The sequence below is a fragment of the Micromys minutus genome (genome assembly GCF_963924665.1).
Source record: "Micromys minutus genome assembly, chromosome: 14".
Lineage (NCBI taxonomy): Eukaryota > Metazoa > Chordata > Mammalia > Rodentia > Muridae > Micromys > Micromys minutus.
Window position 1 is genome coordinate 6937764 of NC_137983.1, and position 71918 is coordinate 7009681.

Consider the following 71918-nt stretch of genomic DNA (forward strand, 5'->3'; position numbering starts at 1 on the left):
AGTGTTTCTGAAAGATTATGTGTATTTATGGGAATGTCAGTGGTAGTCAGGTGGCAGGTGGCAGGTGGCAGGCAGAAACCAGAAGAGGGCAGTACTGGGACATCCTCTCCCATTCCTTCTTCTCTGAGGTTGCTCCGTCTGAACCTGGAACTTGGATTATGTATCCTCCTGTCTGTCCAGTTTGGACCAGTGTGCCAGGTGTCTGTAGGCAGAACACATGGTGTGATGATTTGAATATCCCAGGGAGTGCCATTATTAGAAGGTGTGGCCTTGTTGGAGGAAGTGTGTCACTCTGGGGGTGGGCTTGGAGACACCCCTCCTAGCTGCCTGAGGATGCTCAGTCTGTTCCTGGCTTCCTTTGGATGAAGATGTAGAACTTTCAGCTCCTCCTGCATTATGTCTGCCTGGACACTGCCATGCTCTTGCCTTGATGATAACGGACTGAACCTCTGAACCTGTGAGCCAGCCCCATTTAAACGTTGTCATTTATAAGACTTGCCTTGGTCAAGGTATCTGTTCACAGCAATAAAACCTAAAACCCTAACTAAGACAACATGGTTTGTTATATATGTTATAGGTGTTTAGCTTTGGTTTTCATCACTGCCCAGAAAGTACAATTAACCACTGAACTATCGAACCAGTCTGGGCTTTTTTTTTTTTTTTTAAGACAGTATTTCACTATGCAGCCTTGGCTGACCTGGAATTTATTATGTAGACCAGGCTGACTTCCAACCTATGGATCCACACGCTTCTGCTTGGTTTTACGGTCTTTTTTAAAAACCTTTAACATCGAGCCTTTCCTTTTGTGAGTATGGGAACAAAGGTCTATTCACCACAGACAGACCAAAGAAGATTTCATCCAAATCTTGGTGAACCAAGAAACACAAATGGAATTACATACAGGCATGTGGGTAAAAGTATGCCTATTGGAACACCCACAAGTAATAGATGAAGAAAATTTCAACTGTCCAGCAATTCTTTAGCCTCTTATAAAGTTTCGTCCATGACCAAAGGGTAAAGGGATCCATCTTGTGCAGGTCTTCTGAGAGTCATTATAGCTGCTGAGCATCTGTGTAATATATAGCCAAACCTGACACTGAATTTCTTTTACTCCTGCTTCTTACCTCCCAAGTGCTGGGAGTATAGGAAGGTACCACAAAACAGTGCCTTTTAAACATAGGTTATACATATTTCAGTAAATTCAGGTTTCCAATAGAATAAAAACACTACCCTTGTTCTAGTCTGCTTCTACATGTAAATCTAGTTCCCTCCATTCTATTTTGGTGGTAACTTGATATATATCACAGGTTGCCCTCACCATCTTGTTCCAAAACCAGAGTCAGTATTATGAAAATTACAATTCTTTCCTATGGGCATGAAGAGTTCAAGATCCTGAGACAGGCCTGGAGCGAACCACTTCACTGGACCCTGAGTAACTCTCTCTATGGCCCTGAGTATCAGGACCTTTGCTGTCAGAGGCACAGAATCAGCAGAAGGGACCTAGTGATCATGTGCTTTTAAAAATAGACATAGGCAGGGGCGGTGGCACACAGCATTCACCCTGGTACTCAGTACTGGAGAGGCAGAACCAGGGGTTCCGTAGGTTCCAGGCTGCCCAGAGCTATATAGACTTTGTATTAAAGAGACTGAGAGAGACAAAGAGAAAGATGGAAAGAGAGACAAAGAGAGACAGAGACAGAGATTAAAGTAGGTAAAGACATACCTCTACTCCAGAGTGAGTTTAAGTTCAAGGCCGGCCTGCTGACTTGGTGAGAACCTAATAGATCGGAGATGTTGATCAGTGTAGAGAACTGGACTAGCAGAAGTAAGGTGCTAAGAGGGAGACACGAGAAGGAAGCGGGAGAAGGAGATGAGGGAGGAAGGGAAGGAGGTGAGGGAGGGAGGGAGGGAGGAGGAAAGGAAGAAGAAAATAAGACCCCAGACAACCTGGGAGTAAAGCACCTCCAGAGGGAGGACTACTGAGAGGGAAGTAAGCTTTCTCACACGAGGACAGGTACCAAAAGCTGGGTATGATGGTGCCTGATTGTGACCACAGCACTTGAGAGGCAGAGACGGAGGGATCAAGATTTGGGCTACACAGTGATTTCCAGGTCACTTTGATCCACAGTATAAGACATCATGTCAAACAAACAGACAGACAGACAACCCCCTCCTGGAGGTCAGAGAATGCTTCTGCACCGGAGAACACCTGGGAAGCAGGTCTCCCACAGCTACAGATTCCGGAATACTGAGGCTGCAGGAGACCCGTGAGCCTCACGCCAGAGCCAGGGGGCTCCCAGAACTCCACCTTTCAGCCCAGCTGTGCCAGCAAGTCATCCCACCGGTATTCTTTGATCTTTCACTTTCTGTTGTTCACTTTCAGCTCTTGCAATACATCTCACGGTGGCTTTCCTCTGGTGTATTGTGTTAAAATAGACATTTTAAGTCTATTTCTTCATCTAATTCACTGTAAAGCATTCTTTACCTTCAATCGAATCTCATATACCTCCCCCCTCTTATTCCTGTCTTTTCCCTTTCAACCTTTCCCCCTCCCCTTTACTTAACTATAGCCTTCCATGACTTTAACAAGCCTTTTTTTTTTTTTTTTTAAGTTTAAAGGTCTATTTATTCATTTTATGTATGTAAGTACACTGTCACTGCCCAGAAGAGGGCATGGATCCCATTGCAGATGGTTGTGAGCCACCATGTGCTTGCTGGGAATTGAACGCAGAACCTTTGAAAGAGCAGCCAGTACTCTTAACTGCTGAGCCACCTCTCCAGCCCTGACATTAACAATCAAAATCACAGCCACCAAATCCACACTGGGTCAGCTTTCCCTGCTTAACTACATTTGACAGTTTCTTTCTTTTATTTTCTTCAGTCGATCTAATACTCAATCTGTACCCTTCCTCATCCTATACCCTTCCTATGTCAATCCTAGAGATCCAAGGAGAGAGACCCAAATCATCATGGCCCTATTAATTGAAGAAAGCAATTGGTTAAAGCATGCTTTTTATTATTATTATTATTCCTGTACACAATCTGTGTCTCTCTTTAAAAGTGGGGTTCTAGAGGTCAGCATCTGAGGTAAGGAAGACAAGGTTTCTATAGCTCAGGGGTAGGGAGTTTCCAGATGGAGGAACTGGAGAGTAACATGGGGGTGTTACAGCAGCAGGACATAAACCTAACACGCTATTCATAACAGATTTATTTATTTATTATATGTAAGTATACTGTCACTGTCTTCAGACACACCAGAAGAGGGCATCAGATCACATTACAGATAGTTGTGAACCACCATGTGGTTGCTGGGAATTGAACTCAGGACCTCTGGAAGAGCAGCCGGTGCTCTTAACCACTGAGCCATCGCTCCAGCCCCAGATTATTTCTTATTAAATTGACTTACTTGCCCGTATCTGCACACCAGGGCCACATCCTGCTTGTGGAGGTCAGAAGACAACTTCCGCTGTTTCCACTGGGCCCTGGCATCCAAGTCCTGTCATCAGGTTTAGCAGCCAGCACCTTATCCATCAAACTATCTTGCTTTGTCCTTACTGGTTTTTGTTTTGTTTTGTTTTTAAGGATTTTTTTTTTCAGTTATGTGCATGAGTGAGTGCAAGAGCCTATGGAGACCATAAGAGGACATTGGATCCCTGGATCTGGAGTTACAGTTGGCTGTGAGCAACCTATGTGGGTTCCAGGAACCAAACCCGTGTCTTCTGCAAGCGTTCCTAACCATGGAACTCTCTCCCTCTTGCTCCTGTGTTCGGTTTATTTTATTTTATTTTAGTGTGTGGGCCAGTGTGTGCATATGGACATGTGAATGCTATGGCCTACATGGGGTCAGAGGACAGCCAGGGAGTGACAGTCCCAATCTCCCACTTGGTTTGAGACACTATCTCATTGCAACTGAGTAAACCAGTCGTGGAGCTGCCTCCTACATCCGTTAGCAATCAAGAAAATGCCCAGATCAACTCCTTAACGAGGACTCCTATTCCCCAGGGGTCTTTCCTTTGTCTAAAGACAACCATCCATGATGGGGCCTCTCTTTGGATGTGAGGCTCTGCTACGTTCTCTACATTTTAAGAGCTTCTAGCTGCCATCCTGTGGTATCTCTTTTGGATAAGAACCGGCACTTTTCAATCCAGCAGAGTGCCAGAGGCTCCCTTCAAATCGTTACAAGGCTGATTCTGGACATGACTCAACCCACATCCTCTACAGCTGCAGACCCAGCTGCTACCCGGCTTGATTTTTTTTTTTTTAATTGATGCTTTATTTATTTGGATTTTATTGTATTTATGTGTGTACATATGAGTGTATGCAGATGCCCTAGGAGTTCAGAAGAGGATGTTAGATTCCTAGGAACCCAAGTTAGAGCTGCAGTTGGAGCTACGTGTCATGGGCGTGAGAAACTGACTTCTGGTTTCTCTGGAAGAGCAGCCAACACTCTTAACAATTCCTGCTCTTCCTGACCGAGTAGCAAATATACTTAGCCAACAGGGCCATCTCTCCAGGCACAAAGTGTTTTATTGTTAATTAACATGTAGGAATTGCATACTGTAATTTATAGTATGCAATATGACATTTCAAATTTAATACGTAATGATTAGATCTGCGTAAGGCATGTCTGGTTTGGGGGGAGCGTTTTGCTTTGTTTTTGGTTTGCTTTTGTTTTTCTCTGCTAGGGATTAAAACCAGAGCTTCACACCTTCACGCTCATGTGTACTGAGTGCCCTTGGAAGTCAGAGAAGCTTGTTGAATCCCTTGGAACTGGAGTTACAGATGGCTATAGGTCGCCATGCAGGCGCCTGAGCTTCAGAATTATTTCAAGGCCAGACTCATAAGTCTAACTTTTTAAAAAACGTTGCTACTGTGTGTGTGCAAGATGTGTGTATGTGTGTGTGTGTGTGTGTGTGTGCATATAATGATGCTTGCAGAGGTCCAAAGGCAATTGTTTTGTTGTTAATGCCTGCCTGCCTGCCTGCCTGCCTGCCTGCCTCCCTCCTACAGGTAAACTGGGGGTGCCATAGAAAGGGCTGATGGAAACATAAAAAGTGCAGAAAGTGTCGTCAGGGTGTAGATAGTGAGCTGTCTGGTCTCTTTAGACTCTAGCGCAGTTTTTAAGGGCAGCAGAGGTGTGCGGGGGATTGGGGGCGGGTGGGGGATGGAACAGAATCAAGTCCAGTATGGTGGTGCACGCCTTTAATTCCACCACTTGGGAGGCTGAGACCGGTGGATCTCTAGGAGCTGGAGGCCAACATGGTCTACAACGTGAGACCTGCTTTCAAAATTAATCAGTCAATTAAGGCATGATCACCTGTGGTTGTTCATGCAGCCAGCAGACCAGATTCCAACTCCTCTAGAGGCTCAGGCAGGAAGATCCAAAATTTAAGGTTTGACTGAATTATTAGTAATGAATTCAAGGCCAGCTTGTACAAAACCAAAGCCAAATCACCTGATTATTGTGTCCGTGTGAGATGTGTGGGAACAGGTGTGTGTATCATGGTCGTTGTGGGGGCAGAAAGACAACTGTGTGGAGTCTCTCTTTACAGCTTTTAGCTGGGTCTTGGAGATTGAATTCAGGTGGTCCAGTGTATGGTGTGGCTGCAAACACCCTTACTCGCTGAGTCATCTCGTGGGCCCCACCTATCTAATTTTTTTTCTTTTATTGGATATTTTTATATTTACATTTCAAATGTTGTCCCCTTACCCTGTTTCCACTCCAGAAACACCCTATCCCATACCCCCTTGCCCTACTTCTATGAGGGTGCTCCCCCACCCAACCATCTGCTTTCTCCCACTCGTCTCCCAGCCCTGGCATTCCCAAACACTGGGGCATCTAGCCTTGGCATGACCAAGGACCTCTCCTCCCACTGATGCCTGACAAGGTCATTCTATGCTACATAGGCAGGTGGAGCCATGGGTCCCTCCATGCGTTCTCTTTGCATAGTGGTTTAGTCCCTGGGAGTTCTGGTTGGTTGATATTGTTATTCTTAGAGAGTTACAAACTCCTTCAGTCCTTTCTCTAACTCCTCCATTGGAGACCCTGTTCTCAGTCCAATGGTTGGCTTCGAGCATCTGCCTCTGTATTTGCCAGGCTGTGGCAGAGCATCTCAGGATACAGCTATATCAGGCTGTGTCAGCAAGCACTTCTTGGCATCAGCAATATTGTCTGGGTTTGGTGGCTGTATACGTGATGGATCCCCAGGTGAGGCAGTCTCTGGATGGTCTTTGCTTCAGTCTCTGCTCCACACTTTGTCTCTGTATTTCCTTCTGTGAATATTTTGTTCCCTTCTCCAAGTGTACTCATTGGTTGGTGTTTTAGTCCTTGGGAACACAGGGGGAGTTGGTTGGTTGGTAATGTTGTTCTTCCTATGGAGTTGAAAACCCTTTCAACTCCTTCTGTCCTTTCTCTAGCTCTTTCATTGGGGTCCCTGTGCTCCGTCCTATGGTTAGCTGCAAGCATCCTCCTCTGTATCAGGATGACTCTGGCAGAGCATCTGAGGAGGCATCCATATCAGGCTCCTACCCTTAAGCAATTTTTGGCATCAGCAATAGTTCATGGGTATGATGGCCGCATATGTGATGAATCCCCAGGTAAGGCAGTCTCTGGATAATCTTTTCTCCAATCCTGACTTCTCTATTTGTCCCTGTATTTCCTTCTCTGAGTGTTTTGTTCTCCCTTCTAAGAAGGGCCAAAACATCCACATTCTGGCTTTCCTTCATTTGAGCTTCATAAGGTCTGTGAATTGTTTCTTTGGTATTCCAAGCTTCTTGGCCTAGTATCTGCTTATCAGTGAATGCATACCATGTGTGTTCTTTTGTGACTGGGTTACCTCATTCAATAGCTTCTAGTTCCATCCATTTGCCTAAAAATTTCATGAAGTCATTGTTTTTAATAGCTGAGTAGTACTCCTTTGTGTAAATGTATCACATTTTCTATATCCACATCTCTGTTAAAGGACGTCTGTGTTCTTCCCAGCTTCTGGCTATTATTAATAAGGCCGCTATGAACATGGTGGAACATGTGTACTTGTTATATGTTGGAGCATCTTTTGTGCATATGCCCAGGAGTGGTATAGCTGAGTCCTTGGTTAGCACTATGTCCAATTTTCTGAGGAAACACCAGACTGATTTCCAGAGTGGTTGTACCACCTTACAACCCCACCAACAGTGGAGAAGTGTTCCTCTTTCTCCACATCCTCACCAGTATCTGCTGTCACCTGAGTTTTTGATCTTAGCCATTCTGACTGGTGTGAGGTTGAATCTCAGGGTTGTTTTGATTTGAATTTTCCTAATGACTAAGGATGTTGAACATTTCTTTAGGTGCTTCTCAACCATTTGGTATTCCTCAGTTGAGAACTCTTTGTCTAGCTCTGTACCCCATTTGAAAATAGGATTATTTGATTATCTGGAGTCTAACTTCTTGAGTTCTTTGTGTATATTGGATATTTGCCCTCTGTTTGTTAGTTGCCATTTTGTCTTTTTGACAGTGTCCTTTGACTTACAGAAGCTTTGCAATTTCATGAGGTCCCATTTGTTCATTCTTGATCTTAGGGCATAAGCCATTGGTGTTCTGTTCAGGAATTTTTCCCTGGGCCTATGTGGTCTAAGCTCTTCCCCACTTTCTCTTCTATTAGTTTCAGTGTACCTGGTTTTATGTGGAGGTCTTTGATCTACTTAGAATTGAGCTTAGTACAAGGAGATAAAAATGGATCAATTTACATTTTTCTGCATGCTGACTGCCAGTTGAACCAGCACAATTTGTAGAAGAGGCTGTCCTTTTTCCATCGAATGTTTTTAGCTCCTTGTAAAAGATCAAATGACCATAGGTGTAGGTTCATTTCTGGTCTTCAATTTTATTTCATTAATCTACCTCCTGTCTCTGTACTAATACCGTGCAGTTTTTATCACAATTGATCTGTAATAGAGCTTGAGGTTAGGGATGGTGATTCCATTAGAAGTTCTTTTATTTTTTGTTATTCCAAATGAATTTGCAAATTGCTTTTTCTTCCTTTTTTTTCAAAAATTGAATAAGTATTTATTGTTCCAGAAGGTATGTTGCTTTTTATACATATTTAATAAACGATACAGGATTGTACACATGTTCATCATCTTGCTCCCCCCCAGCCTCCCACACCAGTATACATGTTCATCATCTTGCTCACCCCCCCCCAGCCTCCCACACCACCCAGAGGATTTGCTTATTGCACTATGCCGTTCCTTCTTCAGAATCCTGCACACAAACAGGATAGATGGCTTAAAAATAATCTACACAGGGAAAAGAAACAAGGGAGAGGTTGGACAGCAGGAAGGAAGGAGAGACGGGCTGGGACTGAGACATGCATCCACTCATTCAGGCAGGCCAGGGATGGCTGGTGGAATCAGCATCCTGACTGGCCTTCAACCTCTGCAAGGCACCAGGAGTCTGGGTTTGTCATTTAAAGGTTTTCTTTCATACACAATGATCCCAAGAGGAGGAGGAAAAAGAAACCCTTTGTCCCATGAGGAAGGGTGAATCATGTGAAGGAAAAAAACAAAACCAAACACCCAATCAGCTGTGTGGCAAGCCCCTGTCTTCTTTGCCATCCTGTCCCCAGAACAGTTAAAAACAGGACACTTGGCAGAGTACTTTGACTTCGAGTGCAGGTGCCAGCTGGTAAGATGGTAGAAAAGACTCTGATAGAGTGTAAGAGTAATTCTCCTGTCTCTCGATTTGAGATAAAAAGAAACAGGGTGGAGAAGACAGGCTAAAGGAAGCCACAGGAAGGTATTCCTGGTAAAAACATAGCTGCACCCTTTGAGTTCCGCCCTTGATTTACAGCAACTGGGGTGGTAGGGTTGTGAGGGCGCACAAAGGTGAGAAAGCTCGTGTCTTAGATTAACCAAGAGTATCCTGGTTCTGAAACAGCCGCAGAGCCCAGTTTTTAGCCGATCTGTAAACCTTACATCTCTCTCGTTTGATAACAGTCTAGCACTGGCCTTTAGATCCGTGGCGTGCAGGAAGTGGGGATCGTCAATAGGGTCAGTATTAAAGGAAGGAATCTTTTCCTAATCTCAAGACTAATTAGTAAAAAACCAAACCAAAACAAAAGAACCCCAAAATACAACAAAACCCTCATGCAGACTTGCCAGTGACTTCCAGACACTGATTCAGAGCCCGGGGAGACAGACGTGAGATCTCATTAAGAGATAATCAATCACAAATTAATTCCAATGATTACGTGGCCGAAAGCAGTGTAACCAACCAGCATCCATAAGTAGGTAGGTGGTCAGAAAAAGGGGTGCAGGATGAAGATATCTCAGTAACTTTGCAGAGACCGGGTCCAGCTTAAAATGAAAGCTAATCGCACCAGCTCAGGCTCTGCCAATCACGTATCAGAAGATTTGATTTTCTTTGATGCTTATTTATTTCTATGTGAAATAAAACTTTAAATTAAAAACAAAAACAAAAAAAAAAATCTAGAGCTGAGTGGGGTGCTGGCGTGTTAGTGTGTTGCAGACCCTGCAAAGAGGCCAGAAGCAAACACCCCGGCATCCTCCCCGCAGCTGCGACCTCGCCATTCTCATCCAGAATCAGAGATGCTTAAGACATGATTTGCTAAGCCCTTTGCACTTGGATTCCAAGGTGTCTGATCCTCAGCGCTTCAGATCCCTTTTTTCCCCTAAGATCCTTTTTGTGTTTTGTTTTTAGAATTAAAGATAAAACCCTCTACCCCACACGGCCCCAGCTGCCCTCGGCCATGCTTAATACAAAGGTGTGAGTCACAAACAGACGCGCTCTGGCGGGTTCGCACTTCCTTTTCTCCGATCAGTGATCTGCCGGAGGGGCAGATGTACTTGTCATGGGTCCCTCAGTCTCTTAAGGTCCATTTCTGCCTGAGCAATTGCATCCTTGAGTTGGTTGTATTTCTCTAGGTCAAAATGTGACTTTTTGGCTCCTTTATGGAATAATAATAAGTGTTGTCTGTCTCTGGCTTCTGGATAAACCTATTCCTGGCATGTCGTTACAAAATACGGGTACACGGCGATGGTGCTCCCATACGTGATGAAGTAGGTGACTGGCTCCATGATGTCCCAGGAGTATTCCCACCAGGTAAGCCGGGCCAAAATGCCGAACTGCGTGGCCATGTAGGCAAGGCCCCCCATAGCCCCAGAGTTGTCCTCTACTCTGCTTTCCTGCTGATTTCAATCCGTACCTTGGGGGGGGGGAGGGGCAGCTGCTGCTTGAGGTCCTCCAACCTCGCCACAAGCTCCCGCTCCTTACTAAGCTGATGCTGCTCCATGCACAGTGTGATGTACAGCTGCTGGACCAGGGTCTTCGCATCGTTCAGCGTGGCTGCGTTTTCATGGCTCAGGAGGTCTCTCTTTGGTGGCCGTACGTGGTAGGTTAGGTCATTAATGACAAGTTTCAAGTCATCCAGGAGCAGGAGGTCTATCCCTGTAGAGGCAGCAACTCGAGCGCCATCTGGCGAGCAGATCGCAACCGGGTCGATTCCCCAATCCTCTTGAAGTTGTAAAAACACGCCGACTGAGTCTGAGATAGGCTTGAGAGTGAATTGGCAGCGTTCGCGCCGACAAGGCAGCCTCACAGATATCCCCGCTAACCCATTCTGATAAACCGCCGTCAGGTCATCAGAGGGCACAACTGTACTGCAATATGCAGCCCCCACGCTCCGCCAGGAAGCCGGCCTCTGGTGTGCCCTCTGGTGCTGCTGGTGCGGCCCGTGGCGACTGATGCCCAGCCCGGGAAAGCAGCCGGCAGTCAGGGCTCCGCAGCCCCATGCACCCCTGCCGCCGCCCCAGGAGCAGAGCAGCAAGAGGAGGAGAGATCTACCTGCGGCCGCCATCTCTCAACTGCCAAATTGATTTTTCTAAGTCTGTGAAGAATTGAGTTGGAATTTTAATGGGGCTTACACTGGATCTGTCCATTGCTTTTGGCAAGATGGCCATTTTTACTATATTAATCCTTCCAATCCATGAGCATGGGAGGTCTTTCCATCTCTGAGATCTTCAAATTCTTCAAAGACTTGAACTTCTTGTCATATAGATTCTTCACTTGCTTCATTAGGGTTATGCCAAGGTATTTTATATTATTTGGGACTATTGTGAAGGGTGTCAGTTCCTTAATTTCTTTCTCAGTCTGTTTATCCTTTGAGTAGAGGAAGGCTACTGATTTGTATGAGTAAACTTTATATCCAGACACTTTGCTAAAGTTGTTTATCAGCTCTAGAAGATCTCTGGTGGAATTTTTGGGGTCACTATCATATCATCTGCAAGTAATGATTTTTTTTTTTTTTTTGACTTCTTCCTTTCAATTTTGTATCCCTTTGACCTCCGTTTGCTGTCTAATGGCTCTGGCTAAGACTTAAATTACTTTATTGAATAGGTAGGGAGAAAGTGGGCAGCCTAGTCTATTCCTTGGATTTAGTGGGATTGCTTCAAGTTTCTCTTCATTTAGTTTGATGTTGGCTATTGGTTTGCTGTATATTGCTTTTACTATGTTTGGGTATGGGCCTTGGATTCCTGATCTTTCCAAGTCTTTTAACATGAAGGGGGTAGTGAATTTTGTCAAATGCTTTTTCAGCATCTAATGAGATGATCATGTTTTTTTTTTCCCTTTGAGTTTGTTTATATAGTGGATTATGTTGATAGATTTCCATATTTTAAACCACCCCTACATGCCGGGGTTGAAGCCTACTTGACCATGGTGAATGATTGTTTTAATGTGTTCTTGGATTTCATTTGCAAGAATTTTATTGAGTATTTTTGCATCGATGTTCATGAGGGAAATTGGTCTGAAGTTCTCTTTCTTTGTAGGGTCTTTGTGTGGGTTAGGTCTAAATTTAACTGTGGCTTCAAAGAATGAATTGGGTAGTGTTTGTTTTGTTTCTATTTTGTGGAATATTTTGAAGAATATTGGTATTAGGTCTTCTTAGAAGGTCTGATATAATTCTACACTAAACCTGTCTAGTCCTGTGCTTCTTTTGGTTGGGAAACTTTTGATGACTGGGTCTATTTCTTTAGGGGTTACTGGACTGTTTAGATGGTTTATCTGATCCTGATTTAAATTTGGTACCTGGTATCTGTCTAGAAAATTGTCCATTTCATCCAGATTTGTCCACTTTTGTAGAGTATAGGCTTTTGTATTATGATCTAATATATTTTTTAATTTCTTCAGTTTCTGTTGTTATGTCTCCCTTTTCATTTCTGATTTTGTTAATATGAATAGTGTCCCTGTGCTCTCTGGTTATTCTGGATAAGGGTTTATCTATCTTGTTGATTTTCTCAAAGAACCAGCTTCTGGTTTTGTTCATTCTTTGTATGGTTCTTTTTGTTTCTATTTGATCGATTTCTGCTCTGAGTTTGATTATTTCCTACAGTCTACTCCTCTTGGGTGTATCTGCTTCTATTTGTTCTAGAGCTTTCAACTGTGCTGTCAAGCTGCTAATGTATGTAAGCTGAAACTCTCTCCAGTTTCTTTATAGAGGCACTTGGAGCTATGAGTTTTCCTCTTAGCACTGCTTTCATTGTATCCCATAAGTTTGGGTGTGTCGTGCTTTCATTTTCATTAAATTCTAAAAAGTCTTTATTTCTTCCTTGACCAAGTTATCCTTGAGTACAGCATTGTTCAGCTTCCATGTGTATGTGGGCTTTCTGTTGTCTTTGTTGTTATTGAAGACCAGCCTTAGTCCATGGTGATGTATTAGGATGCATGGGAGTATTTCAATCATTTGGTGTCTGTTGAGACCTGTTATGTGACAGACTATATGGTCAATTTTGGAGAAGGTGCCATGAGATGCTTAGAATAAGGTATATTCTTTTTCTTTAGGATGAAGTGTTCTATAGATATCTGTTAGATCCATTTCTTTCATAACTTCTGTTAGTTTCACTATGTCTATGTTTAGTTTATGATTCCATGATCTGTCCATTGATGATAGTGGGGTTTTGAAGTCTCCCACTATATTTGTGTGTGGTGCAATGTGTGTAATGTGTGGTTTGAGGTTTAGTAAGATTTCTTTTATGAATGTGGGTGCCTTTGCATTTAGATAATAGATATTCAGAATTCATGATGAATTGAGATTTCATCTTGGTGGATAATTCCATTGAGGACTATGTTATCCTTTTTGATAACTTTTGGTTGAAAGTTGATTTTATTTGATATTAGAATGGCTATTCCATCTTGTTTCTTGGTACCATTTGCTTGGAAAATTTTTTTCCCAATATTTTATTCTATTTTTAGAGCACATTAAATATTTTATTTTATTTTAATTGAACAACTTTATTTTAAAAAACAAAGATAAATATATGGGTTTTAAAAGCAATTTTGCATAAAAGTATATGAATACATTTTTGTCAGTACTTGATTTTTTAAAGGTTTGATAGTATGCATTAAAATCTTACTAGTTACAGTGAGCATAAAGTACATGTAAAACAAGATGTAACCTGGAAATAGTCAAAGTTTTCTTGGTGTGTAAAGATTAAGCATAATGATTTTTCTTTTCTTTTCTTTTTTTTTTTTTTTGGCCTTTGTTTTTCTTGAACTTCATAGAGTCTGTGAGTTGTTTCTGGGGTGATCAGAGTTTTCTAAGGTTAGTATCCAATTATCTGTGACTGCATATTATATCTGTTCTTTTGTGACTGAGTTACCTCACTCAGGATGATATTCTCTGGATGCATCCATTTTCTTAAGAATTTCATAAAGTCATTGTTTCTGAGAGCTGAGTAATACTCCATTGTGTAAATATACCACAATTTCTGTATCCATTCATCTACTGAAGAACATCTGGGTTCTTTCCAGCTTCTGGCTATTATAAATAGGGCTGCTATGAACATTGTGGTGCATGTGTCTTTGTTGTACGTTGGAGCTACTTTAGGTTATATGCCCAGAAGTGGAATAACTGGGTCTTCATGTAGGACTATGTCCAATTTTCTGAGGAACCACCAGACTGATATCCAGAGTGGTTGTGCCAGTTTACAACCCCACCAACAGTGGAGAAGTGTTCCTCTTTCTCCACATCCTCGCCAGCATCTGCTGTCATCTGAATTTTTAATCTTAGCCATTCTGACTGATGTGAGGTGGAATCTCAGGGTTGTTCTGATGTGCATTTCCCTGATGACTAAGAATGTCCAGCACTTCCTTAGATGCTTCTCAGTCATTCGATATTCTTCAATTGAGAACTTTTTGTTTAGCTCTGTACTCCATTTTTAATAGGGTTGTTTGATTCCCTGGTGTCTAACTTCTTGAGTTTTTGTGTACCTTGGATATTAGGCCTTTATCACATGTGGGGTTAATAAAGATCTTTTCCCGATCTGTTGGCTGCCAATTTGTTTTCATGACAGTGTCCTTAGCCTGACAGAAACTTGCAATCTCATTAAGTCCCATTTGTTAATCTTTGACCTTAGAGCAAGAGCCATTGGTTTTCTGTTCAGGAAATTTTCTCCTGTGTCTATGTGTTCTAAGGTTTTCCCTACATTCTCCTCTAATAGTTTCAGTGTACCTGGTTTAATGTGGAGATCTTTGATCCACTTACACTTGAGCTTTATACAAGGAGATAAGAAAGGGTCTATTTTCTTTCTTCTGCATGCTGAGTGCCAGTTGGACCAACACAACTTGTTGAAGAGGCTGTCCTTTTTCCATTGAATGTTTACAGCTCCTTTGTCAAAAATCAGGTGACCATATACGTGAGGGCTCATTTCTGGATCTTCTATTCGATTCCATTGATCCACGTGCCTGTCTCTGTACCAGTACCATGCAGTTTTTAACACGATTGCCTTGTAATATAGCTTGGGGTCAGGGATGATGATTCCCACAGATGTTTTCTTGTTGTTTAGGATAGATTTTGCTACTCTAGGTCTTTTGTTATTCCAGATGAAATTGCACATTGATCTTTCCAACTCTATGAAGAATTGGGTTGGAATTTTGATGGGGATTGCACTGAATCTGTAGATTGCTTTGGTAAGATGCCCATTTTTACAATGTTGATCCTCCCAATCCATGAGCATGGGAGATCGTTGCATTTTCTGATATCTTCCTTAATTTCCTTCTCCAGAGATTTGAAGTTCTTGTCATACAGGTCCTTCACTTGCTTAGAGTCACATCAAGGTATTTCATGTTGTTTGTGACTATTGTGAAGGGTATCTTTTACCTAATTTCTTTTTCCACATGTTTGTCCTTTGAGTATAGGAAGGCTACTGATTTGTTTGAGTTAATTTTGTATCCAGCCACTTTGCTGAACTTGTTTATCAGCTGTAGAAATTCTCTAGTGGAAATTTTGGGGTCACTTATGTACACTATCATGTCATCTGCAAACAGTGATGTTTTTACTTCTTTCTTTCCAATTTGTATCCCTTTAATTTCCTTTTGCTGTCTAATTGCTCCAGCCAGGACTACCAGTACTATATTGAATAGGTAGGGGGAGAGTGGGTAGCCTTGTCGAGTCCCTGATTTTAGTGGGATTGCTTCAAGTTTCTCAACATTAAGTTTTATGTTGGCTATTGGTTTGCTGTATATTGCTTTTATTATGTTTAGATACAGGCCTTGGATTCCTGTTCTTTCCAAGACTTTTAACATGAAGGGGTATTGAATTTTGTCAAATGCTTTCTCAGCATCTAGTGAGATGACCACGTGGTTTTTTTTCTTTTCGTTTGTTTATATGGTAGATTACATTGACGGATTTCCTTATATTAAACCATCCCTGCATACCAGGGATGAAGCCTACTTGATCATGGTGAATGATTGTTTTGATGTATTGTTGGATTCGGTTTGCAAGGATTTTTTTTGAGTATTTTTGCATCAATGTTCATAAGTGAGATTGATCTGAAGTTCTCTTTCTTTGTAGGGTCTTTGTGTGGTTTAGGAATGAGAGTTATTGTGGCCTCAAAAAATTAGTTAGGTAGTGTTCCATCTGACTCTATTTTGTGGAATAGTTTGGAGTATTAGGTTGTCAATAAATGTCTGATAGAATTCTGCACTGAACCCATCTGGACATGGGCTTTTTTTGGTTGGGAGGCTTTTGATGACTGCTTCTATTTCTTTAGGTGTTATGGGATTGTCTAGATGGTTTATCTGGTCCTGATTTAACTTTGGTATCTGGTATCTGTCTAGGAATTCATTCATTTCCTCCAGATTTTCCAGGTTTGTTGAGTATAGGCTTTTGTAGTAGGATCTGATGATTTCTTGAATTTCCTCAGTTTCAGTTGTTATGTCTCCACTTTCATTTCGGATTCTGTTAATTTGGATACTCTCTCTTTGCCCTCTAGTTAGTCTGGCTAAGGGTTTATCAATCTTGTTAATTTTCTCAAAAAAACAGCTCTTGGTTGATTATTTTAATAATTCTTTTTGTTTCTATTTGGTCAATTTCTGCTCTGAGTTTGATTATTTCTTGCCATCTACTCCTCTTGGGTGTATCTGCTTCCTTTTGTTCTAGAGCTTTCAACTGTGCTGTCAAGTAGGTAGTGTATGCTCTCTTCAGTTTCTTTTTGGAAACACTCAGAGTTATGAGTTTTTCTCTCAGTGCTGCTTTCATTGTATCCCATAGGTTTGGGTATGTTGTGTTTTTATTTTCATTAAATTATAGAGAATTATTAATTTTTTTCTTTATTTTTTCTTTGACCATTGTATCATTTAATAGAGCATTGTTTAGTTTCCTTGTGTATGTGGGCTTTTTGTTGTCTTTGTTGTTATTAAAGGCCAGCCTTAGACCATGGTGGTCTGATGGGATGCATGGGAGTATTTCAATCTTCTTATATCTATTGAGGCTTGTTTTGTGACCTATTATATGGTCAATTTTTGAGAAGGTGCCGTGAGGTACTGAGAAGAAGGTGCATTCTTTTGTTTTTGGATGAAATGTTCTGTAGATGTCTATTAATTCCAATTGGTTTATAACTTCTGCTAGTTTTATTGTGTCCTTGTTCAATTTCTGTTTCTACGTTCTGTCCATTGATGAGAGTAGGGTATTGAAGTCTCCCACTATTATTGTGTGTGGTGCAATAAATGTTTTGAGCTTTAGTAGGGTTTCTTTTATAAATATGGGTGCTCTTGTATTTGGAGCATATATGTTAAGGATTGAGAGTTCCTCCTGACAAATTTTCCATGTAATGAGTAAAAAGTGTCCTTCCTTATCTTTTTGATTGAAAATCTACTTTATTCAATATTAGAATGGCTACTCCAGCTTGTTTCTTGTGGCCGTTTGCTTGGAAGGGTTTTTTCCAATTTTTTACTCTGAGACAGTGTCTGTCTTTGTTTCTGAGATGATTTTCCTGTATGCAGCAAAATGCTGGATTCTGTTTATGTATCCAGTCTGATAGCCTATGTCTTTTTATTAGGGAATTGTGTCCATTTATGTTAACGGATATTAAGGAATAGTGGTTGCTGTTTCCTGCTATTTTTGCTTTTAGAAGTAGATTTGTGCCTGTGTGTCTTTCTTCTTTTGGTTTTCTTGCTTAGGTGTTTTCTTGTTTTTCCTAGGATGTAGTTTCCCTCCTTGTATTTGGTTTTCCACCTATAATTCGTTGTAGTGCTGGGTTTGTGGTCAGATATTGTGTAAATTTAGTTTTGTCCAGAAATATCTTAGTCTCTCCATCTATGGTAATTGATAGTTTTGCTGTGTATAGCAGCTTGGACTGGCACTTGTGTTCTCTTAGAGTCTGCACGATGTCTGTCCAGGATCTTCCAGCTTTCATTGTCTCTGTTGAGAAATCGGGAGTGATTCTGATTGGCCTGCCTTTATATGTTTCATGACCTTTTTCCCTTACTGATTTTCGTATTCTTTCTTTGCTTTGGGCACTTGGTGTTTTGACTATTATGTGTCGGGAGGAATTTCTTTTCTGGTCCACTCTATTTGGAGTTCTGTAGGCTTCTTTTATGCTCATGATCATCTCATTCTTAAGGGTAGGGAAGTTTTCTTCTACAATTTGTTGAAGATATTTACTGTGCCTCTTAGTTGATATTCTTCATCCTCTTCTATTCCTATTATCCTTAGGTTTGGTCTTCTCATTGTGTACTGGATCTCCTGGACATTTTGGGTTAGGAGCTTTTTGGCTTTTGCATCTTCTCTGGCTGTTTTGTCTATGTTTTCAATGTTGTCTTCAGCCCTGAGATTCTCTCTTCCATCTCTTGTAGTCTGTTGGAGATGCTTGCATCTGTGACTCCTAATTTCTTTTTTAGGTTTTCTACCTCTCTTTTCGTGTTTTCTTTATTGTTTCAATTTCCATTTTAAATTCCTTCTTCAATTCCTTCATCTCTTTGGTTCTGTTTTCCTCTAGTTCTTTGGTTTCTTTGAGTGTTTTTCGTGTTTCCTCTTTAAAAGTTTCTATTTCTTTTTGCTTTTCCTCCTGTTCTTGTTTAAGTATCTCTATCAGCATCTTGAGGTATGATTTCAGGTCTGTGTCTTCCTTTTCTGGAGTGTTTGGCATTCTGCTGTTTGCTGTGATAAGAGAGCTGGGTTCTGATGTTGACAGGTTGTCTTGGTTTCCTTTGGCAGAGTTCCTGCTCCCCTGAACCAATCTAGGGGCTGCACTTTCCACGCACTTGGCCCAGACCTCTCTGCACCCCAGCAACTCGCATTGCAGTCTCACCAGGCCTGTGTCCCTGGATTTTCACTGTTCCTGGTGGCCCCAACCTTTTATTCTGAGATAGTGTCTGTTTTGTCTCTGAGGCGTGTTTCCTATATGCAGCAAAATGTTGAATTCTCCTTATGTATCCAGTCTATTAGTCTGTGCCTTTTTATTGGGATATTGATTCCATTGATGTTGAGAGCTATTAGGGACCAATGATTGTTGTTTCCTGTTATTTTTGTTGTTAGAGGTGGAATTATGTTTGTGTGTCTGTCTTCTTTTGGGTTAGTTGAAAGATTACTTTCTTGCTTTTTCTATGGTTTGGTTTCCCTCCTTGTTTGAAGTTTTCAATCATTATCCTTTGTAGTGCTGGATTTGTGGAAAGATATCGTGTGAATTTAGTTTTGTCCTGGAATATCTTAGTTTCTCCATCTATGTTAATTGAAAGATTTGCTGAATCTAGTAACCTGGGCTGGCATTTGTGGTCTCTTAGGATCTGTATGACATCTGCCCAGAATGTTCTAGCTTTCATAGTCTTTGTTGAGAAATCTAATGTGATTATGATAGGTCTGCCTTTATATGTTGTTTGATCTTTTTCCCTTCCTGCTTTTAATATTCTTTCTTTATTTTGTGCATTTGCTGTTTTGACTATTATGTGACTTGAACAATTTTCTGGTACAATCTATTTGGAGTTCTGCTGACCTGCTCACAAAACGTTTCTTCTAAGCTCTAAAAAATGTTCTTGTGATTAAAAAAAAATTAAATAGAGGCAAGCAAGCATGTATACACTTTCTTCTTAGACCAGGTCTTACTGTGTATCTCATATTAGAAAGAGCGCAGTCGTTTCTGCCAGCTACAGGCTGTGGAGTTTAGCCTTCTGTGCTTCCACAAAGAACTGAGAAGGCACTTCAGGGTTGTGAGATTTATGCATAGTTATCTAAAGGGGTTCCCAGAGAATTGGCTGCAGGACATACCCCTGTACTCAAATCAAGCCCTTACACAAATGATCGGGTGAAACTGGAAGCCGGTGTCTGAGGCAGGAAGATAGGAAGTTCAAGGTCACTTAGACTACATAAAATGAAAGGTTTGCACACTCTTTCACAACCTTCTAAGACATTTCAGTGTGACTTATAACAGCTAATGTGATGTACATAACAGGAAATTCATGGCTGACCCACCAATAATGTACATGTCAGTAGGGTGTGACTTTATGCCCCCAAAATATTTTCTTCATTATTGCACTTTTGTGATTGGGTCCCCACACTGGCCTGGGACTCTCAGGACTGCAGCCTCAGCCTGCAGAGCACTGGGATTCTAAGACATAAACAGGCAAGCCTGGCTCTCTCTAAATGTTTCACATCTGAAGTTGGTTAGATCTATGAACTTGGAACCCATGGATATGGGAGTTTCTACACTGTTGGGGGCCACGAGTTGCCCCATAAACCACATAAAGATCGATCTCTGTCAGATGGGCGGTTTATTGAACACATACCCTGAGACTGATTAATCAGAGCTGTAGTTCAGAACTCTGGGGGCTGAGGCACGACCCCAAACATTGTTCTGCATCAGCTTATAAAAGCTAAAATTGCAAATAACACAATGAACTCATTCACTAGTGCTGGAAGAGCTGTCCAGTGGTCAGCCCTGACTCAAGCCACGTTAGACATCAACAGTTCATAATGACATTTAACTTGATGGGACCTATGTGAACCTTATGGTTGTGGAATTTCTTAAGATTAACAAACCAACCTCATAACATTCAGAACGTAACAGGGTATATGACCCTGCTCTGAGCGGCAGACGTATTACAGCAGCAGTATGAAACGGCTGGCATGTATGGAGCAAAATGGCCACAGCTATGCTAGGGAGGTAGACTTCATCAACACTTGTATCAAAGAAGCGAAGGCTTCACAGTAGTAAGCTTTCTTAAGGAGGACTAGGGGCCTGGAGTCAGGTGTGAAGTATTTAGAATAAACTGAATTCCTCTCAGTGTGTTGAGGTTTGTTTTATTTTTGGTGGCGGTGGTTGTTGTTAGGAACTGAATGGCTTTGTGAGGGGTAGGTACTAAGAACAAAGTATTCCCGGCCACTACTACAAGCCATATTAAAGAGTGGCCACACTCACTGGGCCTGGTGGCTCAGGCTTGTGATTCCAGACACTCACAAGGCTGAGATTGTGACTGTATGGGTCACGAGGGACAGCTAGGTCACTTTCCTTTTCTAGAGGATAAAGACAGGGGGACTGGAGAGATGGCTCAATTGTAGGAAGTCGTTGGCGCCAATAGATGGCGCCAGCTTCCCGCCCATTATTCAGCCTACAAAAACCTTTCCCCTCGTGTTGCTTGGCAACCACATAAGTCACAGCCCAATCTCGGGGCATGCGATTGAGCTACTGGAGGATGCACCAATCAGGTAGCAACACAAGTCTCTTAGGCATTTATAAGCAGTGCATTTCTCTCCCACGGGGGAGATAATGGAGAGATTGCGGGAGACCCCACGTGGAGGGATGGCAGGGAGATCGCACATGGGGAGGGACCCGGTAAGGGAGATCACACGTGGGGAGACACCCAGTGAGAGAGAGACGAGAGAGAGAGACTCGGCAAGCACGTGGGAGATCGCCTGTCCAGGGAGATCCCACCAGGCAAGCACCTAGAGAGATCCCCTGCTCAGAGAGAAGTTTCCTGCTCAGGAAGTCTCCTGCTCAGAGTGCTGTACAATAAAGGTTGTCCGCAGAAGAATCTTGTTGTTGTTGCACGCCTGTTTCGGCTGGCGGACGTGGGCGCGCGACACTCAATGGTTAAATGGACTTGCTGATCTTGAACATTTTGCATGTAGCAGTCCACAACTGACTAACTTCAGTGAGCACCAGGTACACCCATGGCACACATGCACATATATAAACAAATCCTAACCAGAGAAAGTGCGCTGTCCAGCTGAGTGTGTTGGCTCACACCCGCAATCCCAGCTCTTGGATGCTGAGGCAGGAGGGCTAAGTTCCAGGTCAGTCTGGGATAAATGGGCAAACTATTTCTGGCCAGTTTGGGCTATTTCAAAGGATAGCTTTTGAAAAGATAAGGGATCTTTTAAGAAGATAATGGGACAGTGAGATGGCTCAGCTGGGGAAGATGCTTACCATACCAGTCCAAGCCGGAGGACCTGAGTTTGATCTCAAATCTATGCATATAAAGATGAAAGGAGAGAACGAATTTCAGGAAAATTGTCCTCTGCCCCCCCCATACATGCCACATGATGCCCATGCCCAGTGCTGGAGTGTATGTGGGTGAACCAGAGAAAAAACTCAATGTTAGAGACTCAAACAGCACCCATGCCTCAACTCCCCAATGACGGGTACTACCTGAACCTTCTAGAGGTGTCTGCTTCTGCCTCAGAATAAATTATTATGCTCCAGCGACTTTAACAGTCACGTAACACAGAAAACACTGTTACACTATGGAGTGACTCAAATCTAAGTGCCTTGGAAGTGTCCAGGGTCTCGGCAGCGTCAATGCTGTCTGCTTCTGCTAGCGCCTTACAGCCTCTTTGGAAGAGAGCTCTTCCCGTCCCTACATATACTGTCTCCTTCCTTTGGTAGCTCTGTCCTGGGTCAGTGATCTGTGTTCTGCCTGTGTCTCAGTGGAGCCCAAAGGAAGCCAAATGCATTCCCCTAAAGTGACAGGTGGTGATTCTAAGGCAGAGGGCTAAGGAGGGCAGTCAGGCAACCCAGGTGTCCCCGAGTGTGATGTTTAAAGACACATGGAGGGCCCACTGAGCCTCCCAGGAAAGGAACAAGGCAAAGGACAGATGCCTCAGGCAGTGGGATGGTGGAGGGGTAGAGAAGCAGGTGCAGTCTTGAGCTCCATGAGTTAGAATGGCACCCTGATTTATTTTTTGGAACTGTGAACCTGGAGATGTCAGCCACAAGTGCAAGCACGGTGCCCGCAGTGCCCAGTCTGACTGCTAGAAAACACCGCAGCAAGAGAGAAATGTTCAGTGGTTGTTCCGGAGGCTTTCAGAAGAAAAGCCTGGCCTAGGTAGACCCGGCAAGCTAGGCTCCACACCACCCACTTGTTTCCACGATATACAATCGAAGGAAACCAGGAACACTGGCGATTAAACCCAGGTGTGGTAGCCCAGGAGATCCAGACTTTGAGATCACTCCTCTGCTATTAATTTAATTACATATATCTGGGTATGTAAATGAGCTGACAGAATGCTGGCTTATCTTTCAGGGAATCCTGAGAGATTGATGTTCTGTTGAGAAGGGACCAGGGTTGGGCACAGGCTTGCATAATCAATTGGCCGTGGCTGAGGTGTGTCTGGTTGGTCAATCTTAGTCTTGCTTGTATCATGTCATAAGTCCTCCCCATCTTCACTCTTGAGGGGATCAAATATGGCTCCTGGAAGATGGTCACTCGTGCTCCAGAGTGCAGTACCATCTTGGAAGGCACTGTTCTCGTCTGGTGTGTGTAGGAGTGGGGTTTCTGTCTTGAGAGGTTTTGTGCTTCCTCGAATCCAAGGTGACTCATGGTTAGGGCAAAGATTTATATTTATACCTTTAGCCAAAGAGAATGGACAGACAGGCAGAGAATAAAGGTAGAAAAGGTAGCATTGTTTGCTTCATCTCCATACCTGTGCACAAAAGGCAGGATTCGGTGCCTCTACAAAAGAGGCTTCCAAATACCTGTGTTACTATTAGCACTTACATGGACTTGTTTTGGAAAGAGGGTCTCTCTTTGTAGCTCTGGATGGCCTGGGAACCTAGAACTCAGAGAGATCCTTCTGTCTCCGTCTCCTGAGGGCTGGGATTAAAGGTGTGGGCCAATATGCCTCTCACACACACACACACACCAAATGGGGTTTCTCTGTAGCCCAGGCTGACCTGGAACTCAGAGATCTGCCTGTTTCTCAGTGTGCAGCACTTATATTTCCTAGAGGGGAGTAGGGATGAAGCTCCACTGGTAAAGTGTTTGCCGAGTAGCATGTATGTAAGACTGCCCACAGTTTGATTTCCAGCACTGCATACACCTGCCTGTAATCCCAGAAGCCGGGTTAAGGATGCAGCTCCTGGCTTAGATTGAGCTATGAGAATTCTCCAACTTCTCTCTTCCCAGCCCCTCTCTCCCCCCACTCCCAGGGAACACTGGTTTTTGTCTGAGTGGGGCTCTCATAGCTTGCGTCTTTTGCATGTGTGTGGAAAGTATAGGGCGTGGCTTCTGCTGTGACCCTGAAGGACTGCCCAGAGCAGATTGTTCAAAGTAAGTGGAAAACTGGGGTTGAAATGGGAGGCAGAGGCTGGGTTTCCCAGGGCTTCTCTGCATCAAAAGGGATCTGCTGTTCCTTGTGACTGTTGACATCTGAATGTTGAAAAGATATCTTCATGAAGTCAGAAAGAACTAATAACTCTCCCTCTCCCTCCCCCCTCTGTGTGTGTGTGTGTGTGTGTGTGTGTGTGTGTGTGTGTGGTGCTGTGAAGGGGAGCTGGAGCCTTCCAGGATGCTACAGAGAGGCGTTTGTTCTGTTCCAAGCCAGAGAGATGGGGGAGGTATGATCAGAGTCCTAATATGGTGCTGACTGGTGTGGTGCTTCTGTCTGAGGTGCCTGAGCCTATGGATTCCTCTTTACCCTGAGCATAGCTCTTTTCGTTCTGCATATGACAGACTGAGGCCCCTAGAGGCTGGTAGCTTGTCCATGGTCACAAAACCCATAGAATGCCCAAAACATATTTGACCAAAAGTTGAATTCAACAGATTGGTATTCAACATTGGGTAGTTAGTGGAGAAACAGATCTGGACACAAAGAATGTTGTTTTTGGGAAAAGGGGGTGTCTGATTATCTTAGAATTTCTGTTGCTGTGATGAACACCATGACCAAAAACAAGTTGGGGAGGAAAAGGTTTATTTGGATTATGCTTTCATATACAATATCCTTCATCGGTGAAGGAAGTCAGGGCAGGAACCTGGAGGCAGGAGCTGATAAAGAGGCCATAGGCCTACAGGCTTGCTTCTTTTGGCTTGCTCAACCTATTTTCTTACATGATTCCAGACCATCAACCCAGGGAGAGCATCATCCGCAATGAGCTGGGCCCATTTCTTAATCACTAATTAAGAAAATATCCCACAGCTGGATCTCATGAAGGCATTTTCTCATTAAGGTTCCTTCCCCTCTACAGACTGTAGCGTGGGTTAAGTCTTGCCACCACACTGCTGAGTCACTTAGTCCGATTAAAATGGAACCTCCTCTGCAGTGGAGGAGACCAGAAAGGAGCCGCTGAAGCCAGGTCCTGCTGCATTTAACCCTTGGGGCTAGAGCAGTGTGCTTGCTTCTCTCTGCCATGAGTCCTCCCTAGACTCTTCTGGGGGTTAACCTATCAAGCTGACTAACTGACACAAGCCTGTAATCCCAGCACCGAGACTAGCCTGGGCTACACAAGGGGCAATACAGGGATTCTGTCTCAAGATGTTTCTGTGAAGTGCTAGGAGGCCAAGCACTCTGCCCAGACCTCCATCCCCTGCGCCCTGGATTCCATGTTTGATGGCTTATTTCGAAAGTCAGAGAACTTGTGAGAGCCATTTTTCTCCATCATGTGGGTCTGGGGATTGAACCCAAGTCATTAGGCTCAGAAGCAAGCACCTTACCACTGTCGCATTCTTTTCTTGTGAGCTATGACATCATGTCATTTTGGTGTCACGACAAGGTCTTTTCTTGTAGTCCTGAGTCCTTGGGAACTGTGTGAACACTGAATTGGACCAGCTTCCGTCCTTCTGCCCTGCCTCCTAATATTACATTGTGTGCCACCACACCCAGCTGGAATTTTGAGGGGGGAGGGACAGGGTCTCAAGGAGTCTAGGTTGTCTTCAAGTTTAGTAAATAGCCAAGGTTAGCCTTGCATTTCCCCCTATGAAGCTAAATCCTCCTGGTAGGATTTAGCTTTTTAGTAAATCCTACCATTTTTTAGTTCATTTTAATAGTGAACACTTATGCTGGGCATGGGGACATGTATTTTTTTAATACCAGCACTGGGGAGACAGAGGCCAACCTGGTCTTCATAGCAAGTTCCAGGCAAGCAGCAAGAGTTAGTGAGACCCTGTCTAAAGGAAAGGAGGAGGATATGAGCAAACACTGAAAACATTTTTGAAGGCGTATTTGCCCTGTTTTGGTTGTCGTTACAACTACTACTACTATTGGATTTTGGTTTTTTGAGACAGGGATTTTCTATGTAGCCCTGGCTGTCCTAGAATTCACTCTGCAGACCAGGCTGGCCTCGAACTCAGAATCTCCTGCCTCTGCCTCCCGAGTGCTGGAATTAAAGATGTGCACCCCCACTGCCACCACCATCAGGCAAAACCAGAAACAAACATGAAAAATGGAAACCACATCATATGAAGTTTTTTGTTTGTTTGTTTTTTATTTTATTTAAAGATTTATTTATTTATTATGTATAAGTACACTGTAGCTCTCTGAAGAGAGTATCTGATTCCATTATAGATGATTGTGAGCCACCATGTGGTTGCTGGGAATTGAACTCAGGACCTCTAGAAGAGCAGTCAGTGCTCTTAACCACTGAGCCATCTCTCCAGCCCCTGTTTGTTTTTTAGAAAACAGTGAAGAAGATAATGGTGAAAGTTATAGCCAGGTTGTCCTCATTTACCCAATTCCAAGAGTTTGGCTGGTGGCTGGGATGGAACTTGGTCCTTGCATTTTTTTTTTTTCTAGATGTAATTGTGGTTTAGGCCAAGCTACATTTCATCTCTAGCATCATTATGATAAAAGCCCCGCCTAATGGTATCTGGCTGAAATCCAAGCACTTGGGAGCATTCCTTCCAGTTCAAGGTAAGGCTAGCTTGTATGGATACACACACAGGTGTCAAAAGATTCAAAACAAGTGCCCATCTTTCAGCCCGGCACTCCAGAGGCAAAGGCGGGTGATCTGCAAATTCCAACACAATGTAGTAACTCTCAGGATAGCCAGAGCTACATAGTGAAAAGACAAAACACATAAACAAAGCATAGGGTTGTATCTCAGTTTGTAGAGTGCTTTCTTAGCATCAAGACTCTGCTGTGCCTAGTCTATTCTTTGTCCTTCCCACAGCTCTGGCTGGAGGGATTGCTAAACACATGGGCTATGGGGCCAAGTAGGCAGAAGAGCCAGGGCAGTGTTACAGGCGTGGGATGCAGGCTGGGAAGGAAGTGTGATGTCACTGAGTTTACTGGGAGCCAGATATTGAATGGCACCATCCGAAGTAAACGAGTTTTTTGTTTGCTTGCTTGTTTTGTTTTGTTTTAAAGAAAGTACTTTTTACTCAAACCAACTGTGAGCTGCCAGAGACCAGAAGAATAACCGTCACCTGAGCTGTCACTAGCTGTGGGCGCGTGCAAAGGACCGTGTTGGCAGCTGGAATTATCCAGTGTAAAACTACAATTGACTCAAGGTTCTCAGCACTCCGGGAAACCCAGGAGACACCAGTGGGGTGACAGCTGTTTCCAGGAGTGGCTGTGAGAACTACAGGGCAGGTGAGGCAGATTGTCCCTAAAGGGCACCGCAGAGCCAACCTTCAGAGGGAAGCACACCTGGGTCCAGATCTTTATTCCCAGCCTGATGGCACAGGCCGAATTCTTGGTCAGACTCCAGAAAGAGACCAAATGTCCCATCTGTCTGGGGGACCTGGCAGACCCAGTCACCATCGAGTGCGGACACAACTTCTGTCAGGCCTGCATCACAGACTGCTGGGCAGAGCGGGAAGCCATACTCTCCTGTCCTGTCTGCCGATGCCAGTGCCAACACAGGAACCTCAGAAGCAACGCCCAGCTTGGGGAAATGATTGAGGCTTCCCAGCTGCTCCAAGACATGATGAGCAAGAGGCTGGAATGCAGCGCCATTTGTGAGAAGCACAACCAGGTTCTGAACCTCTTCTGTGAGACGGACCTGCAGCTGCTGTGTGACCAGTGCATGGAGTCTGAGAGCCACGAGGACCATGGGGTGACATCCATTACAAAGGCTGCCTCTTTCCACAGGAAGAACCTTCAGGGCTACATCAGGATCCTGAAGTGTCGAGTGGAAGAGATTCAAGAGTTAATACGCACCCAAAGCAGGGCAACTCTGGCCCTGAGGGAGCAAGTGGATGCTCAGAGGTCGGAACTAACTTCTGAATTTGAACAGCTCATCCGGTTTCTAGATTGGGAAGAACAGGCAGCTTTCTCCAGGTTAGAAGCCGAGGAGAAAAGGACTGAGAAGAAACTGCTTGATAACATAGCAACGTTAGAACGTTACAGTTCCATACTCAGAGACCTCTTGAGCCAGACGATGCTGACCAAAGAGCTCTCCGAAGCCAACTTGCTGTCCACAATGATTTTTACCTGAATTTTAGTAGTCACCTCATCTGCCCAACCACCTCCCCAGTCCAGTTAAGAAGAGAAACATACAACTTTCCTTTCCAGTATTCAGCCCTACAGAAAGTTATACAGCAGTTTACAGACCACATTACTCTAGACCTGAAAACAGCCCATCCAAACCTGCTTATTTCTGAGGATAGAACATGCGTAATATTTACAAAAGAAAGACAATGTGTGCCTGAGCCTTCAAGGTTTACCAAGAGCCCCGTTGTGTTGGGGATTCCATGTTTTAGTTCTGGGAGACATTTCTGGGAGGTGCGGGTAGGAAAGAAGCCAGAGTGGGCTGTTGACATCTGCAAAGCTGATTTATCCATCAAGGAAAGGCAGCGCTCTGTCCCCCAGGAATGCTGGAGGATTGATTGGCAGGGGGACAGTTTCAATGTCTCAGGACCTGACCCAGACTCTCGGCTGAAGGCCCAAAGAGCCACAAGCATTGGTGTCTTCCTGGACTATGAACTGGGAGAGGTGTCCTTTTATGGCATGCCTGAGAAATGTCACCTCTACACTTTCAGGGACACTTTTACTGGGCCAGTTTGCCCTTATTTCTACATAGGACCGCAGTCAGAGCCTCTTAGACTCTGCTCTGCCCCAGGCTCTGAATGCAAACCCACACAGTGGGCTTAACAGGTTTCTTCATATTCTGTGCTCTCAGGTTGGCCCCAAGCTTGTCATGTAGTGAAGACAGCTTTGAATGTGTTGCTCTTGGGTGTACCATCTTATTAATAGGTTTATAAGTGTGGATTGGCCTAGAACTCTATATGCTGACCAGGTTGGGTACCAACTGTCAGCCTTTCACTGTCCCTCCCTCTCAGCTTCCTGTACTCTGGGTTTACAAGCACAGATCTACACACTGGTGACAATGCATTTTTAAACTTAAAGTCATATACCTGAGATTTTTTTTCTTTTCTTTTTCTTTTCCTTTTTTGCTATGAAACCCCACAACATGCAATGCTAAGGGCTGAGCTATGTACACTTCAACATTTTCGTCTTTGAGGTCATCTTGGTAAGTCAACCAGGCTAGCCTTGACTAACTTTACAGCTCATCCTGGCCCAGCCCTTCCAAGTATCTTACATCACCAACCTAGACCCGCCTCAGAAAGTGATAGGTGTCTTTACCTATTTTATAACTGAGAGAGTCTTATGTAGCCTAGGCTAGCCTCAAACTAGGATACATAGTAGAGGCTGACCTTTAATTCCTGATTGCCTAACCCCATCTCACAAATGCCCAGCCTTTGAAATTTGTATTTGAGGATGCATTAGTTTCCCTATAATCTTAGAAAACACCTTAAACATTAAGAAGGAATTGGATTAACAACAGCAGAGTTCCAAAAAGTCTTTAATATATTCCCGAGTTTTCAGTATCGAATCATCAGTGTCACTCTCCCCCTTCCATTTTCAGCTCTAAGGCTTGGGTTCCGGGAGTTCACTCACACCAGCCCTGTTTGACTTTGTCGTAGACTTGTTGAATTGTCCAGGCTAACCTTGGGTTTGCTATTCTCATCCTTCAGGCTCCCACATAGCTGGGATGGTAAGCAACTTCTTTTATGCCATGATGAATTTGGAGGGGGGGTTATCTTTATTCTTTTAAAATTAGTATTTGTGTATGTGAGAGGGATAGACAGACAGATGGACTACAGTTGAGAGTGTAGACAAGGAAATACTTCTCTGCTCTCGATAAAGAAGGGAAACATGGGAAATGAAGAGGCTGATGAGCAGCTACTAAGCTACAGTTAGATGAAACAAAGTACCCGGGACCACTGCAAAGTGGGCCAGTTATAGACACTGAGAAGGTACTTTATATTTCAAAAAGCTGCAGGAAAACATTTGAGATGTTGTCACCAGAAAGACAGATGTTTGAAGAGACAGTTGTAACCTGATGTAACATTATGTATGTTCACATGTTGAAGTGTGACAAGGTTCCCATGAATGTACTGTCTTTATCTGTTAAATTCAGTTTCAATAAAGGAAAAAAAAATGACTCTTTGTGAGAAGGTCATTCCTCAGGGTTGGGGTTTTCACGTTTGCCTCACTCCGGTCCTAGAACGCTCAGGCTTGGCAGCTCATGCATGTACCTCTGCACCGCTGCAGGAGAATTTTATTTTCCTGTGGGCAGAGATGTTCGTTGTTTTTTTCGCACTTTTCTTCTTCCTGCATCCATCCCCCAAATGCTGGGGTTCTAGGCATTTTCTATCACCACCAGCTGTAGCGCCGTGAAGAACCTGGAAGCTAGGGTCATGCAGACCAGGCAAGCAGTGTACCAACTGAACTGCACCTCCAGTCCAGAATCACACTTTCTTTAATTAAGATCAGGGATAGCTGGGCAGTGGTGGCACACACCTTTAATCCCAGCACTCGGGAGGCGAAGGCAGACAGGTTTCTCTGGGTTTGAGGCCAGCCTGGTCTATAGAACTAGTTCCAGGACATCCAGGGTTACACAAAGAAGAAAAAAAAAACCCTGTCTCAATCAACACCCCCCCCCCCCAGTGACATTTATCATGTGGGTTTATACGAGGGCACCTGTGCTGTTGTGTGAAGGACACAGGACAACTTGCTGCAATCAGGAGTTCCAGAGGATCTGATGCCCTCCTCTGGGCTCTGTAGGCATTAAGCATGCAGAGTGTGAACACACATACGTACGTGTAGCTAAAACACTCATACATATGGAGAATGTACACTCTGCCTCAGTCAGCAAAGGGCCCAAGCTTTTATTAGCAGCACCACTTGTGAACATTGGTGCACTAGTCGGGATCTGGTCTTTGACTCCAGCTTTGTACTGACAGGAGTTGGTAGAACCGTTGTGGGCAGAGGAACAGGTCACATCCTCAATGAACAGACACTTGTCTTGTTCCAGGCTGGCTTTGGGCTCTGTGACGGTTTGTATTTGCTCGGTCCAGGGAGTGGCCCTGTTGAGTAGGTGTGCTACCATAGGTGTAGACTTTAAAATCCTTACCCTAGCTTCCTGGAAGCCACTATTCTGCTGGCAGCCTTCAGATGAAGATGTAGAACTCTCAGCTCCTCCTGCACCATGTCTGCCTGGATGCTGGATGCTCCCGGCTTGATAATGGACTGAGCCTTGGAACCTGTAAGCCACCCCCAATTAAATGTTGTCCTGATAAGAGTCGCCGTGGTCATGGTGTCTGTTCACAGCAGTAAAATCCTAAGACAGGCCACTATATAGTTGAGGAGAATCCAAACTCTCGATTCTCTGCAAATACTATTTCATTATGACTTGTTTTTGAGACGGGGTCAATCTCTCTCTCTCTCTCTCTCTCTCTCCCTCCTTCCCTCCCTCCCCCTCCCTCCCTCCCTCCCTCCCTCTCTCTCTCTCTCTCTCTCTCTCTCTCTCTCCCTCCTTCCCTCCCTCCCTCCCCTTCCCTCCCTCCCTTCCTCCCTCTCTCTCTCTCTCTCTCTCTCTCTCTCTCTCTCTGTTCTGACCCACAACAATCCTGCTTCAGCACTCCAGGTACTGAGGTTACTGATATGAGCCACTGTGCCCAGCTCCCTGTGAATTTTTTATTAAGAAGATTCACATATATTATGTGTAGGCATGCATGCCTGTGTTTGGTGTGTGCATGTGCCAGGCCAGAACAATTTGTCAGATTCCCCTGGAGCTGTTCAGCAGGCAGTTGTGAGCCACCTGACAGGGGTGCTGGAAACTTCTCCAGCCTTCTGGGCGAACATGCAACAGCATTCTGAGGGGGCTGTGGTTTTGACTGGAGACTGGCTCTGTGCTGCTGGGGTAGAATCCAACCTCTAGGCTGAACACTCTGGGCAAACACTATGCAGAGCCAACGCTAAGGCTGTGGGTTACGATTATTATTGAGACAGGGTGTCCCATAGCCCCAGCTGACCTTGAATTCCTTGTGTAATGGAAGCAGCCCTGAACTTGATCCTCCCACCTTCCCAAGGGCTAGGATCACAGGCAGGAGCCAGCATCCACGCTTGTGGCTGCAGTGCTGGAGAGGCCTCCTCACTGGATGACATCGAGGAAACAGAATGCATGGGAGCTGACGGGTCTAGGCAACATGGAAGAGGACAAGTGCGAAGGCCCTCGGGTGACACTCAGCCTGGCAGTACAAAGTCCTGAAGCACCTGGAGTAGGAAAATCTGGGGCAGGGAGGAGTCCATTTTCCAAGGACCTTCACTGCCAGGCCTTTAGTTTTGAAAACTAATTATGCTTACATAACATGTCCAGATTGTGGTTTAGATCTCTGGGGTAGGATAGATGGCTCAGTGGGTTGCTCTCCTACAGGATCCAGGTTCAACCCCAATAATTCAAACCACCAATAACACCAGTTCCAGGGAACTGAATGCCCTCATCTCCCGCAGCAGACATGCACATGGGACATAGGCATGAATGCAGGCAACACATCCACACACATACCATACAACAGTAAATTACAAAAAAGATCTCCGACTGCTGAGTTAAAACATAAGTGTTCGGAGTAGAGTGGGGATGATCAGAATCAGAAGTCCTAGGGCCTAAGTGATGGCTCAGTGGTGACCAGCACTTAATGCTCGCCCAAAGGACCTAAGTTTGACTCCCAGCACCCTCATGGTGGCTCACAACCAACTATAATCCTGGCTCTAGGGGATCTGACACTCTCTTTTTTTTGTTCCCCATGGGCACCAGACATGTACGGACACAACACAGGCTTATAGCGAGCAAAACATTTACACATAGCAGAGTTAAAATCATATCTAAGAATAAAGGGGCTGAACATGTAAATCAGTTGGTGGCACACTTGCCTAGCATGCATGAACCCCTGAGTCCAATCCCTATTCCACAGGGAGGACAAGGATAGGGCGCCTGTAATCCTAGCACTGGAAAGGTGGACGTATGAATCAGAAGTTCAAGGTCATTCTTGGGTGCAGAGTGTGAGAGCTCTTTCTACAAAAAAAAGAACAACAAATCACACAAGAATACAGAAGAAAAATGAGCAAAGGATTTAGGATGTATTTCACAAGAGTCCTGAAAGGCCCCAGGTCTGGAATAGGTACCAATTTTACTCTTAGTCAAAGGAAAGAACAGAACTCCGTATGCATATCTGTCCAGCCCCTGGAAACTGTGTAAGTACAATGTGGCTCCAATATGTGAATGTTGTTATCTTTTGGAGAGTCAACTGTATACAGAAGACATGTATATGTTTATTTTGGAGGAAGAAAATTTTTAGGATGTCCCAGCAATGGCTATATCTAAAGAGGACAGGAGTTTACTGTCCACAGGAAAGGATGGAATAAACAGTCCTTGCGCGTCAAGGCGCATTCCTCACATCCCCGGATAATCGTGTATAGCTCTGCAATGAGTAGTAGGCTAAAGCCTGCAGCCCTCAGTGAAGAGTCTTTCTCAGCTAAGTGTGTGAAGGCCTGACACCCCTGATCTCACCAACTGGGAGGTGGGAAGCAAGAGAATCAAGAGTTCAAGGCCAGCCTCATCCACATGAGCTCCAATCTCAAAATTTTTTCCCATAAGGTGAGGATAAAGGTGCCAGTGATTGAAAGGAGCTCTGAAAGTGGAGAAATAGTGCTCCATAGGACAACTCGTTTTCATTGCCGAATTATCACCTATACATAAACTTGACATCTCAATCCCATCAGTTTAAACGATAGCCCAAGACCAAAAGTATCTGTTCCCTATTTAGACAATTAAAGATTTCATACTGTATTTGTGTGATGTGTTCTGAGGATCAAGGGCAGTGTTCAGGAGCTGGTCCCCCCTCCACCAAGAGTTCCTGGGACCAAACTCAGGTAGGTAGGTCATCGGGCTTGCAGAGCAAGCACTTCTACCGAGCCATCTTACCAGCACTGCTTGGTCAAATTTTAAGCCACAGATGGTCTCATTCTCATCCTTAAATACGTTCTTCAAAGACTGCTTTACTGTGTACATATGATATGCATGTACTATGCTTTCTGCACACCAGAAGGCAAGACCACATCTCTGGCTCACCTGGAACCCAGGATTTGGGCCAGATCCACCTTGAACTTCCTGTATCTGTGTCCCAAGTCCTAGGATGACAGGTGTGAGCCCCCATGCTCAGTTGATTAAATTTACTGATTAAACCAAGGTAGAACACAGAGATGTGTGGAATCTTCTTAAAGAAGGGCAAAAATAAAGTGGAAGTGGCAGATTATTTGCTAAATCTTTAACTCTCACTAATGGACGGTCTTACCACATGACAGGCATCACCATTTGGCTGCCCATTAGCCCAGGACTTCTTTGCACTTTATTTTTCAACAACATGCACTGCATATGTCCTGCTGAGCTCTTGGTCCTTTAATGTGGAAAGTGTTTTGTGCTTTTGGAGCAAGTTCTCATTCTATAGGCTGGGCTGGTCTCAAACTAGTGGTGATCCTCCTGCCTCAGCTTTTCAAGGGATGGGATTATAAAGAAAATTCTTTATAAAAACTAACTCAGAGCAGAGTATTTGCTTATCATGTGTGAGGAAGCGCTTGGGCTTGGTTCCCAGATCTGGAAAACAAGCAAGCAAGCAAAAACAGCTTAGGAGGCCTCATCTCTCTTCAAATATGCCTATACACATATACGGTACATATGAGACTCTTTAGGAGAAAACTTTAACCACAGGAAATAATGCCCTGTCTTAGTAGTTTAACTGTGTCAAGAATTTACTGGTTTAAAACCCCATTTCCAGCAGATTGTCACGTCGAACTCCCTTGATAAAGAACCACATTATGCCAGGGTACTTATTAAACTACACTCTGGATTCCAGAAAAGAAGTTAAATTATTCACAGCATACAAAACATTCTCAAGTTTTCCAGACATTTATAAACCACTCCCGCCCTGCCCCCATCTCTGGGACATACACAGGTAAAACTGGACTCGGGTTCACACATTGTGAACGTGACGTCTGCAAAGGCTGCAGTGCCCTGTGGCAGCCATGCAGCCGGGAGGTCTGCAGTCACTGTGGACTTGGTGGCTGTCATACCCATGAGCCTCTCATGTCCTGGCTGGCTGAGTCGACAGCTCCAACAAGCGCTTACTCAGCAGAGCATTGTGTCGCTTCAGGTACATGATTGTGTCCCCTTGCTTCTCAACAATTTCTTCTAGGCTTGAAATGGTCCTGCAGAATTCGAGATATAAATGGGTTACACGGATGCACCAGTGTTCTGTGGTCTCATTTCAGTTGAGCACTCAGTATTCACCAGTGCATACTTTGCTCAGTACTTTCCCTCGGGGGAAAGCAGCATCCTCATGTGCTGCGAATGAATGTGATGGGGGAAAAAGCAGCATCCTCTTGTGCTGGGGAAAAGCAGCATCCTCATGTGCTGGGAATGAATGTCATGGGGGAAAAGGAGCATCCTCATGTGCTGGGAATGAATGTGACAACTAATCTTGGTTGTCAACTTGACTACATCTGGGATTGACTAAAACTCAAGCAAATGGGCACACCCACCAGGGATTCTTCTTAGCTGGATTACAGAGGTGGAAGACCCACTCTATATGGGGGCCACACCTGGTGGGAGCCCCTTAAAGGACACAGACGGAGGGACTTCTGCTTCCTGCCTGCTTCTCGCTAGCATTCCGTCTACTCTATCCTTCACCCATTCCTTCCTGGTATTAGGAGTTCTTCAGGATTCCAAAGTGGACTGAAAGTTGGCAGCTCTCTAGGATTTCTCTAGATGCCAGAAGCAGATTGGGACTGCTCAGACACTCGTCTTAAGGGCTAAACAACAACCAGGTCCTTGGCCTTCGTCTCCAGAGACAGCCAAGTGTTTGAGTCTATCCTGGGCTGTATAGCAACCCAGCAAGATCCCAGTACCCAGTAGGCTACGGGAAGACAGGCAAGAGTTTGAATCTCCCCTGGGCTATATAGCAGCACAGCAAGCAAGAGTCCAGTCTCAACCGCAAGTGAGGCATGATCCCAATCCCAAAACAAACACAAGAGCAGGGTTTTAACTCCTGCTCTCCCCTACTCTACAGTTACATCACACGTCTGTTCTCTCAATCCGGTAAATATGACAATTTTAGGCTACTGCACTCATGATATACATTATCATTATACAAATTATTTTTCACAGTTAAGCTAAGGTAAAGTCTACAATTATATTGCATATATAAACTCCTATTTTCTATAGAGTAATACTTACTCATTTAAAAATTTATATGGATTTTGTTCTTGAATGATTATTAATGGTTTTTTTGATCCTTTGTGAGTTTCCTACCATGCACCCCAATCTCACTCATCTCCCCCTCCTCTTGTACTCACCCTCTACCCTTGCAGCCTCCCCCTGCAAAAAAACAAAACTCCCATCTTGACAACAAAAACCCATCTTGTTATGGGTGTAGTGTGTCACATCTGATGTAGTGTGACACACAGCAGCTGTAGTGTGTTACAGTGTGTTACACGGTGTAAGTTTTTATCCAAACATCTGTACTGGCAAATGCTCACTGCAATGAGTCACTGGTCTGGTTTAAGGCCTCTGGCTTCTGCTACACTATCAATGCTGGATCCTCACCAGGACTCAACAGACATCCTGTTGTCCTGTATCATGGAAACCCTGCAGCTTTGGATCTGCAGGACTGGCCTTTCACATGCTCCAGCAGTTCGTAGATGGTGTGGAGTTTGAATAGGTTTAGTCCTCATAAGCTGTGTCTGAATGCTTGGCCTATAGGAAGTGTCACTATGAGGAGGTGTGGCCACATTGGAGGAAGTGTGTCACTGTGGGGGTGGGCTTTAAAATCTCCTATCTCAAGCTACACCCAGTGTGGAACACAGTCTGCAGATAAAGATGCAGAACTCTCAGCTCCTGAAGCGTTGTCTGTAAATTGTCCTGAAGCTGTTTGTATTTTAATGTTAATTCCACTTCCCTAAGAAGGGCTGCTAGTCACCAGACTCCAACAGAACCTTCCCATTTTAATTAGTAAAATAAAGGAAAGCCAGGTGGGGCAAGGGAGGCGGAGAGGGCCGAGAGGTCTGAGGTCAGAGGTCAGAGGTGGTGGAGGTCTGTGGCAAAATGGAGGTTTCCAAGGACCAGCTAGACCCAGGTGATAGTAATTGGCATTAAATAGCTATGAACATTAAGAATTTTACAGGTCTAGCATCTCATATAGAAGGGCAGTTTGTATCTTTGTCTATTTGATGTAATCTTGTTGTGTAGAGGATTTATGGACTGAGAGTTGAATATATAAACGTGTATGAAAAGTTATCAGGCTGTAGAGTTGTATTTATGTGGGATTTTGGGGTAGGGAAACATCCCGGGACAGAAGCAGAGAACAGGCAGTAGAAAACCGTCAGGGAAGCGAGTTGCGCAGACAAGTTGAGCTGGTGGTGGCGCAGACTGGGTACCAGAGGTGCGCACAGCTCTGTATCAGGGTCAGAGCTAAGGAGTGAGACCTCAGGGCTGGTAAAGAGATACGCCTTTTTATTTTTTAATATTTACTGCAACACATGTGAGCCTGCGTGCTGCCATGTTTCTTGCCATGGACTAAAGCTCTGACACTGGAAGCCAGCCCAATGAAATGTTTTCCTTTTTAAGAGTTGCCACAGTCATGGTGCCTATTTACAGCAATAAAACCCTAACTAAGAAAAACGGGGAAACGTCTGTAAGGGCCACCTCAAAGCTGTGGAACTGGGCCTGGGTGGCAGCTGCACTGGTCAGCCCGCCAGCTCTATTATCAACAATCTCTTTTCTCATAATGCAGGCTCATTAAAAATGTATGCTAGAGCTGAGGTGGTGCACACCTCTAATCCTAACTGGTAGAGACAGGAAGATCTTTGTGAGTTCAAGGCCTCCCAAGATGACATAGTAAGACCTTGTTTCAAAACAACCAAAAAATACTATGAATGGTATACAGGAAGAAAAATTTCTCTGAAATATTTTTTTTTTCCTGATGGCCTCAAAATTGGGATCCTCCCACCTTAGCCTAAGTGAATGTGCACGTGTGTGTGTGTGTGTGTGTGTGTGTGTGTGTGTGTGTGTATGCATGCATGTGTGTCAGATGCTAGGGATGGACCTTGAAACTCATACATATAGCCTCTGACTACATCCTCAGTCTTTATAAAAACAACAACAAAAACTATGAATGTCAAGATTTTGCTAAGTTGCCTCAGCCTGCCTCTGCCTCCCAAGTGGCTAGGATCACAGGCACGTACCATCAGGTAAGTGAAGAAGGAAAAGTTAATCCTGGTTTTTACTGCCAACTCAATCCTTACCTGAAGCCAGTCTCTGAGGCAGTACCGCCGGGGTAAGTGTAAGCCTTTTCTTCTTCAAGTACATCCGGCTCTGGCTCGGCTCTGTTGAATCTCCTAATCTTCACTGAAATAATAAAATCATTCTTAGTCAACACCTATTTCTGAAGAACTGGCTATGTTAATTTGTCCAGGTTACACTAACTGGTCACTCTTTTAGATTTATTTTATTTATGAGTACACTGTTGCTGTCTTCAGACATACCAGAAGAGGGCATCTGATCACTCTTACTGATGCTTGTGAGCCACCATGTGGTTGCTGAGAATTGAACTCAGGACCTCTGGAAAAGCAGTCAGTGCTCTTGACCACTGAGCCGTCTCTCCAGCCCCTGGTCACTCTTTTTGCATAGATTATATATATATGGGATTGCATACGGAGTGAACAGTTTGAACATGCTTATTTATCAATGCACACATTTCAGAGTCTACCAAGAAAGACGAGTCCCAGGGAATGCCAGGGTTATCATCAGGGACAAAGTAACAATGGTGAAGCAATAGGTGACCATTACAGCGTATGAGGCACAGCCTGACTCTCCTGTGAGATGACCTCATCCACTCCCCTGACCACATCATGAAGTGGGCACTCATTTTATTCTTCTTCAGACATGGTCTCACTCTGTAGACCAGGCTGGCCTGAAACTCAAGAGACTTGCCTGTGTTTCCCTCCCAAGTATCGGGATTAAATATGTGTGCCATTAGGCATGGCCTTTGTTTTTCATTTAGATGCCAAATATGTATGCAGGGCCTAGTGTGCTATATACTCCCAGCACATGGGCAGCAAAAGCCGGGAACTGGCTGTGAATTCAGGGCCATTCTGGCTGCCTTACAACAGTGGTTCTCAGCCTGTGGGTCCTCAGCCTGTGGGTCGTCATTCCTTCAGGTGCCAAATGACCTTTTCACAGGGATCAGTTGTCCTACATATCAGATATTTATATTATAATTAATAACAGTAGCAAAATTCCAGTTATGAAGTAGCGATGAGAATAACTTTAAGGTTGGGGGTCACCGCGATGGGAGGAACTGCATGAAAGGGTCCCTCAGCATTAGGAAGGTTGAGAACCACTGCCTTACAGGAAGCAAAGGTGTTGTTTTGTTTCCTAAGAAAGCTTTGCTGGCGGATGTCTGTCTTCCTTACAGAGTTTGAAATTCTATGCACATGTGTAAGGGTATGTCCCTGTGCCCTCAGGAGGCCAGAGGCGCTGAATGCCCTGCAGTGGAGTTCCTCCAGTGGTGAGCTGTCTGACATAAGTACTCTCTTTGTCTCTCCAGGTTAAAGCATCCCCAAATCTATAAGCGGCACTGATGCAGAAAATTAACTCACTGCTAACGGCTGTCTCTTCCTGTTGGTCTGAAAGGAGATGTGACCAGAATTGGTCATAAGTAAATGACCAGGGTGCTAAAGGTCCTCAGCTTCTGACTACAGAAGAGAGGCAGGCAGAGGGCACAGGACAGTGGCTTCCGTTCTCACCTGTATAGAGGACCAGGCAGCCCAGGGAACAGATCAGCTCCAGGGCCAGGACGGACAGAATCAGCTCCAGGTACAGCCTGCTTGGCTCAGGGAAAGAGTGCTGCACACAGATGAGGAGGAGGAGGGCTGTGTTGCCTGAGGAAGGGAGGGAAACAGACAGCAGTGGGACGATCTTCAGTCAACACAAAGCTCCTTTTGGTCTGTTGTCTATCTGTCTCCCTTTCCCCATCCATCCATCCATCCATCCATCCATCCATCCATCCATCCATCCATCTCCAATTTCATTAAGTCTTTGTAATTTACTAAATGAAAGAACTGTGTTGTTATGTATAACAAACCCCTAAAGTCAAGCAAGAGTTTATGCTACCGAGGGTAGGCTCTACATAGCCTAAACCTGAGTCCAGCCACAAGAAAGACCAGCAATTGGGGGAATTTCTGCTCCATTGCCAGACTTGGGGAAGCTCAAGAGATTGGAAATTTAAACTCACTTTAAAACGTATCTGGAGGGCTGGCTCTCTACCTTGGTCTGTAGAATTATTGCCCAGCATGAATGACAGCCTGGGTTCAATCCCCAGAACCACATGAAATCATGGATAGGAACTATAACCTCTGAATTCAAAATGCAGAGGCAGGAGGATGAAGCCTACATAGCAAGTTTGAGGCCATTCTGGGCTACATGAGACCTCATCTCCAAAAATCAAAGAATCTGACCTTATTTTAAAACACAAGAATGCCTTCGTGGCTTTATAGAATTATTAAACTGACTTCTTTTGGTTTGCACATGTGAAAACAATATTATTATTGAGATAGGGTCCCAACATAGCATAGGCTGGCCTTGAATTCATTGACCATCCTCCTGCCTCAGCATTCTGAAGGCTCAGGTTACATCATACCTAATAAGTCAGATATGAAAATAGTAAATCAAATAGTTTCTTGGTTAATTTCAAAGCTATTATTTCCAGATTTTTGAGGGAAAAAAACAAACAAACCCAAAACCATTATTTCTAGATCATTCCTTGAAAGTATTCTTTACTCTTATGCCATATATGGTAGGTAAAGTAGTTAAGTTTCTGCTTTTATTCTTATGCTTTGGGGACATCTTCTGGTCACACAGTGGCTCTACATTAGTCAGAACCTACAGTCATCTGTAGAGTCTGGGAGTAATAACCACTACCCTGTGTTCTCTGTCTGCTGAAGTGTGTTGCTTTAGCTGCCACTAAGACCTCTGTTGTGTGGAAGTGCTTGTGGGTTACCCCTTGGTAATACACTAAGAGAATATAGAAGAAAAACTCAGTTCTGTAGAACGTACAGGTCTTTTTTTTTTTCTAAGAAGGTAAAAATTGACATTACCAAAACTCCCTAGTCCAGTTCAATTTCATTCAATTAAACCTCTGAGAGAAGTACACAAGTGAGAGGGCAGGCTAGACTCTGTGTGTGGCACTGAGAGGGGCAGGCTAGACCCTGTATGTGACTACTAATCTTGCCCTGACTCAGGACCCGTGAGGACACTGTGACTGTGTAGGGTACCAGTAATCCAACCTAGGGCCTTGTGAAAGACAAGCAAGTACTCCATCACCCATGCATCTTAAGTCTCATTTATGCTTTGTTTTGTGACAGGGATCTTTCTAATAATTATGATGGTTTCAATGAAAATGGCCTCCATAGGCTCACAGGTTTTGGATGCTCAAGCCAGGCCTAGTGTCCCTCTTTTCCTGCTGTCTGCAGATTCAGATGGAGAACCCTTGTCTCCTCCTCCAGCACCATGTCTCTGTGCACTGCTCTGCTTCCTGCCATGATGGCAATGGACTAGACCCCTGAACTCTAAGCAAGTCCCAATCACACGGTTTCCTTTATAAGAGTTGCCGTGGTCACGGTATCTCCTCATAGCATTCGAAACCCTAAGACACCAATGAAGTAGAATACAGTAGAAAAGACCAATTATGAGATACTGATTTACTGGTTTATTTAGTGACTTGCTTAAAGAACTGCTTGTACTGCCTGTTTGCCAAGTGTGACTTTCACTTGCTGCCTGGAGCAACACTGATCTGATGGAACAGCTAAAACAATAGGCCAGCCATGTACACCTCCATTAAATCACCTTGTGGTGTTAGAATACAAAACAGGAGCGCAGCTGGGTGGTGGTGGTGTACACCTTTAATCGCAGTGCTCAGGGGCAGAAGCAGGCGGATCTCTGAGTTCAAGTCCAGCCTGGTCTACAGAGAAAGTTCCAGACAGCCAGGGTGGCACAGAGAAACCCTGTTCTGAAAAGCAAACAAAAACAAAGCAAAACAACAGAAATATGAGTGCAAACTGGACCTGGGACCGAGGCCTTTCCAGAGCTATGTCAACGTTGGTCCCTTGCTAACATCTTTCCACCATCACTGGTGTTTGAGGGCTTATTCCGGAAGCACGGGAGTAACGTAGCTAGACTTACTGGGCACAGCTTAAATAAGCCACAGTGGTTTTCATTTTCTGTTTTGAATAATAGCACCTATTTTTCTGTTTCTTAACTACTTACTGTCATTATTTCCTATAGCAAAAAAAAAAAAAAAAAAAAGATTCATGGAACTTCCTTTTAAAAATCCTTTTTAGGGGAGGGTGAGTTTGGGGGTTTTGTTGTTTTTGTTTGGGTGTTTGTTTGTTTGTTGAGATAAGGCCTCATGTAGTTCACAATGGCTTCATACCCCAGGCTAGCCCTGAACTCCAGGACCTCCTGACTCCACCTGGTGGAGGTTCTCGAACCTTTTCTAATCTAACCTTTTCTACTCCTCAGACTGTCAGGGGGGAGCAGCACCCTTCTTCCTTGAGCAAATGAGACCGCTCATAGTATAAAGGCAGAAAATTCTACATGTAGAACGGGGATACCCTGGATATCCATAGCAAATACAAATTTCAAATGGAAATTAAGGCTGTGTGCCCAAGATGGTGCCATACGCCTGTAATCCGAGCACTTGGGAGGCAGAGACAAAAGGAGGGTCCTGACGTGGAGGCCTGACTGAAAAGAGGTCCAGGAGGGCCAGCCTACCTGAAAACAACCATGGAGACTACGTAAGGAGAGCTTCAAGAGGTGGGTGGGACACAGCTCAGCAGCAAAGTACTTGTTAGCGTCCGCAAGGCTGTGGGTTCGATCCCCCCTCTTCCCACCAAAAGAAAAATTCAGGATAGCGGCTGTAAAACACCTCGCTCTCAAAAAGAGAATATATTTTATTGATTATAAACTTGATAAAATCAAGCTCCACATGTCCTTTTTGGGTCATTTTTGGCACTCAAGCCGCAGAGCAGAGGAAAGACGTGGTGCTTACCAGAAGAGTGGATCGTGAGGGCCAGTGTCTTGAGATGCCTCGTAGACCGGTAGATCTGGGAATAGCCCCGGCTGCGGACTTTCCTGTGGTGATACTGGATGTAGCGTTCAAAAAGCACATGTAGAATCCACAGGATAACCTTCCCAAGGATTATGACCGTCTGAGCCTTCAGTGGGCTGGTGTAGTTCTCTGGGCACTTGTCTTCATTTGGGTTAGGGTCTGAACACAGCACACCCATTAAAAATGCTAGAGTAACAAACACGACCTGGTGGAAAGAGACGCAGAGTTCACAGCACATATGAAGGTTTCAGTCAAAGACAGTGAGGCGGCTCAGCGGGGAGAGTACTGGTCACCAGGACTGACAGCCTGAGTCTGACCCCAGGATCAACACAGCGGAAGGAGAGAACCCACTCCTGCAAGCTGTCCCGATGTCCCTGTGTGCTGTGGCACACACACCTCCTTGCACGCTCACACATCAGTGTGACAAATAATAACAAATGTATGGGTTAAGAAAACAGGCACTGGCAATTCCTAAAAGACTTATACAATCCTATTCTTCCTTTAAAAGATTTATTTATCTTTACGTACACTGGTGTTTTGCCTGCATGCATGTCTGTGGAGGGTAACAGATCCCTTGGAACTGGAGCTACAGAGAGACGTGCGCTGCCACGTGGTTGCTGAGAATTGAACCTGGGTCCTCTGGGAGGACAGCCAGTGCTCTTAACCTCTGAGCCATCTTTCCAGTCCCATGCAATTCTGTCCTTACAAATTATTTAAATTTTTTGTTTTTACCAAAAGCATCATAGAAATTTATGATTTCTATGATGGGCAGAGAGGAATATACCTGTAATTCTAACCCTCAGGAGGATGGAAAATTTCAGATTAGCCTGGGCTGCACAGGCAGATTGCACATCACAGTTGAAAAAGAAAAATGCAGGAGATCACAGACAAAAGCACAAATAAGAAAGTAATACCACCTAAGTCCTACTTAAGAAAATGCTCACTTAATGTTGAGGTTTTATGTCTTTCTCCTTCATATATAGAAACACACACACACACACACACATACACACACACAAAGGCATAGAGACAGTTGATTATGTCAAAAGCCATTACTATGCATGGCAGAGGTGGCTCAGCAGCCTACAGTGCAAACAGCTCTGGTAGAGGACTTCAAGGGTTCAGTCCCCAGTACCCATGTCAAATGGCTCACTGACAACCAGCCCCAGGGGTCTCCATGACATCTGCAGTTCTCCTCATCACATAATTAAAAATACATATTTTCTTTAAAGAACTAATAGAAGCACTGTTTAAAAGTTTACTTCCAGGAGCCTAGGGAGATGGCTCTTGATTAAGCACATGTACTGCTCTTGTAGAGGACCAGAGTTCAGTTCCCAGCACCCTTGTTCTTGGGCCCTCCACAATACCCTTAATACCAGCTGCAGTGGGGTTTGGCATCTCTTAACTCTGAGGGCACCAAAACACACATAATAAAAAGGAAGGAAGGAAGAAAGGAAGGGTGGATGAAAGGAAGGAAGGAAGGAAGGAAGGAAGGAAGGAAGGAAGGAAGGAAGGAAGGAAGGGAAGTTAGTTTACCCTTTAGATTTAGGAGAACAAGTATCTAAAGATATGAACAAAAATTTAAATGGGGCCAGGAGAAACTCTTATCTTTTGCTGACCAGGCTGAAAATCACTTTTAGGAAATGATTTGGAAATATCTTGACTCAAGTAATTTGGAAATATCTTGATTCAGTAATTTTACCCCTCAAAAAACAACTCAATAGCCAGCACATGGGAAGCAGAAACAGATGGAGCCCTGAGTTCTAGGCCAGCCTACATCGGGAGGTCAAGGTCAGGAAGGCTACAGAGTGAGAGCTCATCTTAAAAAGAGGGAATAGAAAAAGCTTTCCATGTGTCCAAATAGTTGAAGGAATTATCAATCGCTGGCCCACAAGCCAGTCTGAGGGACAGAGGCCCTCAGGGGGCGTGAGCTGCAGAGCAGACATTCAGCAGACCCAGAGCATGCTAGGAGTGCACCCTCTAACCACACTAGTCCTCTGCAGCATGCAGACATTCAGCAGACCCAGAGCATGCTAGGAGTGCGCTCTCTAACCACACTAGTAGTCCTCTGGAGCCAGCCTGGGGCACAGACACCTTCTAGGAGTGTGACAAATGGGGGCACTTAGAACAGGAGGAAGAGTATTAAAATTAAATAAAGATGAAATTGACTAATTAATATGGATTTGTATATATGCTAATCTATGCATGAATTTGGCAAAAGGCTAAGGTCTTTCTATGCAGCCCAATTGACCTCTAACTTTTGATCTTCCTGCCTCTGCCTGCTAATTACTGACATTACAGGCATGTTTGTTTTTTGAGACAAGGTCTCACTGTATAGTCTTAACTAGCCTAAACCTGGCTTGTAGCTCAGGCTGGTCTTGAACTCACAGAGACTGCCTGCCTCTGCCTTCTAAGTACTGGGCTTAAAGGCTTACGCCACCGTGCCTGGCTTTATTTATATATTTATTGTGCTTGTGAGTGTTCATTTTCTATAGCGTGAATGTGGATGCCAGACAACATGTCCAGAGTGGGTTTTCTCCTTCTGCCTTGTCTGGAGGCATTCTTCATGGACCAGCTAGCCTGGAATTCAGGAGCAGGAACAGTGGTCCTCAGGATACCAGGTAGGTTGTGGTTGCAACACTGCCATTCACAGTGCTTTTACACACACATGTGCAAACATCTCCATAATGTTTTTTTAAATAGAAGTATAAGCACAAAAAAATTTATATTATAAATACATACATATACATACATAAATACATATATATATATATATACCTGATAGGTACAGCCCAAATGACCCCGAAGAGCTAGGTATTGTCTATGTGTGCCCATGAGTATGTACCTGGGAGTCAAGGCATTGTAGGTGCTGTTCCTTGGAGGCGGGATCTCTCACTAGGATCTGGGGGCTCACCTCTTATTAGATTAGGCTGCCCAGAGAGTCCCAGGGATCCTCCTAGCTCCACCTCCCCACTGCCGAGTGTGTCCCCATCCATCCCCAGGTTTGTTCTGGTGTTAGAGGTTGAACCCAGGTCCTCTTGTGACTGGGCATCTTCACCTCCACGCTCGTGTGCTTTTAAGAAACCAGCTCTGCAGTGAACTCACATGGATAAGCAACAGAAGATTCGCGATGATGACCGTGGGAAGAGGATGGAATCTGGGTCTAAAGTGAGCGTGCAGAGAGTGGTGTGGGAGAGGCTGGGTGTCCAGAAGCGGGTCGTCATCCATACTTTGTAGGATATCCAAGGAACTCTGTGAGGGGAAAACACGCAAGTTACAAGTTTCAGTCAAGACTTTCTGCATCATGTTTCTGAGACACATTTAACAAAGCTTTAAAAAGAATGGACGTTTTCGGTTGTTTGAGATAGTGTACTGTGAAGGCTGTCATAGAAACATCACGTGGCACACTCTAGCCTTCCACTTGTGGTAATCCTCCTGTCCTAGCCTTCGGAGTGCTGTGACTCCAGGCATGAGTCACCGCATGGGAGCTTTTGGAACTGTTTTGTATGATTTCTGTGTGTGTCTGTGGCACCCAACTGTGACGTCAGTTCTACGGCTAATCCCAAATCTGAAGCCAGTATGGGCAACAGAGCTCCTCCCCGGCCTGCCTGGGCTACTGGACACAACCCTTTCTAAAACACAAAATAAACTGGGGATACAGCTGGGAGCAGTGTGCCCCCCTTGCATATGTAACACCCTGGGTTTGCTCCCCAACATGGCAAACGCGAAAACCCCAAAGGGGCTGGGGTACAGCTTAGTGGTAGACAGCTTCCTGGACATGTGTGAGGTCCCAGTCTGTTCCCTACCACCAAACACCAGTTAAAACACTGCCCATGTCAGAGGCTGAACAGACCCTACCGAAAGTCAACTCTGAAAAACCCCACTTCTTTAGGAAATGACGCCATATGGCTTGGCAAAACTTTTATTTAGTTTTGTCTGTTTTTTTGACACGAGGTTTCTTTGTGGAGCCCTGGTTGTCCTCAAACTAGCTGTGTAGATCAGTCTGACCTCGAACTCACGGAGCTACTCCTGCCTCTGTCTCGAGAGTGTTGGGATTAAAGGTGTCCACGATCATTGCTTGGCTGGCAAACTTCTATTAAACAGGTCTATCTGCCTCCTGAGTGTGAGGACTCACGGTGTGTAGCACCCGGCTTGAGATAGGCTTTACCCTTGCTGTACCTCACACTGATTTTGAACTCACTGTGCATGCAAGACTGGCTTCCAACGCATACTTTGGAGGCCACGGAAGAACTTAAAAAAAACCATAGCGGTGTTTCACTGTGTAGCCCCGGCTAGACCGGTCTTGCTATGCAAACTAGAAAACCTCTACCTCAGAGATCTCCGCCTGCTTCTCCATCCTAAGTGCTGGTATTAAAAGGTGTAGGCTGCCACACTTAGCCCCAGAGAAGGAGTTTTTTTTCTCATTTCTCTTTTTGTTTTTGAGATAGTGTGTCTCTACATGGACCAGGCTGTCCTGGAACTCACAGATCCCCCTGCCTCTGCTTCTGAAGTGTCAGAAGGAAAAATGTGCACCATCCTGCCCACCTATTTAGGTCCTAAGTCCAGAACAAAGTCATACACGATGTTAATTTAAGCACCCCACTTGTTTCACTGTAATAAAGCCTCCCTGATTTGCTCAGGCTGGTCTCAAACTCCTCTCATCTCCCTGTGTCTCGAGCTGAGATTACAGCATGGACCGCCACGCCCAGCTTCAACCTATTTCCTCAAGCCTTCAAAAGGTACCGTTGGAGCGGGGCAGTGGCGCGCACACCTCTGATCCTGCTCTCAGATGCTGGCGAGGGAGAGCCATTCTGAGCTGGGGTGTGGCTGCTGGTGGACGGCCCATGCTCTGGTAGATGGCCTCATACCGTGTGCATGCGGGCAGCACTGATTAAAGCTCAGTGGGTTATAAAAAGGAAGAGAAGCACTGAGGGGGAGAGTGGAATTAGAAAGAGGATGAGGGGTGGACATGGTCAATTTATACACTGCATACATATATAGCTCAGGCTGGCCTCACATTCCCTATGTGGCTGAAGCTAGCTTTGAACTCCTGACCCTCCTGCCTCTAATCACTGGGTCACAAGGATCAAATGCAATTATTAAACTGTCTGGTGTTCTACATTACTTTGAAAAGAGACCCTATTATGAATGTCTGGGGGAGGAAGGTATAGCTCACTGGTCAAGTGCTCACCTAGCATGTGTGAGGGACTGGGTGGGACCTGTCTCCAACGCCACCTAGTTCCCCCAAAAGTGACTAGAACAAGCTGTCAATTTAAACAGAAATATTCTAAATACCAGGAGCAACACCACCCAGTGGAACCATCAGGGGGACACCAGTGTGTAGGAACAAGTCACCACAAAACCACCCAGCTGTCGGTCACTAAAGCGGTGAACAAATGCCGACCGCTGGGCGGTGCCCTATGAATCCCAGCCATTATACAAGTAAGGTTTATCATGTCTTCCCTGTCATACTAGGCAACAATGGCCTTTCCCTGTTTTTTCTTTCTCCCTTTTGTTCAAGGCCCATTTATCCATCTTTCCTGGTAGAGTACATGATTCACTAGTTCCTTGTCTGCCACAGGGGCTCAGTCAGCAAACACTGGTGCATGAATCTACATATTGACCACATCTATCTTTGCAGGTTTCCACAACTCACTCAGCAGCATCGAACGCTCATCAGAAGAAATTAGGACACAGGGGGGAGGGATCAACTCTGACCTGAGGTAGTAAGAGCTGTGGTTCTTGGGGGAGAGGAGTTCCCAAGTTAAACAGAGACAAAATTCAAGTCCCATTGCTTACTGGCTGTGGGGATTTCGTCTGTTTCCTTCTTTATTTTTAAGATTTGTTTTTTTTATTTAATGTGTATGTATTGTATGTACACCACATGCATGGAGGTGCCCAATGAAGCCAGAAGAAGGCATCAGGACCCCTAGAGAAAGTTGTAAGGCCAGGGATGTGGGTGTTGGGAATTGAACCTGAGCCCTCTGCAAAACCAACGAGCAATCTCTCCAGCTTCAATTCCCCCCTCTGAAAAAAGACTCTAATAAACATTGAAGAAGATTTAAACAAATTACCACACCAGAGAAAAACCCTGCTTGGTGCAGCAATTGGCTGACTGAGCAATCAGTATGTGTGCCATTATTTTCAACTCTTACCTGAAACTCTGTAGACCAGGCTGGCCCCAAACTCAGAGATCTGCCTGCCTCTGCCTCCAGGAGACACCTGACTCAAGCTATTTTATTACTTCTATATATAAAACGCTGCTAACCTGGAACTCACTACGAAAACTGGACTTGCTGTGAACTCACACAGACCTACATCCTTCTGCCTTCCAAGAGCTGGGATTAAGGAAGGAAGCCGCTGACTCTATATCAATCCCCGGTTCCCGTTTGGTCTTTATGTGTTCACTGATTCCCACCATCCTTCCTACTCTGGCATAGAATTCTCTTGGTCTTCTGCTAGAGTCTTTTAGTACCCTGACCTGAGGAGTCCTCCTCGACGCTCTTATGAGGTCCTGTGAGCACCTCCTCCTTACCCTCAGGCCAGAGCCCAAATGCTTCACCAGGCACACTGCGCTATGGAAAAGCTCTACACCACCTTTCTAGCCTAAGCCCTCATTTCTCTTCCTTGTGTTCCAAGCTCTCAGGAAACCCCATCCATCTCTACTCCACTCCTACCTGTCTAGTCACCTACGATGCCTGTCACAGCAAACAACACCTTCTCCTTGACTCATTTCTCCGCTTGTCAGAGAACAAGTTTCAGCTCTGCAACGTTCATTTCCTTTCTTTCATCCTTCCTTCCTTCCTTTCTTTGGCTTTTCAAGACAAAATGTCTCTGTGTCACCTGGCTATCCTGGAACTCACTAGGTAGACCAGGCTGGTGTCAAACTCAGAGATCACTTGCCTGATTCATGAGTGCTGAGATTAAAGTGTGCACCACCACTGCCTGGCCTGAATCGTTTTTAATCAACTCACCCATCGACTTTTCTGTCTTATCCTCCTCCATCCCAAACCTAGGACCTCATGTTCAATACACAAATGCTCTAGCACTGAGCTACACCCCCAGAACCCCAAATTATTCCTTTATTTTGGCCCATAACTCCTGAAGCCAAGAGTGACCTTGAATTTAAGACTTCCTCCCCTTATTTCCTCAGAGCTGGGATTACAGATGTGTGCTACCACACCTGGCTTATGTGCTGCTAAGGACTTAGCTCAGGGACGTGTGCATGCTAAGCAAGCAAGAACTCACCGTGCCCCTCACCTCATTTCCACGACTCGCGACTCAGTTACTACCAAAGAATTTAGCTACTGTTTTGGCCCCTATACTGTCTCTTCATTTTCTTCCCCCAGCAACTGCTTCTTTTGGGAACTCAATGTCTATGTTGTATTAAGCATTCCTGGGACCCAGGTATAGTGGCATGCGCTGTTTATAGTCACAACATGAAGGAGGCTTCAGGATTACCGTGAGCCAGAGGCTAGCCTGAGTTACCTAGTGTGAGCCTGTAAAAAACAAAATTCCATGTGAGAATAGCTTTACATATTGTCCCTCTCCCTCACAACAAAGGATGGTTTGTAGACAGATCTCAGGTAAAGTAACTACAGCATATTCATGTTGGAGTGCATCCTGCGAAGTACATTCTGTCTGTTTTCCACTGTCAATCCTGTATCAGTGGAGCTAAATGCTGCCAGGATTCTGGTTTTGCTATTGCTATGGCCCCTTACTGCGTTTCTATTCTGTAAATATTTGTTCTTCCTTATCTGGTCTGGAATTATATCCGATTCGCTGTAATAAGCATCTGTCAGACAATAGCTAGGCAGGAAGCGGAGGGTGGCTTTTCCAGGAGAGAAAGGGATTCTGGGAGAAGAAATCAAGGGTGAGAAAGGACCTGAGTTGAGCAGAGAGATAGAGATGGCCACACAGCAGGGCGTGCTGCCAGGGTTAGTCAGGTTAGAGTAACTAGAAGACCTCGATGAAAGGCCTAAGCTCTAAAATATTAAAAAGCCTGTGTCAGTATTTATATTGCTGGCCGGTATAGGCATGCTATACCTTCACCCAGTGTAGACTCTAAGGTGTCTTATCACTTAAGACCCTTTGAGCTGCCCTTGTTTGGGTTCTTCAGAGGCCTGGGTATTCATTCACACAAAGCAGCAACGAGTCCTTGTCTTTATAAATGAGCCATTTGTTTACTGACTCACTTAGGCGTCTGGGCTTGCAACAGAATCCATGAATTTAGCTCACTAAATGTGCACTCTGTTATCAACAAAATTCCAAGGGCAGGCAGCCTACTCAGGTCCATACATCAGGTTCAGCTACTTAACTGCTGGTGAAATAACCATCCCCAATTGTTTGCCGAAAGAAATACCCTGAAAGTCACAGATCCAAGAACTCCAGGGCAGGCTAGCATCAAAAAACATGGCTTGTTTTATTTATTTCTCCCAAAAAAATGTCAGTCCATGAAATCTCACTGGTAAGATTTCAAAAACAATGTGATATGCTTTAGATTAGTGCTACTCTTAGAAACATGTTTCATCGGGAATATTTAACTAGCTAGGTGGCAAGGCACTCCCATCACGCCAGCATTAAAACGGGTTCAGTCAGGACCAGTTAGGCAAACTTAAGGCCGAGTTAGGTTATATAATGAGTACCAGGCCAGCTAGCGCTCATAGCAAGTCTAAACTAACCAAATAAATAAATGACTGCAGGACCCAAACACACAAGAGTCTAAGCTCTTACAGTTCTGGAACCTTTTTTAAAAAATATACTTCCACACTAAGACCATGATAATGTTTTTATTAGTTATTAACTCAGGTCAGTGTGCTAAGGTAATGTCAGCCTTGCATTTCTCAAGGGCAGGAATTTTATTATGCCAGTGGACAAAATAGTTTGTTCTGGAAACAAATGCATTTTTCCTCTCAAAGTATCATCCCGCTCTCACCCAATTTCAAACTGATCAATGTCTTAATGAGCCTGCAAACTCAAGACTTTTGCATTTTGTATTATCACTCTACCCTGGCTACACCGTGAACTGGGCCACCGGGTACTTTTCTTTTTAAAGCAACCAAGCGTGCACCTAAGATTCAAACATCTTTCTGTTCCTACCATGCCTACATTCAAAACAGCATATGATACTGTTATGCTCCAATCTGCGTTTCCGGGAGATGAGAGTTACAGGTCCGCCCGAGCGATGCTGGAGGTTACCCCCAGCACCAGCTTCATACCAGGTACCCGGTGCTTTCCAGTCACCGCGGGAGGACCCACAGAAGCCGGGTCACCGGGGCGTGCAAGCCCGCCTGTCAGTCTTTCCCAGGAAGGACCGATCAGGCCAGCTCGCATCACGTGAAGCTCTCATTTCCGGAACCAAAGACGCGCACTGCACGTGAGCCACCGATTAAAGGGTCCCGCGCGCCCACCCTGCCGTGTCCCTCCGATCACACAGGAAGATGCTCCCAGGGTCCGCAGTCCCCGCCCATCGCGTCACCCCGCACCCCGCGTCCCCCGATGGTGGGGCCGCTGCGGCTCTGGGTAGCTCCCAGCCCGCAGTCTCCGCCCCCTGAGCCCAGCACAGGAAGCAGAATGACCGGGACAGGGCTCGGCGCCTCACTCACGTCCTCCAGCCTGCCGCCCGCCGCCATGACCCGCCGTCGCGGGCCGATGCCGCTCCAGCCTGACCTCGCCACCAGCGCCCCGGCGCCGAGGGCCCGGGACAGTCGCACCTACTTGGACCTGCGCGCCCCGCCCCGGACACACCTACTCTGCGCTCGCCCCGCCCAAACTGCCCAAGGACACGCCCCTCTGCCTAGATCAGCCCATCAGCAGCCAGGGGCGTGACCCTTCCTGCAGACTCCAGCATCCGTTTATCAGAAGCACTTAAAAAACGAATTTCTGGAGCAACCATTTAAACCATTTTTGGGCAACCACGCTTTAAAACATTAACTTATTTCTGTTACGCAGTTTGCTCTACGTTTAGAAAAATACGCAGTAAAAATCGTAGTTCCACCTATAGACTGAACTAGAAAAGATTCCAATTTCTATGACATAATTTACAAATGTCTCTACAAGAAATTTCTGGGTTTTTTTTTTTTTTTTTTTTGGTGTTGTTGTTTGTTTATCTATCTATTTATTTATTTTATGTATTCTGTTTCTGGCTTTTTTCCTTCCCCATCTCGTCCTTTGATTTATTTTTGGTTTCGGTTTTGTTTTTTGAGACAGGATTTCTCTACATGGCTCTGCAGGTTTTGGAACTTACTATGTAGACCATGTTGGCCTTGAACTCTCAGAGATTCACCTGTGTTTGCCCCACCCCACCCTCCGCCAGTGGAATGCTCAGGTTAAAGGCATGTGCTACCACACTTGGCTCAAAATTGAATCATTTCTTTTCTTCCACTATGTGAATCCCGGGCTTGGTAGCAAATGCCATTGGCCATCCCCCCCCCTTTTTTTTTATTCCAAGTAGCTCAGGCTGACCTAGAAATTTCCTGATCCTCTTGCCTTTGCCAGGGAAATCTGGCCTTGATAGTGTGCACCATCAGACCCAGTGAGTTATTTTGTTTTATATACAAAGCATTTTTAAATTGTTTTCATTTTATGTGTTTCAGTGTGTTATTTGCACGTGTGGCTCTGCACCCTGTGCATGCCTGTTGCCCAGGGAGACCAGATGGGACTATTGGATCCTCTGACACTGGAGTTAGACACTTGTTCTGGGAATCAAACCCAGGTTCTTTGGAATAGCAGTTAGTGCATTTAGGGACTGAGGCATCTCTGCAGCCCAAGTTTTAATGCACAAACACACACACACACACACACACACACACACACACACAAACTGAACCACACTGGGGAACTGGTTGTGGTAACACATACCTGTAGTCTCAAGACTAGAGGAGGCAGAAGGATCATGAGTTCAAGGCCAGGCTTTGCTTTATAGTAAATTAGAGGCAAGCCAGGGTTCCATGAGACTTCTCATGAAGAGCTAAGGGATATGAGGTAGAGTTCCTAAGGACTGCGGGTGAAGAGGAATTGGAAAGCAAAGGTGTCATGGACACTGAGCGAACTGGGCCCAAAGGACAGTGACCAGACTTGCCCATTGGAAAGAATGCCTGTCCTGTTCTAGAGCAGCCAGCTGAATCATGTTGGTTCCTTCCTCTCCCTAACACCAGCTTCACTGCAGGCCCTGTGAAGGAATAGCCCTGAAACCCCCCAAGAACTTCTCCTATGCACTGCGCAGTTTAAACTGCCCTTAAGCTTTTACCAGCATCTGCTAATTATCTGTAATAACAGGTTTCATGATGGCATTTTCACACATGTGCGTTAGGTATGTTGGTTATACACAGCACCCATTGCCTTCTCTTGTCCCCTCCCACTGATTCCCAACTAGTCCCCTTTCTGATTTCACGGCAGCAATGTGAAATGTGCGTGTGCCTGCTCAAGCATGTGCGCGTTTGTGTGTGACGTAATGAGTTTAAGATTGCATATTTACAGGATTATGTGACACTTACCTATGCCCTCGATTCCTGAAGTCTCTCTGTCTCACCTTGATTTAATTCTTTATTGAGTAAGAATACAGAAAGTCAGGCCATTGAGTGGCTTTGCAGGTAAAGGTGCTTCCTTTGCATGCTTGATCCGATGACTTGAGTTCGGTTCCCAAGACCCATGAAAAGTAGCAGAAAAGGCTGGAGAGATGGCTCAGCAGTAAAAGCACTGACTGCTCTTCCAGAGGTCCTGAGTTCAAATCCTACCAATCACATGGTGGCTCACAACCATCTGTAATGGGATCTGATACCCTCTACTGGTGTGTCTGAAGGCAGCTACAGTGTACTCACATACATTGAAGTAAATAAATAAATAAATAAATATTTTTAAGTAACAGGAAAGGATCAAGCCCACAGTTTTATCCCCTGACCTCTATCTATATACATGGCACCATGGATACCTGCCCCACAAAATAATAATGAATAGAAAATATAAACATGAAGCTGGAGAGATGGCTCAGCAGGTAAGAACACTGACTGCTCTTCCATAGGTCCTGAGTTCAAATCCCAGCAACCACATGGTGGCTCACAACCATCTGTAATGGGACTCAATGTTCTTTTCTGATGTGTCTGAGGACAGCTATAGTGTACTCATTTAAATAAAATAAGTAATTCTTTTAAAAAAAAAGAAAGAAAGAAAATATAAACATATTTTTAAAATGAGGAACATTGAATTCAGATCTAGTTCAGCTGCATTGGACTTTGTGTGTGTGTGTTTTGAGGCAGAGTCTCACATAGCCTAGGCTGGCCTCCAAACTCTACAGATGACCTTGAGCTCCGGCTCTTGTACCATCATGTAGCCCAGCTGTGAACCCGCAACAGTCGTTGGGTTCAAAGAGAAATGAGGGCGCACATAGGAGGTACCACTAGAAGACCGGGTGGGAAACGCGGGATGCAGAAGAATGGGCTAGCAAGTTGTAGGGATAAAATGAGAGACGTGGTAAGGGGCAGAACAAACAGGGTGTGTGTACAGGTCGCTGAGAAGACAGAAAAGAGCTTGGAAAGGCTGAGGGGGCATCAAACTGAGCAGTCACCCTCTCATTCTCTGTATTTCCCATCTTTCTGCCCTCCTTCCCTCCCTCCCTCCCTCCCATCCTTTTGCCCTCCCTTCCTTCCTTTGTCTTATTGCCCCCTTTCCCTTTCTTTGTCTTGCCATTTCTTTTTATATTTTCCTTTATTTTCAGCACAGACTCCATGGACTTCAAGCTGGCCTTGAACTCGCTGTGTAGTTGGCAGGATAACCTTGAACCCTTAATGTTTTTGTTCCTTTTGCCCAAACACTGGGATGACGGTCACGGGCCACTGCGCCAGCTACTGCATAGTTCATTATTATTTATATTCGCCATTAATGCTGTGTGCGAGCACCAACGGACGTGTGAATGCCTGTGTACTGTACACACACCACACCATGTGTGGATGGCTGGTTCTCTTCTTCCACCGTGGGTTCCAGGGTTCAGACTTAGGTCACCGGCTTGTATGGCTCCAGCTTTTACTGGCTTGGCCATTTTGCCAGCCAGGTCTTAAAGTTTTAAGAAATCCTTTTATCCTGAGCATGTTTTTTGTTGTTGTTGTTGTTGCTGTTGTTGGACTGCCCTCCTTCCAGGGCAAACCAGTGCTGAGCAGAGAGCCTTAGAATCACCAAACTCAACTTAAATTTGACTTCCAGCACTTTCCTTGTCTGTAAAGTGGACAGACAGACATTTATGAAGGGGGAGTGAGGGCCAACAGTGCGGACCTTATGGGGTAGAGGAAGAGTGGCTTCAACCTCCTACACTGAAAACAAATCTCTTCCTTTGCATAAGATTACCACAATTGAGGAACTCACAAAATTCTGGCTTCCTTCCTGCTCCCCCCCCCACCCCCTGCTCCCCTGTCCTTCCCCTTTCCCTCCCTTACTCCCCCTCACCCCCAACCCCCCCCATCTTTCCACTTCTCCATATTATAAATTGCTGGGGGGAGGGGGAGGGGCCAGGTGCACACAGTGCTCTTTGAGAACATCCAGCTCTGCACTAAGTGAAATTAAGTATTTAATAAACGCTTTTTGATTAATTTCAGCATCATCCTAAGCAAGTGAGAATCACTCTGCTCAATCTCCCTGATTAGATGTTTTTTTCCTGGAAGAAGTTCAGATGACACTGGCGCTAAATTTAGCACCGGAAAATTTTAGCTAACGGCATTATGGATCTTCTGCCCATCTCCCCTTGGAGGTGGGATGATCACACTCACACCTCCGGACAGTCATCTGTCTCTATGCCTGGAATATGAGACCCTGACCTTTGACCAATGTATCACATACTTTTCTTGTTTTGGAGACAGACTATCAGGAAGACTTAAGGAAGGAGGGTTTATTTTGGCTTATAGCTCATACACATAGTCCATCCTGACAGGATGCCCACACAGCAGGAGCTCCAGGCAATCCCTCATCTCAACAGACAGGAAGCATAAGTGGGGGGGAGGCAGGGGGAAGGGTGAAACTGGTGCTCACAGGGGATGTGGAAAGGAGCTGGTGCTCAGTCCAGGATCCCAGCCGATAGAATATTTAGGGTGTGTCTTCCTATTTCATTCTAATCTAAAACTCCCTCTACACCTCCCCAGAGGTTTGTTTCCATGGTGATTGTAAAGCCCATCAAGTTGACACTCAAGATTAATCGCCACAATCATAGAGTTATGTAACCTAGAGCCAAAGAGGCTGAGAACCCGAGGGCTCATGGTCGAGACTATGCTAAACCTTGAGGCTTATCGCAGCAGACTGGGAGCAGATGGCTCTGCACAAGATGGTCTCGGGAGTAACCTTCTTTCCCCTTCACTCTTCTGCAAGAAACCAGTCACTGCCAGATGTTTGCCGATCCTGCAGAATGTCCGGTAGGGCTGGGGAGGCGTGCAGGGTCTTCTCCTGTTTCTGTTTTGCTGGCACCGCCCCCTTCGCTCCTCCATATTTTCTAATTGGCTAAAAACCCGAAGGAACATTTCTCCTTGCTTCCTGTGTAGGTGCATAGCAATTTCTCAATGCCCCAACCCTTCCCCCAGATAGTTTATCAAAATATATTTGTTGTTTTACTTTTGTTAATACAAGGTCACATGTAGCCCAGGTTGGACTCCAGCTAAGTATGGGGCCAAGGGTAACATTGAACTTCTGATCCTCCTTCTTCCACCTTGCCAGTAAGTACTGGGACTGTAGATGTGTGTCAGCCCCCAGGCCCTCCCCTCCAATATTTCTTCCCTATAAAGGAAGAACTCTTCTTATTATTATATATTAATTGTGCATAACAATATTTCATTATGACATTTCATGCACAAATGAAATGTACTAGATCATACCCTCCCATTAGCTCTCCCCCAACAATTCCTTCTGCTCCCTTACTGTGCCTCAACTGGTCCCCCTTTACTTTCACAGGTGTGTGTGTGTGTGTGTGTGTGTGTGTGTGTGTGTGTGTGTATGCACGGATGCCCGTGCACGAGTTCCTGTTCTCTTCTTTCCTCTTTGTATTTTTATAAAACATTTTTATTATTTATTATGGTGGATGGGAGGGTTGGGGTCGGGGAGTCAGGAGAGTATCAGAATGCGCATGTGGAGTTTAGAGGACAACCTCTAGAATCAATTCTTTCCCTCCACTATTCGGGTTGGCAGACAGAACTCAGGCCATCTGCTAGGGACTATCTCCAAGGCCCTGTAATGATCCAGTTTCTCCACCTCTTTACATCACTCTCTACTGAGCACTGCGTCTCTACACCACACTAGTAGCTGCCTCCTAGATTCAAGCAATGGACTCAGGGCAGGTCTTGCTTTTACACTGTGTGTTTTGAGCACATGCAGACAGTTAGTGGTGCAGTTTCTACGCTTCCCACTGAGTGGCGCTGTCCCCCTGTTAGTCAGACAGATATAACTCTTCTGTATACTATCAAATTTTCAGTTTCTGGCTAAGTCCTTAAGGTGATGGTCCTGCTTCCTTTTGATGGTATATTTGAAGAGGCTTTTAAAGTGACTTCTAAGAAAGCGAAGTGAGCTAGACTTTGAAAAGAACTTAGTGTCACACTTGGTGATAGAACGTTGACAGGTCCAACTGCCTAAAGACAGAATTCAATTAATTTTTCATCTTCTTGCTGGCGTGGAACTCAGTATACAGAACAAGCTGGCCTCAAGTTTGGATGATCCTCCTGCCAAGTGCTGGAATTGCAGCCTCACTACCATACCCAAAGATGGAATTTAAAAATGTAAGAGTTCCAGGGTACAGAGTAATAATATATACTTAAAAGCTCAGGCATTCGAGATGCTGAGACAGGAGGATCATTTGAGCCTAAAAGATAGAGGTCAGTCTGGGTAATATAGTGAGCTTGGCAACACACCCCTTAAATAAGGAGGAGACTTCAACTACCGGTGCCAATACCACCATCATTACGTCACCACGACTAGACTTTTGAGCACCACATTAGCAGGCAATGTATGTCATACTGAGATGGGACAAAAGCAAGGAGCCAGGGTGAATAATCAAAATTAAACCTGTGGCTTTGAAAATCAACAGTCTAGATGAATTCACTTTCCCTTTATCCAGAAGACCAGGAAAAGAGAATTGATATTCACAGCATATACACTAATGTCAAGCGCTGATACAGTAATGAATATTATACTCATTTTGCAGAAAAGGAAACTAAGACTTAGATAAGGTAGAGCCTTTGACCGCTCAGAGCTCCAGCAAAGTATAAGCTCATGTAAGCGAAGTCCTAGGCTTTTCACAGCCTATGAAAAGGTGTGATTTGACTGAGAATGCCCCCCATAGGCTCATGTATTTGAACACTAGATAAGCAGTTGGTGGAACTATTTGGGAAGGACTGGGAGATGGGTGTGGCTTTGTTGGAGAAGCTGTATCACTGGGGTTGGCTTTGAGGTTTTAGAAGACTAGCACCATTCCCAGTGTGCTCTCTGTGTTTCTTGTTTGTAGAACTGGATGTGAGTTCTCAGTGGCTGCTCCAGTGTCTTGTCTGCCTGCCTGCTGCCATGTTTCCATCCATGATGGTGCTCCCATGACTCTGGAACCATAAGCCCCATATAAACCCTTCCTTCTATAAGTTGTCTTGGTCACAATGTTTAACCACACTAGTAGAAAAGGCACATTTTTCTTCATTTTGTTTTCTTTTTAAATCTCTCTCTCTCTCTCTCTCTCTCTCTCTCTCTCTCTCTCTCTCCTCTCCTCTCTCTCTTTGTGTGTGTGTGTGAGAGAGACAAGTTCTCTCTCGTTGTCCTGGAATTCACTGTATAGACTAGGCTGGCCTTGAACTCACAGAGAGCCGCTTGCTGCCTCCTGAGTGCCGGCACTGTGGGCATGCACCACTACATCCAGACACTTGTCATTGTCTTGCATACAGTGTACTTTGAATACAGGAAGGTGAATGTTCCTAATGGAAGAAAAGGTTTTCATCTTTTTGAAATTGTGTTTCATATTTATTATTTATGTATATGTATATGTGTGTGTATACACAGGTCCCACATGCCTATACCGTGTGTGTACACAGGTCCCACAGGACAAAAGAGAGCATTAGATGCCTTGGAACTGGAGGATAGGCAGCTGTAAGTTACCCATCATGTGCTGGGAGCTAAACTTGAGTCCTGTGGAAGAGAAGAGGGAATTCTCTTAGTAGCTGAGCCTTCTGCTCATCCCATTCTGAAATTATTTTAAAATTGCAAGATTGAGACAACAGAGTAAGGTTGCTATGTTGTTGAAGAAATAATTTTGCACATGCATTCTTTAAGTTTTTCAATATTACCCTTACAGAGAAATCTGAGATGACAAATTTTTATTAGATTTATTCACTTTATTTCATGTGTGAGTCGTTTACTTGAGTATGTTTATGTATATGTGTATGTATGTGTGTATGTGTATATGTATGTGTGTATATGTATATATATATGTGTGTATGTTTATGTGTGTATGTTTATATGTATGGGTATGTATATTTACATGTGTGTATGTATATGTGTATATATGTATGTGTATGTATGTGTGTATGTGTATATGTATGTGTATGTATATGTATGTGTATATGTATGTGTGTGTATATGTATGTGTATATGTATGTGTGTGTATATATGTGTGTATGTTTATATGTATGGGTATGTATATTTATATGTGTGTATGTATATGTGTATATATGTATGTGTATGTAAGTGTGTATGTGTATATGTATGTGTATGTATATGTATGTGTATATGTATGTGTGTGTATATGTATGTGTATATGTATGTGTATGTATATGTATGTGTATATGTATGTGTATGTATGTGTGTATGTGTATATGTATGTGTATGTATATGTATGTGTATATGTATGTGTATGTATGTGTGTATGTGTATATGTATGTGTGTGTATATATGTGTGTATGTTTATGTGTGTATGTTTATATGTATGGGTATGTATATTTATATGTGTGTATGTATATGTGTATATATGTATGTGTATGTATGCACCATGTGTACTTGGTACTCATGGATGTCAGATGGGGCATTGGATACCCTGGAACTGCAGTTATCAATAGATGAGCCACCCTGTGGGTTCTAGGAAACAAACCCAGATCCTCTGAAAGAGCTACAAGTACTTTGAACCTCTGAACCACCTCCCAACTCCACATGATTGAAAAATTTAAGTCATGAATAAAAAACAGGTTCATTTAAGGCTTTAACTACTGGCCTTTCCCCATCTTTCAACTGGATATATCTAAATAATCACAAATTTTAGGGAGTTTCACAGCTTGCTCTAGGGAAAGAGATGCAGTGGTTTTACATGTGAGCTGTGAGCGTGCCTCCATAATAAAAACGGAGACATAGTACTGAGGCTCAGCCTCAAGCTTTCTTCCAGTTGCTACAAGGCTGAGAAGGGGACTGGGGAGCTGGCTCAGCAGTTAACAGCACTGGCTTCTCTCACAGAGGACCGGGGTGCCATCCCCAGTGTCCACATAGCAGCTCACAACCATCTGTAACTCCAGTCCCAGGGATTCCAACACGTTCTCCGACCTTTGGGGACACCAGGCACACATGTGGTGCGTACATACATGCAAAATATCTATATACATAAAATAAAAAATAAATAAATAAAAAGTTTGAGATAGAAAAAACTGTCTCCTGGAAAAGATTTGTAGAATTATGGCAATATTTCCCTCTCCCTTATTATTTTTAATTAAATTTGGGTGTTTGACATACTTGGGGTATCTTGTACCTCTGTAGATATTCTAACCTGGTTTGAGATTGTGATTGCATGAGTGTGTGTGTGTGTTTGTGTGTGTGTGTGTGCGCGCGCACGCGCGTGTGCTCAGAAGAAGTGGTTGTTGGATCCCCTTGACCTGGATCCAGTAGCCAGTTGCAGACAGACCACTGCCCAGTGTGGGTTCTGGGAGCCAAATTCCAATTCTCTGAAAGAACAGCAAATGCTCTTATGAAGCAAGCTGTCCCTCCAGCCCCACCCTTAGCAATCTTAAGAGCTTTTCAAACACTTGCTCTTCATAATTAGATAACAGTGACAAGATGAATGAAAGCAAAGTTGTTTGAACTCCAGTATTATAAACATTCTCTCTTGCTTCATCTACTTAGGAAATAACATTTAAGATTTTCTGTCATCTGTTTCTTAAAAAAGGAAGGAAAGGGAAATGATTTGCAAGTGTTTAAAATATGGTGTTTATATTTAGATTAGGGTTGTATCTCACATTTCTGCAGTTTCTATGGTTTGGGGGGAAAGATTTGGCTAGTTACTGTTGCTTCAACTCACACACACACAAAAACAACTTCAGTTTCCTACTGCTTTTTAATATGTGCACGTGTGCCTGAATGGCAATGTATATCACACGCACAGAGGTGCTCGAGAGGTCAGAAGAGGCGTCAGGTGCCCTAAGCTGGAGCTACAGTAGGTTGCGAGTCCATGTGGTGCTGGCATTGAACTTCCGAACCGTCTCTCCAGCCTCGTGCTTTCTACCCTTCTTCCCTGAGGATTCCTCTGTGTCATCAGACAGAAAGCTCACCCTTTGCTCCGTGGATCCTGACGTCACTTGTGTTACAAGACTGGCTGGCGCGCCGTGATGGACTGTCCCCCTCAAACTTCATTCTCCAAGACCTTTGCTCTCGCAGGAACATGACCAACAGCAGTAATACGGGTGAATTCTGGGGCTCTGCTGCAGATTACTGGGGGCGAGGGTAGAGTAGAGGTAGGGGTGGAGTGGAGGTGGAAGTGAGGTTTTGTAGTGTTACCGTGTCTCACAAAACTCACCACCTTGAGTCTGATTTTAGTTTTGCTTTATTCTGTTTTGATTTGGAGACAGAGTTTCTCTGTGCAGCCCTGGCTGTCCGGGAAATCACTCAGTAGACCAGGCTGGCCCGAGATTGACTTTGAACTCCTATTCTCCCTGCATATTCTGCCTTCCAAGTGCGGGGGTTACACCTGGTGGAGACTTGATCTGAGGCCCAGCAATGTAGGTTTCCCTGTGCACTTCGGCACCTAGGTTGTACTCTGAACGTTCAAGTTTGAGGACCTAAGAATCAATTAAGACATGTTAGCGACTTTGTTAGAAGGAAAAAAAAAAGTTTTGTTTTGTTTTATCTTTTTGCAAAAAGTTAAGTTGACCCACATTTAATATTAAAAAAATGTGTGAACTGTGCGATTATAAATATTCTCTTGTAAGGGTGGAAAAATCTCTGACCCCAGGCTCAGACAGCACGCAAAAACAAGGCATTTATTCTGCAGAAACAACCAGCATGTGGGGGTCAACCATTCATCAAAATGTCCACCCCAGACAAGGCACACAGGGCTTCTTATAGAGAACAGGGGAGGGAGGACCTTCTAGAGGGATGAGGTAATCCACAGTTTCATTGGTAGGTGCTATGGGGTCACAGGTCATCGGTGATCTGCTTAACCGGAGGATGAGACAGGGATGCCCGCGCAGACAGTCCATCCTGAGGTAAGTCATTCTCCACGTCTGTGGTTATCCTCAGGCTGCTCTTTGGTGGGGGGTTTTATGATCTTGTTCTGGATTTTACGGTCTGTTCCTAGAGCTGGTGTCCTATGGCCTTCCACCCCCGCTCCCCCCCCACACACACACACCATCCCCCACCACTGAATCAGGCCTGGTCTTTAAATGGAGACAAATTGGGTTAATGTCGTTTTCACTTTCTGGAGAAAAGCAGAAAAGTAAAAACCTTATTTTCAAATGTCTGTGAAGGCCTGGAAACTTGGAGTTAGCCAGAGCCAAGCCCCCACATGGGCCCTCTTGGCTCTAGTCATAAAATGTATGAAAAGCCCATTTCCTACCCCCTCTGTTGCCATTACTCTGTCTCGGGCCCTTTATACTTTTTACAAGAACTAGTTCTGTTTATTTGTTCAATGTTTGTTTGGTCACACTGTCTCACAGACCAGCCGGCTGCAGCCTGTCTACAGCTCTCATGGGCTGGGATTGCCTCGAGCCCCAATCCTGGTGCTCCTGGGTATTTCTGTGGCTTTGTAAGCAATTTCTTTGTTTCAGTCTCAATTCTCATCCCAGTCTATTTTCTATACGTTAGTCACAGTGATCTGTAAGAAGCAGAAAAATCAAATTATGATGTTCCTTTGTTCAGAATGCTCAAATGGCTTTGCCCTCACACTGAATAAAATCAGACTCCGTTCCGGGCCTTTCAGGTCATGAGACTTTCTGTCACTTACTTTAGTCTGAGAGGTTCTAACTCTCCACCCACGGGATTCTTACAAAGGCATCATGGTCCTAGAGCATTTGGATAAGGCATTTAAGGTAACGTACCTTAGAACTAACTACTGGGGGGGGGGGTGTGGTGGAAAATAGCTTCGGCATTTCAGCCTCAAAAAGGGAACTGCAGGGAGAAGAAAGTAACTAACCAAGCCCACCTGCTTTTAAATTTTGCGGTCCTCCTCCCCTAAATACCTATACCACCCCACACCCACAGCCACACCCACCATATGGTACTAGGGCCCAAATTCTAGACCTTGCAAATACTTTGCCACTGAAGGACATAGGCTATCTCATCAAGCGATGGTGTCCCACGCCTTCAGTCCCAGCACTTGGGAGGTAGAGTCAAGTGGATTAGGCCAGTCTGGTCTATACAGAGAGAGTTCCAGGACAGCCAAGGCTACAGAGAGAAACCCAAAACAAACAAACAAGGGGAATATGGCCCCAGCTTTTTGTTAGCTTTTATTAGATTTTTAGGGTAACAGCTGGTGTTTCTGCATGGCATTGTCATACATTTGTGTCGCTACACTTTTGTCTTTGTTCCTTCTTCTGTTGCCCTTCCTGAGTGTCCCTCCACGTGATCCCTTATCCCAGTTAGTTTTTCTTTTAGAAACAATGCCTACCGAGGTGACTCAAGCTAGCCTTGAGCTCGGTACTCCTGACTTTAGGGCAGCCCCTACCGCCAGTGATGGCGCCACCCACAGGTGACAGGAACCTGGCACATCATCGCCAAGGAAACAGCCAAAGCATTCCCAGGATGCACCGGTTCAGAAGCCCACCTTCACCTGGGAACAAGTGACTGTCACTACTCCTATAAAAGACTGAAACCCATCCTCCTCTCTCTCTCTTCTCTTTTCTCCCTCAGCCCTGACCCCTGTCCCGTCCCTGTTCTATTAAACCTCTCCACGTGGAACCGTGTTCCTTTGGTGTGGTTTGTCCGGACACAAAAGGTACTGAACTCAGTCTGCTCTTGAACTTACGGTACTCATGGCTCAGCCTCCCGAGCACAGGGATTAGAGGCCTAGGCCACCGTGGTTGCTCCTGTCTTACTTATTTTATCTATTGCTGCCCTTACTGGCTATCACCTAGACTGTGGTTTTATTTAGTAAATGGAAACGTTAATCTTACCTACCTTAGAGAGCTGTAGAAAATTCTAAATGAGTGAGTAGAACATTAGATAAGATACAACTTTCTCCCTTTGAGACAGGGTCTCTCTGTGTGGCCCTGTCTGTCCTGGAACTCACTCTGTACACCAGGCTGGTCTCAAACTCAGAGATCCATGTGCTGGGATCAAAGGCGTGCACCACCACTGCCAAGCTTACTTACGCTCATTCTCGATGCAAGGCAGGCACTTCGTGAGTTTTTACCTAGTATTAAGAGGACAACAGTTTCTTTTGACCGTAGCCATCGGTGATGATGGGCCTTGTTTCAAGCAGGTGCTATTTTAATGTGCCCGAGAGCTCTAGGATAGCCAAGACTACACAAAGAAACCCTGTTTCGATCACTGCACCCCCCCCCCCCCCAAAAAAAAGGCCAATTAAAATGGCAACGTCCAGTGTTTTCTTTCAGACTTAAGGAAGCAAGAAGCCTACTCGGTCATAACTAGTAAAAGAAAAATAAAAGGGTTGGTCTGGTTGTGAAGACGCATACCTTTAAATACCAGCATGCCAGGTAATGAGTTTAAAGTCAGCCTGCTCTAAGTAGGGAGACTAGCCTGAAAACAAACAAAAAGCTATGGGTCTGTGAGTTGAAGTTTTTGGGTGAGGTGACAGGAAGACTGAGAGGGACTAGCACTCAGGGTAGCAGAGGCTCTGTTACGGGCTGAGTCTCCGGTGTCTGCTGGAGTTTTCCATTCTATCATTTAAATAATGAAAAGCCATCAGAAGCAGAAGCCAAAAGCCTTCATTATGCAGACACAAACCCACAGGACTCGGAACAATGCCCTCTTCTGCACACAGCATCACTTCCGGGAGCCTAGCTTGTCACAGTCTGCCTTAAGAAGGGATTTTAACAGAGGTCTACAAGGGCCAGGGAGAGGGTTCCATGCGGAAAGCGCTTGCGGCACAAGCACGTGGACCTGAGTTCTGACCCCAGCACCCGTGCAAAACCTGGGCGTGCGTTTTTAATCCCAGTCCTGGAAGGTGCTCACGGGAGGCGGATCCAGGGCGTTGCTGGTCAGATAGCCTAGCTGAAAATATCTCTAGTAAGTTCCATGTTTAGTGATGGGGAGAGAATCCATCTCACAAAATAAGGTAGAAACTCATAGAAGAAGACATCTAGCATTAATCTTTGGATTCCATACCTAAACATACATGTGTACACAGACTCAGACCCCACACACACACGTTGTACTGGCTGGTTTCCTGTGTCAACTTGACACAAGCTCCAGTCAGCACAAAGGAGCCTCAGTTGAGGAAATGCCTCCATGAGATCCAGCTGTAAGGCCTTTGCTCAGTGACTGATCAATAGGAGAAGGTCCAGCCCATGGTGGGAAGGTGCCATCCCTGGGCTGGTGGTCCTGGGTTCTATGTGAAAGCAGGCTAAGCAAGCCAGGGGAAGCAAGTCAGTAAGCAGTATTTCCCCACAGCCTCTGCATCAGCTCCTACCTCCAGGTTCCAGCCCTGCTTGAGTTCCTGCCCTGACTTCCTCCGATAATGGACAATGATCTGGAAGTGTAAGCTGAGTAAACCCTTTCCTCCCCAATTTACTTTTTGGACTTGGTGCTTCGTTGCAGCAACAGAAACCTCACGTGTGTGCATACGTGTAAACGGTTGCCTGTGGAAACAAGTGTAGCCCCGTTGGTAGAATGCATACCCGTCACTCACAAAGACCCAGGCACAATTTCTAGCACCATGTAAACTGGGCACAGTGACACAAATCTGCAATCCCAGCACTCAACAGGTAGAGGCAGGAGGATCAGAAGATCTTATTTGGTTACCTCAAAAGCTTGAGGCCATCCTGAGCTACACTCGTGAACTCAGTGTGATCTAGAATCAGCTACCAACCTGCCTGGGTCAGCCTTTGGGCATGATTTGAGAGGCTGTCTTGATTGCATTAATTTATGTAGAAAGACCAGGTCCACTCTGGACAACACCATTCTCTGGGTTCCAGTCCTGGATTCTGTAAGAGTAGAGACAATGAGTGGAGTATTAAGCACCCTTGATTCACTGTCTCTCTCTGTGCTTTACTGTGGGTGTGAATACAGCTATTGGTTGCAAGCTGTAGCCTCTGTTTCTTTACACAGTGAAGGACTAGAGCCCGGGTTCTTAGCTAGAATAAAGCCTCTCCCCTAGACTGTGTTTGCCTGGGCTTTCTGCTCACAGCATGGGCAATAGAAATGCACCAGCAGAGCAGAAGTATCTACATCTCTCTGATTTATGACTGTGTACTAAACATGGTCAGCTTGCTGGGGCTTTCACTGCTATGCGGGTCCCTCCATCTTGAACTGTATGCTCTAAAACCCTGAACCAAATAAAACCTCCCTCTGTCTGTTGCCTTTGTTAAAGCAACAAGAAAAGGAGCATCTCTAGCGAATGACCAGGTTCCTTCCTACCACTTGGTCACCTCTCATACTTTCATTGGTACGTTCTCCTCATACAGCCCCTCTCCCACTTCATGTCTATCCTCACATTTATATATAATTTGACAAGAATTGATGGTTGTCATGTATTCTTCTGTTTCACTTTACTTGGTTTTTTGTTGTTGTTTTGTCTGTTTGTCTCTTGAGACAGTAGCCCCAACTGGCCTCGACTTCCATTTGTAGCAGAGGGTGACCCTGAACCTGATGTTTCTGCCTCCTCCACTCAAGTGACAGATTATTGAGGATTTGATGTTATATTTGATGGAACGAAGTGTTAATTAGGGACTTTTCATTGTATACAGACCTGCATAACAGATTTTAAAATCCTGTGACTAAATCAAGGCCACTTATCCACCTCCCTTCTCTCTAATTCTCTAAGCCTGTGTACATTTACTACCCTACGTCTTCTGGCCCCCCACGAGCCATCAAACCATTGAGTATCTTTCCCTTACTACATAGATACTGTCTGAGGAAAGATCAAACACATTCACTGTCTCTGCCTGGGCAACACGGAGAACTCTGCGTCAGACTTACATCCAGCTCTGCCTTTTGCAGTGGAATCTTATGATCCTCCTCCAGTGGGACCTCAGCTTCCTCGCTCATAAACTAAGACCGATGGTGCCAGCTAGGCTTGTTTCAAGAACCACCTAGGATAATTATGAGGTGGCGTTTTATAAATTTCTAGGTTATGGCGGTAATATGAAAATTCAAATGGACCGTTAAAGATCAAGAGCTCCTGGTTAGAATGGGATATGCATCTGAAATAGCAGGCATCAAACAAAACAGCTGTTTTTTAAATTTAAATAAAGAAATAAAAACAGACTGTCATAAAAGGCCCGTCTTGTCAATACACCACCCTGTTCGTCTCTGGCTTTCTCCTGTGAATTCATTCTCTGCCCAGCATCTCCGTTCATCATGACAAGAAAATCCCAGCTCCTTAAAAGTTGGCAGGCAAAATTCTTGTCTCTGGGGATATTTAAATCTTTCTTGGCTCAGGATTGCTCCCTCTTGGGTGTTGAAATGAAACGATGCCTCCCAGCCTCTTGAAATGGAGCTGTAAGAAACGCTCTGCGTGCTCGGGCTTCACAAAACAACTTCATAAATCACAGATGTAATGAGCTGTGGTCACAGGACACAGCAAGGTCTCTCCGATTTCCTACCTGGCTTTAGGTTCTGGATATTTTGATATTCTCTCTCTCTCTCTCTCTCTCTCTCTCTTAATTAACTGAAGATATTGACTTGATATTTTTGCCTGTGTTTTCCTCCTAATGTTTGCTTCCCTCCCCACTGTTCTGACAGGCCATCTGTCAGAATTTTTCCGGCTTCTTTGAAGCAACATGCTATTTCCCCCCCTTATCCGTTATTAATATATATACACGAATAACACACAAACATGTTATCATTGCAAGTGGTTCACACAGTACTAAATTTATAAGGGATGATCGTAACTTCCCCGGTTCCCATTCTTAATTTTTCTCCAGAGCTGACCACCACCGACGCTGTCAGCCATCGCCGTTCCTTCTCATTCTGCACACAGATATCATAGGCGCACACATCTGTTACACGTGGTTGCTGATGTATGCTCACTTTATTGCTTTTTTTATTAGGTTAGCACGCACATTAATGGGTTCCACTGTAGCATGGCATGCATATCTGTTCTCTTGGACCTCTTTCCACTGTGTCTCCTGACAAGATGCCTTCCTATCCCTTTTTTTTTTTTTTTAATTGAGACAGTCTCCTTGTAGCCCAGGCTGGCCTCTGTTTCACTGTGCAGCTGAAGATGGCCTTGTACTTCAATTGTCCTGCCTCCATCCCCTGGGTGCTGGGATTCTAGGCATGTGCCACCATGGCCAGGTTTTGATCTCAGACTTTTATTGGCTCTTTAGCTTCCTGCCGGCACTCCATCACTCCGTGTTCCTACTTGTTCTTCAAGATAGAAAATGGGGGCAGGGTTTTCTTTGTGCCTATCTGGATTTCAGAATGTAGAGCGTAGTTGTTTCACACTTATCATCCCAACAATTGAGCACTTGGGGGGCAAGGGGTTATCCTTGGTCAAGCAGTAGGCTTAAAGCCAGCCTGTGCTTAATTTCACGATGCCCCATAAAAGAAAATGGAGAAAAAAAATTGAACAAACTCAACACATCATATAATAGATCCCTGGCATGGAAGTGCTGCGTTAAACAGATCTCTACCACGTACACTTTTGTCTTTATTGTTGTTGTTGAGACAGAGGCTCACTGTTCAGCCCAGGCTACCCTCAAACCCACATTCTCCCTGTCTCAGCTAACCCCAAATGGTAGCATTATAGGTGTGTGTCCCTGTAGCTGACTATAATATACAGTTAACAAAGGCAAATCGTTTCTGGGACACTTCTTCCAGTAGAATACTCAGAACTTCAGTTATGGACTAACATATCATCAGCATCCAAATTCCTTAAAATCATATTAAAATGTGTTTCCCAATGATGAGGACCGAACCTGAGACTTTTCCTCATATTTGCATCTATTATTTTTAAGAAATTCAGATACATATATATATACATATATGCTTAATAAGTGACAAAAAGGAACTAATCTTAACTGCCAAACAAGAACTGGGAAACCATTAATACCCCGAGAAAGAAGTTAGAGAAAGAGAAAATGCCCAAAGAAACATAGCTGAGGTCATATTTAAGGAAACAGTAGAAAGAGTCTTGGTAAAGTCAGGACCAAGAACGTATCTGTGTGTGCTCTAATGTGATTCAACCTTTTCCTGGGTATTTTAACTATGACAAGAAGAGGGATAGGTCACTGGGAGAGGGAGGTGAGATGACCCTGCCACTGTTGGTAAGTGACAAGACACTCTCTTGGGTAGTCCAGGAAAAATGAACTTTCAGATAATGAGAACCAAGGCTGGAGAAAGGGTTCCCCAGTGGGAGTGCTTGTTGTGCAAGCAAGAGGTGATCCCAACCTGCTATGGCAGGCTGGGTGTGGTCCTGTGCACGTTTAAGACCCCAGCAAAAGAAGGGGAGGACAGAGGGAGACCTCTAGAGCTTGCTAGTCAAAAAACTACAAGCTCTGGGTTCAGGGAGGGACCCTGTCTCAAAGGATATAACAGAGATAGATAGATAGATAGATAGATAGATAGATAGATAGATAGATAGACAGACAGATAGATAGATGATAGATAGATAGATAGATAGATAGATAGATAGATAGATAGATAGGGATCTGATATCTTTTTTCAGTTTTGTCCATGATGCACACACTCATGCTCACCGATATACTAAAAAAAAGGGGGGGGGGGCTGGAGAGATGACTTAGCGGTTAAGAACTCTGACTGCTCTTCTAGGGGTCCTGAGTTCAATTCCCAGCAACCACATGGTAGCTCACAACCATCTGTAATGGGATCTGATACCCTCTTCTGGTGTCTGAAGACAGCTACAGTGTACTCACATACATGAACTAAACAAAATTTTAAAAAAAGACAATTAGAATAAGATAAAGCTGTTAGATATAAGACATAAACACAATCAACATTATTATTATAAAATAAAATAATAAATTACTTTTACTTACTTAGTGTGTGTCAGGGGGCTATATGCCTGTGCCGTGGCACAGGTGTGAAGGTCAGAGAGGCAGCTCTCTTTACCAGTGGGTCCTAGGGCTGGAGTTCAGGCTAGTGAGATGGATGGCAAATACCTCACGTCCATGCCCCCTCCTCCTTTCGGCTGATTAGTGGAGGAAAAGCTGAGCAAAGGGACGATCCAGGGACGGTTTGGCCCCACTACTGTTCTTTACTAATGTCACTCTTTCATATCCGCTCCCTCCTGGATATCATTCTTTACATACACCCTCACCTGACAGTTCATCAAACTCTTGATACTTCAGTGGCTCACCCGCCTGACACCCATCTACGCAGCTGCCTATGTGGGTCCTCACCTTTGTTCTTCCTCACTAGGTACAAACGGGAAACCCCTCTCCATCATCTTTTTTTTTTTTTTGGTCCAGCCATGCATGTCTGTAATCCCAGCACTCCGGAGGCTTAGATAGGTGGATCATAGAAAGTTCAAGGCTGGGCTACAAAGCGCATCCCAGGTCATCTAGACAGTATTATAAGACCCTGTCTCAGTTCC

At 44.6% G+C, this 71918-nt stretch overlaps 2 protein-coding genes and 1 pseudogene across 3 annotated transcripts; 1 reads left to right on the plus strand and 2 right to left on the minus strand.

Annotated features, from left to right (window-relative positions):
- Nucleotides 1-9765: 9765 nt before the first annotated feature.
- LOC308429687 (calcium uniporter protein, mitochondrial-like) lies at nucleotides 9766-10850 on the minus strand (annotated as a pseudogene). The gene has a single exon. The product of its transcript is annotated as a calcium uniporter protein, mitochondrial-like (transcript).
- Nucleotides 10851-27153: 16303 nt separating this feature from the next.
- Nucleotides 27154-28571, plus strand: LOC308429688 (tripartite motif-containing protein 75-like; the record flags this gene model as incomplete). Its single annotated transcript, XM_080928606.1, is given in 2 exon segments — nucleotides 27154-27898; nucleotides 27901-28571. Coding segments are annotated over 2 exon segments (1416 nt in total).
- A 6157-nt stretch (nucleotides 28572-34728) lies between these two features.
- Nucleotides 34729-52726, minus strand: TMEM192 (transmembrane protein 192). Its single transcript, XM_080928543.1, has 6 exons — nucleotides 52591-52726; nucleotides 46091-46237; nucleotides 42926-43190; nucleotides 39624-39758; nucleotides 38121-38223; nucleotides 34729-35027 (listed from the first exon to the last, which is right to left on the minus strand). Exons 1-6 carry the CDS (start codon nucleotides 52615-52617, stop codon nucleotides 34904-34906), a joined length of 801 nt encoding a protein of 266 aa, XP_080784669.1. The 5' UTR covers nucleotides 52618-52726; the 3' UTR covers nucleotides 34729-34903.
- Nucleotides 52727-71918: the final 19192 nt, after the last annotated feature.

Coding starts and splice junctions, on each gene's coding strand:
- TMEM192 (XM_080928543.1), bottom strand. CDS start 52,617: ATGGCGGCGGGCGGCAGGCTGGAGGAC. Junction 43,191..46,090: donor ATCTTCTGTTGCTTATCCAT/GTGAGTTCACTG, acceptor TCTTTCCACCAG/GTCGTGTTTGTTACTCTAGC. Junction 35,028..38,120: donor GCCTCAGAGACTGGCTTCAG/GTAAGGATTGAG, acceptor CGAATTCTGCAG/GACCATTTCAAGCCTAGAAG.